We start from the raw sequence: 72,089 nt of genomic DNA, 5'->3' as shown, positions 1-72,089 counted from the left end.
GCTTTACGGACGTATCACCACGTAGTCATTTTTACATTGCGTTTTGTTGTTACTTTCTGCTTTACATTTTAAAAAAATCAGACAAATATTAGTCAATTAAAATTTTTGTCTGGCTAATATAATAGAAGTTCATTTTCGATTTTTCCCGTAACTGTGCTTCAAAAGTCCCATTTTCGTTAATACCTGTAGTTGGAAAAAAAAATCCAAGATGGCGGGTCACTTACGGTGTGCAGAGTTTCAGAAGAAAATCCACGCAATTCGAAAACTGCTCGAGATGTCCGGGTGCTGTGTTTACGGAATGCACGAGTAGTTCGGTTTTAGTATTTCGTTTTTAAAAATTGTATTTTTTTTTCTCAGGAGAGTGTGAAAAGGGTTGAGACACGTGTTTTCAATGTTTTTTTTTTTTTAAATTGTGAAAAGCCTGGTAGAGATTCTTTGAAACCACTAACGGGACTTGCATCACGCCTTCGTCTTCGTTCCTCCGCCGTGTGATGTTACGACCACCGCTGAGATCTCTCAGTTGTCTTATGCACGACGAGAGAAGACTTGCGCCTAGAGTCGACACCGTGCCAGAAGCACTTGCACTGGCTCGAGAGAGAGAGAGAGAGAGAGAGAGAGAGAGAGAGAGAGAGAGAGAGAAAGAGATCACAACAGCTGGACTGTCGCGGCGGGTCTTGCTAGTGAAGACACTCCCTACCCTGCACAGCTGGCCTGAAAGCTATCCTACTCTTCCAGCTAACAAGACGGTAAAACGCGAAGACCACACCTGTCCAGTTGGATCAGGTTCAAGGCACAGGCACCGTTCAAGTAAAATTCGCGGATTCATTTCGCGATAGGATAGAGTCCAAATACTTTTGAAATTATTTTGCTTCAGTGTTTGGGCCACAGTTTATATGAAGGACTCTGGGCCAATGAAAAATCTTTTAACAGAAGAATTAGCGAATCGCGATCATTCCAGTCAACAGGTGTTACGAGTCGGTAACCAATCAGCGGATGTAATTTGCACGAGTGCGTAGAGGATCATGGAGTCTATCCTTTGGGGATTTGAAATCGCGAATTTTTCCGTTCTCTACCTACAGGGAATCGTATCTTAAACTAGCTGTTTCCAGTGGACGTCTCGGGGTTGTAGCTGGACTAGTCAGTAGCTAGTGGCGCGTCGCTCGTGAGCGATTCGTTCGAAACGTACGGAATCTTTGAGCGAACGAAATCACGAAGAGTCGGAAGAACGAAAAGGCGAAAGAACGAGAGGAGAACCGTTCCTTGGATTCGTTCGTGAAACGAATCATGAAGCCGGAAGCGTGAGCGATAGATACTTGATCAAATAAAATAGGGTAACATGTAAATGATCTACACCCGTCAACGGTTTTATTGTTGTTTGAAATAATTTTTCAATACACACAAACACAAACTTTGGAAAAAAAAAACGCGAACTTAAAATAACAGGGAAAGTAACAACAACAAAAAAATGCACCACACTTGAAATTTTTGGGTTAATTACTTCACATTGCTTGTACTGGTTTTTTCAGAGGGGTCCTAAAAACAGATTGTTATAAATATCATATAAAATTTTTTTAGACTGTTTTATCATATGATAATTGTCATCAGCTAACAGTCAGTATTCGGCTAGACGTCTAGACGTCTGGAATTTCAGCTACCCGAGCCGAGCCGAGCATATTACGATACCCGGCCAGTCACAGAGACGTAACTAATACTCCAAAGGGGAAACGAGTTACGATTCTTCACAACAAGAGCCACATCCCGTAGAAGAACGAAAATAACGAATCTTTTGAAGGAATCATCACATGTGTTGTTGGGGTGGGAGCCCTTTTGGACTCGTGGTACGCAGAAAAATATCAAACCGTTTCTCGGCAAATGGTTTTTCCAAATGGCATCATTTGTGGAAGTACAGAAATTTTTTTTTTTTCCTGCTTTCGTCGATGACGTCAGTGATGGGACTAAAAGCGGAGAGGTGGAACGGTGGAGGTAATCAGAGAGAGAGAAGGAGAGAGATGAAGCTCGTAAAAAGGAAGGCGCGGTGTTGCGCTAGTTTTGTTGTGGAGGTAAAGAGCGTGCCAGAGCGCCGACCATGAGAACGTAGCTCCAGAACCGGTCTTGGGACACTCGCGGCTCTACCAGTAGACGGAGTCCCCCCCAGTGTGCGTGACGTCTTGAAAGTACCTACTCTTCCTCGGTTCGAGTGCTTGCTCGCCGCGCCGGCAGATGGCAGCAGCTGATGCGTGTAGTAGGGGGTCCTCGCCGATGAACGAGTGTTCCAGAACATTCAAGCACCGACCAGGCGGGAAGCCGCCATCTGCGTTCCCGTCTGCATCACGCATCACGCTGGCATCCACGTTCAATTGTGGGGGGGGGGGGGGGGGGGGGGGGCAACTGAACATGCGGAATATGGCCACTAACGAAAAAAAAAACTGCGTGGTTGAGAAATGCCAACAGCAAAAATTAAGTTTAAAATATAAAGGAAACCTGAATAATGAATTGAATAAAAAAAAAAGTAATTTTACAGATATTTTTAGTTAAGTATTTAAGGAATTGTGTACTTATTAACGGAGTGGCATGTTGATTATAATTGCAATTATTATACTTTGGAATATATATTTTTTTAAATATTGAATTATATTGGTAACAACGAAATAAGCACGGCTGCCATTTACAAGCTTTTTTTTTTTTTTTTTTTTGTAATTGAAACTGAAGTAATGATTCCCAACAATCATACTTGCGGCTATGTTTTGAAACAAAAGACAAAGCACTTGAACATATTGTTTTGGTTGTTATTTGCTGTAAAATAAGGTATTCTGAAACATTTGTGGTGAATACTCCCAGCAATGAACGAAAAAAATCAAATCAAGGTAGACAACATTTTCTTTTTTGAAAAGTTAACGACATCTAGGTATTTAGGTTGCCAAAAAAATAAAATTCTTAAAAAAATAAGTGCGTAATAAAAATACTTTTGTTTTACGTGCAAAATATTATAATAAAAGGACGTTTAGTAAACTATAAATTCAGTCAACAAAAATTTAAATAAATACTCAGTATTCAATATTAACATAAATGTGTAAAGGCCCCCTACATTTTAATTAATGTTAAAAAAAATGCTGAATGTTAAGCCTACTTTATTCATTTATATTATTATTTAAGTAATAATATAATAATTTATAGTACAAATATTATACGAACGGGAACATAACCTCACAAACACTCCCATGTAAACGGCCAGGGGACTACCAGACATTCCCAACCAGAAACAATGGTTCTTACAAGCAAACTGACACAATTTAGGCACAATTTATATCATTAATAGAAATAAATAATTTTTTAAAATATGTTTTAGTATTCAATATCAATCATTAAGAATAAGATTTAAAATCGCGTATATAATTATTATTTGAAAGTAGTATTTTTTTCATGCTGTCAATTTTTGTTTTTGTAACATCTTGGCATACGGCATTTTATAGGTGTAATTTCGTGAATTGAACAGAAATGTGACATCTGTGGCGGATGTAGAAAATCACGTTTTTAGCCGGGTATGTGGTATGTTTTCACGTCTTTATCGCTTTTGTCGGAGCGATTTCATTTGTATAATTTAAAGTTTACTTCTTCAAATGGAATAATTTGATAGTCGACGTAGTTGCTCCGGCAGCACATTCTAGCGGCGGGTGCGGAAACTACGTACATATGATTCGCGTCCAGAAATTTAGTTGAAAACACATTTTGCGTGTATGTATCACGGTCGACATTAATTAAAAAAATTCTGCGTTAAATTTCGTGTATGGGTTTCGAATTACTAGTGTATTTGCAAAATGAAAACATATAAATTTGCTGTTCACCGATGCTAGATTTACACATCACTGGCGAGTAACAAAACATTCGCACAAGTGTTTTTTTTTTTTTTTTTAATATCCTACATACGTACATATTTGCTTCTCAAATCAACTGCCAGAAAAATACACGTGTCAATAACTGCAGTACACTTTTGGAATAACATCATGTCAGTGTTAATAAGAATGCCAGTATCCGCTCTACCACTCTGGTTCTGGGGGTAGAGCGCCTGCCTTGTGACTTGTAGGACCCGGGTTCGCGCCCCGGCTCCTCCAAGGCGGATTGCCCAGGTTAAATGGTGGCATTTTCTCTGGTAGGAATACAATTCCTTGTAACAAGTCAGGCTACCAAAAGAAACGGTGGGTGGAACAGAAAAAAACCTTCCAGGTGGCTTCCAAATGGGGAGCCCGCGTTTCTTTTCTTGGGCTCCCCATGCGGTAGCCATTCCGGGGGTTTCTCCGGGGGAACGGAGTTTTGCAATTTTTTTAAATTCAAAACACCATACGATTACAACAAATTATTAATATTCACAAAAAATACTAATATTTACAATAATAATGTAAAAGACTTGAAAAAATACTAATCTTTAAAAAATAATTCTTCATAGTTTCCGCATAAGTTTGACTATGTTTATATGTTATAGTTGTAATTTTATGTTTGTTTTTTTTACCTATGCGAAACGTAATTAATTTAATATTATACCATTATGATAAACAAATCTTAAAATAATCTTCAATGTAAAACCGAGTTATGAACCACGTTATTAACAGTTATTAACCGCACTATAACCACTACGTCACGAAGCCTGACGGAAGCTTGTTACGTGTTTTTTAAAACAACTACTTTAGTTTGATGGTAGTTTCACTCTCATAATGTTTCATTTGGCACACCTTCAATTTACGCAGAACACTGGTTACAAATTATCCAGGGTTATTTTCGTAAATTCCCGGACATTCTTGGAGTATCAACAAACCTTTCAGAAACTTGTTAAGAGAAAGCTAACGTTTTTTTTTTTTTTTTAAATCTTGGTTTAGGACGAAACATACAAATCGGAAATAAAAATCCAGCGTAGTTTCTAAGAAGATTCAGTTATTCCTTTGATTCTTCGTCGAAAAGTCCGTATATTGTAATTTCTAACAGTTTGGGTCTGGACGTAGCGAGGTGGCGTGGTCGCGTTCCAGAGGACTCCGACACTGCTGCCAACCTTACTTAAGTCTTCCCGTAGTTGTCCGCTGCCACAAGCTGGATGCGTCCCTTAAAGTTGGCGAATCTTTGTTATTAACAACAAAACTATTTGAGCATTATGTATAAATATAATTTAATTGCATGAAAACATTTTATTTTGGCTTTCACCCGATACCTGAAATAAGTGTTCAAATTAGTTTTCTAGAAATATTGAGTAACAGGTGGTTTGCCTAAACATGAATTCGTTACGGCGATTTGCCTAAAGTCATTTCGCCTAAAGGCGTTTTGCCTATCGGCGTTTTCCCTAACGGAGTTCTGCCTGACGGCGATTTGCCTAACTCCGATTTGCCAAATGGCGTTTTGCCTAACTCCTATTTGGCCAACGGCAAAACGACACATGCCCGAAATATTTCTTACCAGCTGAAGTACCAGTCGTTGCCCGGGCTAAACACATCATAATATAAGGAATATCAGTACCGAGTTTCAAGTATGTAGGACATACACTTGAAAAACGGGATTTTTTTTATGTTAAAGACCCATTGAGTGCATAATATCGGGTGTGGTAGGTAAGGTAACCCCTAGGGAAGAATTGACGGACGCACCAAACGATAACGCGCTGCAAATTCGAGGCAACACCATCTATTGACGAAGTTCCAAACTAAACTTTAGTTCGCTAGCAGCCGCGAGCTTCACTACGCGGATGCGTTTCGCCAAGGAGAAGGATAGGAAGTTGCCTGACCTTACCATATGACCGTGTGGTGGAAATGATGATTTAAATCCACCTTCTATGATTTTCTAATATAAAACTGAATTTACCCCTTTTTTCACTTCCTTAGGGATGGAATTTTTGTAGTCTATGTCACTCACCGGCCCATAAACTTATCTACATGTCGATCCGTTGCTTTGTTGCTGCGTGAAAGAAGGACAAACACACTTTCGAATTTATGATATTAGTAGGGATAATCCATACAAATATATCGTTCAATACTTTTATGAAGGCCAGGGCTGAATCCTCCCATGATTTTCTTGGTATATTAGCATAAAAAGCTCAACAGCTAATATTCAGAACTGAAACAGTTTTAACTTACATAACTTTTTTACCTCGCTGGGACGTTAAACCCGAAGGAAATGCGTGACAAAAACTAAACTGGGTATACGATAAGTAAGTTGTTGTTTTATTCCACCGACCAATGGCACAGCAGACAGAACTTTCACACCTCCACTTCCCCCCTACACGCACACTAGTTTGTGTGGCCCGCCTAGCCAGGGGTGTACACTGCATGTGTGTCGGCAAGGGACGATAAGCGCGACGTTCGCTGGTGCTTCTAGCGCGGTGTCTCCTCTGGACTGGCGCGCAGTCTTCTCATCGTGCATGGGATTAGAGAGGTAAATAAAATGGCAGAAAAATCTCTAATTTTGTACATACAGTGGTCATAAATTGTGCCATACTTTAATTCAGTTATTTTAAGCTGTTTAATGAGGTGCATTATTACTGAAAAAATTCTGGCTCTACAAAGAAAACTAAAAGTAGGAGAGAGGGTTACTTTTTTCCCTTCCCTGACCTCGCCCTTGTTAATAACTATAGTATTGGGTACAGCAGAAATTATATTTTTGAAACATTCTAATCTAAGTTACGTTTTCAGTGCAGTTTTAAATAAATATTTTTATTTATCAACTATCCATCTCCCTTATTGTTTCCCTTCTTAGACGTTTTGGATTTCAGTCTAGTAGCTAAACGTTAGAATGTCATCTCACGTAAATAAGAATTTTCAACTGCTTAGGTATCTTTTTTGTTAATGTGGTATAGACACATACTCACCACAACAAGATAAAATGTTAAAAACGTTGTAGGGATATAAGCTTACTCATTCAATACTTCGCTTGTCATGATGCGGATAGAAAGTGTTCACTTTTACAGCTGACGCACCTACTAGAAAGTTTCAATGAGCTTGGGCTAATAAAACCTTATTCGGATACAAGACGGATGTTGAACACATGACCTCTTGAAAAGAGAGAAATTGTTCTGCATACGCACGTTTTCATACGACTTTCCTGCAGCAGCGTTTAACACATGGTTCATCGGAAAGGTGATAACTTATCGCATCCCTCGCTAAATAATAAAAAAAAAGTTTATCATGCATTGGTATTTATTAAATTAGACCGCATATTGTATTTTTACGTTTCTTCCTACATTCTAAATATGAAAATGTTAAAAAAAAAAATGTCGCGAATGAATGTAATTTGCTAGAAAACTGTTAAAACTGATCGATAAACATTCAAAATGTTGCATAGTTACAGTGAAATTAACAGTTCATATTTAAAGCGTGGATTATTTTAGTTTGAAAGATAATCGCATGTTCATGAGTTGCTCATGGAAATTATTATTCCTATTAATTTGCGCAGTTTATACTGGAAAGCTATTCAGGGAACGGTTTAAAAATAACTAATGGACAACACAAAGTATAAATACCAGGGTAAGAATTCAAAACCCAATATTACTGCGAACATATTCTGTAGTGATGCATATGTTTACTAATATCTGTAATTTTACATGAATATTTTTCGTTCCGTTTACAATAAAAGTTGACAGTGCTTGAGAACTACTTCAACCGTTTTTTTTAAATACATTATTTCTTTCAAAGTAATTCTATATGTATAGGTATGGGCCTGAAAGATCCGGTAATGCATAGAGTGATTTCTGTTTATTCAGAGATTATACTCGTCATTCTTCTATCCCCATGAACCATATTAAATTAGTTTAATTGGTACCATTGAAATACATATTATTAGTTTAAAATACGTAGTTCAACAGCACCAAGTAAACTAATTTAATACGAGCGACTTGGTTCACGGGGCTAGGAGAGTGACGAGTATAATCTCTGAATAATAAAAAAAGGCCCACTCTATGCACCCCCGACTCTACGCCGACAGTTCTATGCAGCGCCGCCTCTATGCGCAGCTGGTTCTTCGCAGCACGTGCTCTAGGCACAGCCGGGGCTGAAGAGGACGGGGACGCACCACAACGCCGAAATACCACAACGCCGAAATACACTTACGCCGAAAAATGTCATTGCAGGACTGCCACAAAGGTTAGGTTAGGTTAGGTTAGGCTAGGATAGGCTAGGTTAAGTTAGGTTAGGTTATATTACGCTAGGTTAGGTTAGGTAAGGTTAGGTTTGATTGTGGCATTTCGGTACATTTAAGAAACACACACAAATTCATTCAGATGTTATTTCGGCGTTGTGGTACACAGCAGTTTTCTAGCTGTCGGCGTTGTGGTAACGATCCGAAGGGGACACGCAGACCGTCACCTGTCATCTCCCCCCCCCCCCCCCCCCCCCCCCCACTTCTGCCGACGGCGACACGGAAGGATTCCCAGATGTGGCACGCCGACCACCCTCCAACCTCCCCCCCCCCCTTTTGGTGGTCGAACGTGCAGATACATCGACTACTCGTTCGCGACGGGACCGAGAAAAGTGGCGCAGAAGCAAGGGAGGTCCCGGAACTCTCTGTCCCACGGTCTCAAAACATCCATGGTATCTCGCCGTAGTGGGTCATGGCCAATATCTTCTCAAGTCATTCTGAATTTGGGGTTGTGTGTTTCAGTCTCCAATGCCTCGCTTTCGACGACGAGACGTTTTGCTCGATAACAATAATAACCTATAACCTTGTCACGATGTTTGAACTTCAGTGGAAGGTTTAACTTCAAATACTTGCATGCTTATTAAAATCAAACGAGTTTCATTTCTCTACACGCTCTATAAGCACACACACGCATCAATCTAGCGAACAAATAAGAAAATTAACGGCGGGACGAAAATCAAACAAGTCAGTTAAGACTTAAATTACCTTCTCCCGAAGATGCTGTAAAGTGCAGTCTATATTATTACATTCTATCGTCGTTCCGGAATTCATATGATTAGCTGTTTAAATTAGACTATTCGCTGCACTGAGTCTTAGTCTTCAGTGAGTGTCAAATTACTCATGATCCAATTGGATTCTAGCCTGGTTTCAAATAACGACACGAATTTTTCAGGTCCGTGCGCGTGTGTGTGTGTCGAATTACTTTAAACAGTATAAACATATTCGTGTTAAATCGTGTTAAATTAGAGATATTTGTAAACAACTGCATCACTATAAAATAATGTGGGCAGTAATCCCGGATTCGGGTTCGGATTCTTACCCGGGCATTTATACTTTGTATTGTCTCTGTAGTTATTTGTAAACCGTTCACTGAATAGCTTCCCAGTATTAACTGCGCACATTAATAACCATAATAAAACACAATGAAGTCAAATGTCCAAATATTAAATGCCAGATTATTTTTTCCACGGGTTCAAAAAAAAATAGTGCTCGAAAGAAACATCAAAAACATTATAAACTTGTGCTCCTATTTTCGCAAGTAATACTCAGTATTATCTTTGAATATATATACTGTATAGAAGTCGCCAGCCCAGGTTAAAATTTCTAATACGGTTTGAGGTAGTTGGTTAATTCACCGCCGCAATTGCCACCATCTCTAGGGCATCGACTTGTGGTGGTCCCTAGCGGACAAGTGTCCAACTCTTCAAACACCCCTTCCCCCTCCTGTTGAACGACCTCGAGCTGCAGTGAATGATGGATGAGGGATGCGGGGAATGACAGCGGGCGACAGTGCTGCGCTCTGACGTGTAAATAACAACTAAGACGATACAGGGCGTTACGGCTGCGCACTGCAGCGGTGAAGTTCCCAAGCTGCTCATCATACGCTTCTGAAAAACGTAGAGTAAATCCTATCCACTCGCGACTTCTATACAGTATATATATTCAAAGGTATTATCTAGAAAAGCGTGTTCCATACATGCAAAAATAACCATAAACATGTGTTGTACAAAGTTACAATACATTTCTTGGCGACGGGTTTCCAAAAGGAGTCTTTCGTAAAAAAATATAGAGAACCTTCCCCCCCCCCCCCTCCACCCCGACAATTTTGTGTGTTGTGTAATTGCGCAAAAGAGTAGCAAAGGAGGTTTAACCTTTTCCGGTGGCATTGCTGAGTTTCCGTGTTGGGATGTGAAAAGGGGGGGGGGGGGGGGGGAAAGGTGTCAGCCCCGGCCAGTGACGTAGTACTGCGAGGTGTGACGCCGCGCCGGTATCGTCACGTGGCGGGCCGGTGAGATTATCGCAGAGTCGTGGCAGACCGGCTCGGAGGTACCGTCCACAAAGCCGCGGCGCGAACAATAGCCAGAAGAGAACAAACACCCCCCGAGGTCGAGGTCATCGCCAGTGCTGCCAACACCGTCTGCAGGTCCGTTTTAAAATCAACCTTTGAAAAATGTCACTGCCCGCAGCTGCCCATAACCTCACCGTTAGAATTTTTTTTTTTTTTTTACAGTAAATATACGGACTTTCAAACGAAGACTGCATCGTAATATCATGTAAATGAGTATATTCGTAAAACCTACGCCGTATTTCAACCTCCGGATTTTTTTTACATAAATATTAACCCGTTTTAAGTTTTTTCCCCTTATCTACCAAGCTTACTTACTCTTGAAGACTCGTTTTCAAAGTAAGTGAATTTTGTCCACGAAATTTTTTGGAAGTGGACGATAAATTTATGAAGTTCCTTGGATAAGTTTTAACAATGTAAACCAAAACTAGGGTCCGGGTGAGGGCGTATCTAAAGGGAGGGGGCAGGCAAACAAACAGCACTCGGATTTTTTGAGCAGTTTTCAAATCAAGTGTTTTTTTTCTGAAGCTCTGCATACCGTATGTGCTCCAGTGAACGAGACCCTTTATGTGGTCATCTAAACGAACGCAATTATTATTTTTCACATAGTAACCCTGAATAATATATACATAGGTATATTAATTAATTTTCTACACGTTGTACATTTGAAAGGGTTTCTTTTTTTTTTTTTTTTGCGGCGTTGCAAGATGGACGTCCAGGCGACAAGAAAGAATACAGAACTCAGTTTTCTGCGGCAAAGCTTTCAAAATGTCGGTCATAAAGAAACGAGGAAAAGATCTCTCTGAACACTGAAACTGCCCCTCATGTGCAGAGGCGGCGAAAATCAAAAGAGTTACGACGAGCAACTATTCGCCAACAAGCCGGCTTGGCACAAAACTTGCCAGGATTTAATAATACGTAATTTCAGTAGCGTTTACGGTGCACATAATACTTTTTTATGGGGTTGAACTACTTCTCAGATTTAACGCTGTAGCAGCTGAAGTTTTCTTGGCTCCAAATCACAAAAAAAAAAAAAAAAATAAAAAAAAAAAAATTCTCCGCATTGTAATTTTTTTTATGTGTAGCCATTTCGTGATTGGAACGGAAGTAGCGTGTAATGGAGATGTGTAACCACGGTGCTGTCATCTGTGACGGATGACGTGAACCAAATTTCACATAGCGAAAAAAAAACTTTATAGTTTTGTTTCATGAATTTCAAGAAGATGGGAAGTAGTTTAATGAAATTGTGAAATTTCTAATCGAAAATCAGGTACCTATAGAGCCGGGGTTTAGTATTTATTTTTTTCAATTTTTTTTTTTTGCTTTTTATCGGAACCGCTCATTATATATTTTGAAATTACAGTCTGCAAATCGAATGATTCGATAGTCGACGTAACTGCTCCGGCAGCGAATACTAGCGAGGGTGCGGAAACTACGTGTGATTCGCGTCAAGAAATGTAGTTTATCAAGCTTGGCATTTTTTAAAGAATTTTTATCCTGAATTTCGTGTCGTAGTTTAGTATTGTAAGTGTATCGCAACCTGAGAACATTCCAGCAAGCTCCCGAGAAGACGTCGTCGAAGGATGCGCTCCAGCAAGCTCCCGAGAAGACGTCGTCGAAGGATGCGCTCCAGCAAGCTCCCGAGAAGACGTCGTCGAAGGATGCGCTCCAGCAAGCTCCCGAGAAGACGTCGTCGAAGGATGCGCTCCAGCAAGCTCCCGAGAAGACGTCGTCGAAGGATGCGCTCCAGCAAGCTCCCGAGAAGACGTCGTCGAAGGATGCGCTCCAGCCAGCTCCCGAGAAGACGTCGTCGAAGGATGCGCTCCAGCAAGCTCCCGAGAAGACGTCGTCGAAGGATGCGCTCCAGCAAGCTCCCGAGAAGACGTCGTCGAAGGATGCGCTCCAGCCAGCTCCCGAGAAGACGTCGTCGAAGGATGCGCTCCAGCAAGCTCCCGAGAAGACGTCGTCGAAGGATGCGCTCCAGCAAGCTCCCGAGAAGACGTCGTCGAAGGATGCGCTCCAGCAAGCTCCCGAGAAGACGTCGTCGAAGGATGCGCTCCAGCAAGCTCCCGAGAAGACGTCGTCGAAGGATGCGCTCCAGCCAGCTCCCGAGAAGACGTCGTCGAAGGATGCGCTCCAGCCAGCTCCCGAGAAGACGTCGTCGAAGGATGCGCTCCAGCCAGCTCCCGAGAAGACGTCGTCGAAGGATGCGCTCCAGCAAGCTCCCGAGAAGACGTCGTCGAAGGATGCGCTCCAGCCAGCTCCCGAGAAGACGTCGTCGAAGGATGCGCTCCAGCAAGCTCCCGAGAAGACGTCGTCGAAGGATGCGCTCCAGCAAGCTCCCGAGAAGACGTCGTCGAAGGATGCGCTCCAGCAAGCTCCCGAGAAGACGTCGTCGAAGGATGCGCTCCAGCAAGCTCCCGAGAAGACGTCGTCGAAGGATGCGCTCCAGCAAGCTCCCGAGAAGACGTCGTCGAAGGATGCGCTCCAGCAAGGTCCCGAGAAGACGTCGTCGAAGGATGCGCTCCAGCAAGCTCCCGAGAATACGTCGTCGAAGGATGCGCTCCAGCAAGGTCCCGAGAAGACGTCGTCGAAGGATGCGCTCCAGCAAGCTCCCGAGAATACGTCGTCGAAGGATGCGCTCCAGCAAGCTCCCGAGAAGACGTCGTCGAAGGATGCGCTCCAGCAAGCTCCCGAGAAGACGTCGTCGAAGGATGCGCTCCAGCAAGCTCCCGAGAATACGTCGTCGAAGGATGCGCTCCAGCAAGGTCCCGAGAAGACGTCGTCGAAGGATGCGCTCCAGCAAGCTCCCGAGAAGACGTCGTCGAAGGATGCGCTCCAGCAAGCTCCCGAGAATACGTCGTCGAAGGATGCGCTCCAGCAAGGTCCCGAGAAGACGTCGTCGAAGGATGCGCTCCAGCAAGCTCCCGAGAATACGTCGTCGAAGGATGCGCTCCAGCAAGCTCCCGAGAAGACGTCGTCGAAGGATGCGCTCCAGCAAGCTCCCGAGAATACGTCGTCGAAGGATGCGCTCCAGCAAGGTCCCGAGAAGACGTCGTCGAAGGATGCGCTCCAGCAAGCTCCCGAGAAGACGTCGTCGAAGGATGCGCTCCAGCAAGCTCCCGAAAAGGATCAAAAAGGACTTGGACGACAGCCGAACACCAGCAAAAAAGTGAACGAACTGAGGTTTTAGGCTCCGGCTACCCTGGGCTCTGCGCACATTCCACACGCAGAGCTTCAGTAAAAAAAAAAAAAAAAAAAAAAATCAGAGTGTTGTTTGTTTCCGAAAAGCATATAAGAATACTTTTAATGCGGATGAGTAGTTCTCTTTTTCCGTATTTGGTTTTTAATCTGTATTAGTGAAAAGTGCCTAACCACCTGTTTTCAGAATAACAATATTAAGGTACGAAACACCCGGTAACAGATTCAAGGGACTTGAGTTTCCCCATCATCATTTCTCCGTCGTATCATGTTAGGTTACCACTCAAATCTCACAATTACCAGTCCGCAGCCTTCCCCTTAGAGGCGACACCGCGTTAGAAGAACCAGCGAGAGTAGATCTTATCATCCCGCCTCACATGTACACCATTGACTAAGGTGCGGGTGCCTTAATTCAGTGGTGCCCACAAGGGGTGGGGGGGGGGGGGGAGGTAACGACGCAGACTGCGTCATTAAATTTTCAGGGGGGGGGGGGGTGGTGGTTAAAAGACGAGAAAAATGTATATATTATTTACATAATTATAGCTTCTAATGTGAAAATACGTTTCTGGTGCTTTGATAATTGAAAGGGATCTTGTAAATCAAATTGGCAACCCCGCACTTTCCTCAACAAAAGCAGTTTGGCATCTGTCGGTTCAGGATGGAAATATTACCTGATATGACCAAAATTATTATTAGAAAATCAGTTTTAATTAATGCAAAATGTGATAAAATATAATACTAAAAAAGTATAATATTATAAAATAATTGAGTAAATCATTGAGATAATGGCATAAAAAATTTCGGGGGGGGGGGGGGGGCGGCGGCATCATTAGGTTAGGAAGGGGGGGGGTGAGTCATAGTGTTTGGGGGGGGGGGGCACCTCTGCTTAATCTATCCTTTGTAATTCAAGATACTGAATCAATGGGAACCTGCACTCTAAATACGTCACTGTTAAAGCTACTGCGAACTCAGCGTGATATTATGTACTGACTCGCGGTGGTTTTGTGTTCATATTGTGATATGATCAAGTTGGTTACCATGTTTAGGAAATAATTTCAGCGAGTGTTTGCAGGTAGGCGTGCGCTGGCGAGATAGCTCTTTCAAGGTCATACTTTCGTTTGTCCAAGCTCTTTATTGCTTCGCGAACTTTTTTTGCCTCCTTCAAAGGAGCGCCATTGCTCAAGAATGCTTACAATAGTTCTTGATAGTTTCTGTAGTTGCTTGGTATATCTTTATACCAAGTTTTAAAACAAAGTTTTAACCTATAAACTATTAAGTTATTTCCTGGTTTTTAATCAAAATTGAGATATACATAGCTTTTAGTAAATTTAACAGTATTATGACTATAATATTTATTGGCCAGAGAAACAAACTGCTTATTGATTTCTGGATCGAGTCCACGCCTGTAATTGTTGTGGTTTACAAAGAATCTAATGTGAAAAAAAAAAAAACTTTTGTTATTACGAGGTGTCCATGACGACATAAATCAGTCCAGGATCGTCGAGAGAAACTAAGTGTTCGGGAGCAAATAATTTCCTCCTCGTTACTTAACGTTCAACTCGTCAATCCCCAAGATGTAAAAAAAAGAAAGAGTTTTAACGTTACCGTTTCTATAATTTATTGTAGTAGTAATCTGCGAGTATCACATAACTAATAAGGTTTTCAGTTAATTCTATTAACAATAGATTTGTAATTATCGTCCTTTGGAAACCAGTTACCAAAAATTATTTTTGTAATACTACAAGAAATATATTGTAAACTTGTTCAACACATTGCTATGGTTATTTTTGCATACGTTTTTCCAGATAATAGGCTGAGTATTTTTAAGAAAAAAATATAATTAATGTTTCATTCAAACACAATCTTTTTATTCATAGAAAAAGATAGTAGAATATTTGTTAAAAAAATTGACTTTATTTTGTTGTATAGGGCTTATTATGTCCGCATTTAATATTTGAAATTTCCCAGGGAACGGTTCACAAGTAACTTTAACTATTGGAGGTACTGGGACAACACAAAGCACAGATATCCAGGTAAGGATCTGAACCCAGTAATACTGCGCACACTAGTTTCCAGCGGTACAGTTGTTTTCGTGTAAATAAATGTACAAATTTACAAGTATATGTAATTTCACAGGAATATTTCTGTTCATCTACAATAGTAAATACTAATGACAGCCTAGTCGCGTGGCTCTAGACGCCTGACGAACCCTGCAGCCCTCCTTTCGGGGGCATGGAAGACTACCATACTGGAAAACTACCATAATGACAGTATTCCGCCTGGCCTCTTCGAAAAAAAAGGCGGAAAACTACCATAACGGAAAACTGCCATAATTTAAAATAGGACGAGACGGAATTCTGCCGTATTTTCTTGTACACTCCTATGGAAAGAGTACAGCTGCTTTGCTCTCGAAGTAGTGTATAGAATACTCGGTAGATAGCGCTGTCAACCCTCTAGCTGTTTCTCAGGTTAACATTAAAGTTACAGATAGCGCTTCTGACGGTGATAGTTGAAATAACAAACCACTTGGAGCAGCACTGTATACTTTTAACTGCAATCTGTAAGTAAAAATAAAAATATGGTAGTTTTCCATTATGGAACTTTTCCTCCTGTTTTTACGGGAGGCGACGGGGCAAGACCATCCCGCCGACCACCGCGGCCGTTGGGAAACCAGGCTGGAGCGGAGGACCGCCGTATTAAATGGCGGCCGGGCTTCTCTGGGCGCTGCACGTCTCGGGGAAGGAAACTCGCCACCGCCCCGCATTTCCCGATTACTGATTGGTTCCGCCCGGCCGCGACGTGCCCCCTCCGTCCCTGTCCGCACCTTCCCCATTAGCTGCTCGTTGCTGCGTCCGTGGGGTTCTCTCCTCCTGCCCGTAGCCGCGCTGACCACAAGACCCCGGGGAGCTCGTGTCATACACGTTGTGCAGTTCTTGTTAGTGCTGCCATCTGTGAGCAGGGCCGGATTCAGGGGAGGGCAACCGGGGCGAAAGCCCCGGGGCCTCCACAAACGGAGGGCCCCCACAATAGAGACTTCGGAAAAAAAATATTTCAAATACGACATGTAAACACTATTAAACATCTTTTCCTTTGATATTTTTTTTCCCGCTGTTTTACCTTTACCTACAGTACTTTGTACATACATGATTATATTATTGTTAAATATTAACAGAAATATTCATTAACACTAAAATTTAATTTCATATAATTCTTGTCTCCGATTATATTTACGTATGTTTTTTTTAAATACTATGAGAATCCACTTGATTTCACATGTGGTACGTTCCCTCGTCTGTTTATACACAGTTGAAGATAAAGAGCAATCCAACGGTCAGGGACTTCAGACGTTCCCCCACTCTCGTACAAAGATATTCCGACGGGAATGGGCTCCCTCCTGTTTCCAAATAAAAGTTTACAGTTTCGCCCTCTGCTAATTGGTGAAAGAGCCATTCTTTTGCGCTGCAAGCGAGAAAACAACAAACAGTAATCGCGCATGCGCTTACCTAAATCTGCCAACATTCTACAACGCTTACAGTTGATAGCCTACTATTAATTTTTATAACCGGGACATTCTATAAGCAAGATAATCGACGAAAGATCTTAGGGGAGGAGGGTGCTAGAGAAATAATCTGTGGCATCGTACAATATACCTATGTAACGAATTTTCGGTGTTCGTGGTTTACCTTCATCAATGGCGGATACAGAATCATTTTTTTTTTTCAGGTAACGGGATTTGTGTTAGCCGGGGGGTGGGGAGGGCTATTAAAAATATTTGAGCAAGTCTTACAGTAAGTATTATTCGGAGATGTGTAACATCTAACCTCGATAACGAGCAAATACGTGTGTTCTCGTGGTTGCAAATAAACTGATAATACGAAACTCAGGCACGAAATTTAACGTAGAATTTTCTTAAATAATTCCAAGCGGGATAAATCAACGCGGAATGTGTTTTCGACTACATTCATTGAAGCGAATCACACACGGGTCCAGCGGGGATTTTAATAATAGCTTTCCCTCCCTCATTGTTTACGCACGGCCGCCATTGGTGTCAGCAATAGGGCACTCGAGCGACGCCCGGGGGCGTATCGACCATTCTGCCGGGAAGTCATTAATCACCAATCAGCGATGCGGATCTTGGAAGGTGTGAGGGGAAGGCTGGAGGAACGTTGTTTATATCTCAGCGAGGGCAGTGCTCCGTTACTCGCACGAAGACACGAACGTTACGTGATCACAGTAAATCGTTCCGATACTCCACGCGCTCGAACAAAATAAAATCGGAATGTCTACCGTCAGTTTGTGCGTTTTGTTATCAAAATAAAAAGGAGGTAGAATATTATTTTATAATATTTCGCAAATTAATTTAAATTACTTTATTTTTACTGTGCGCTGTGATTGTATCACCTCCGGAAATCACATGATTATCTGCTCGTTCTTCTGTGTTAATAAGATGCGTCATATCACCTATTGAGTTTACTTCTGACTTTTTTTTATTAGCTCGATCACCAATTTATTTGCACCTCTCAATTCGTTAAATGATAGCGACTGTAAATTCTGCTAAAGATTTGTTATGTTATGGTAGGATTCGTATTTCCCAGAACTTCTGTACATTGTTACAACGAGATATTTACTAACAGACTCTAGTCTGTAAACACCGCGGGAAAATAACTTAATTTTTTTTCACGCAAGTGACTACAACTATCATGCCAATCACACCAGTTCACGAGTGTTGCCTTCAAAAAATAAGCCAATGCCATGACAAAAAAATTGGTTGTCTGTAAAGTTGGTTTACGGACGATAGTTTAACGTGACAACGTCATAACAAAACATTGATGAAATGATTGCATACTTTTATGAATAAAATTGAATCATTTTTAGTGAATTATCACTATTTTGTATGGCTACAAAGAAGGAGTGAAATGAAATCTATAATTTAATTGATAAATTTACTTTTATTATTTTATTTGCAACCATTAATTCATGTATGTTTATTACTTTAACGAAGAGATTATTTTAACTATAACTTTTATACATGTTTGCCATTTAACTTGTTCCAATCTGTGTTATTCTGTTAAGGATAGGACGATGATAGGAAAAGTAGGAAACGAATGGGAGTGTTTCAAATTTAATGTGCCTCGAAAAAGTCAAATCGATGGTTGTTCCAATCGAGTGGAAGAGAGATAGATGCGGCGCAAGCGTACAATGAGCGTAACGGGACACATCGTAACGGGACAATGTGCGTTACAGGACACTTTTTCGTGCGTGCAGCCGGCGTTCATCGATTTATCAGACGTTGTCACGTCATAAATAATTAGCTTATTTGCAAGTGGTAACAAACTATTTGAAGCATAAGCGTCCTTAAGTTTGGAGATAATACAGCGTCGAGACGCGCTGGCGCGGATGGAGTAAGCACAGAAGTGCGTGGCTGTGTGAAAACGGAACGGGCCCCTCGCCCGCACGGCGCGCACGATGCGCGCGATGCGCAGACCCGGTTCCCGCGCACGCGCCGCTCCGCCCGGGAGGTGAGTATTGATCCCGCCAGGAGCGCTGTTGTCCCGGACTCCGGCAGTCGGCATCTCGGCGCGGCGGCCCGTGACAGCTGCGGCGAGCTGGTTCCCGCTGCCGCCACCAGGTGCGTCTGCGTCGCTGTTGTCGCTCGCTTCCAGCACGCTCCCGCCCACACACACGAAGCCGTGCCGAGAACCTCAGGAAAAAAAAATAGAACACGTGATCTAAAAACTGCTCTAGTCATCCCAGTGGTGTCTTTTTACGGAAAAAAAAATTTAAGATCAGTACATATTTCTGTTTCTGTATATCGTTTTCAAACTGTTAATAGTAATTTTTAGCCATGAACGAAATCAAGGGACTTGCATTGCACTTTTATTACTTCGTCACGTGATGTGATTACCGCTCAGATATCATAGTTGTCTTGTGCATAACACAAATACACCCCTTAATAGGTGGGCCCCACAACACCCTAATCGGCGTCTCGTTGTCCTTATCCACGCACATAAAAATAATAATTAAATTACAAAAAAAGTTGGAAATATATTAACCAGTTGGACAACTCAATGGACCCTCGCCACTTGAACCTAACTTCTCGGCGGTCAATGGTGCCAAAATGTTTCGATGTCGATTGTTCAATATTTAGACAGCACAAACATTTTCTGTGCAAGGAATTAGTCGGAAGAAATATACAGTTCAGACGAACAGAGTGGGCAGGCGACAAGACGTTATTAACAAGAACAAAAAACAAAGACAAACAACAACCTTGGAATACAATGCGACAAACAGACTATCCCAACGATGATACAAAATCTGGACGAAACAGCAACAACATAGCGACGCACACGCACAGGTTAATGTTTGTCTGTATTTTCTGTTCTTGTTGCAACTGTCCCGTCGTTGTCGGCCCATTGTTCGTCTCTGCTGTGATATTTTTCCGACATTCCTTCCACGGAATTCTGTGTTGTCTATTTGTTATCTATTGTTTATTCTTGTGGTTTCTCTATGACACACAGCGAAGACCAACAATGGCATATGTCCATGTAAAGGTTTTAAGTACTTTGGGTGACCATGTTTGCATTATTACATGACAAGTGTTATCTTCAGCTATTTGTTGTGCCATATTTGTTAGACGCCCAAAACACTGGCTGAGGTTTACTGTTTGCATTATGAAAACCGTTTTAAATTACTATTTTTTAAAAATGAAGGTGACTGTTTTTAGAAACAGAGATTCTAATCCATCAGACGTGGTCAAACACCATTACCGCGCGCAGTGTTTTGAGCGTTACAATATGGCGACGGCGCGGCGGGGGTTAAGAAAAGAGACTTGAACCACGTCGCAGCACGCCGTCTCCCGACAGTTCCTAACACTCCCGCGTTGTAATCGATCTTCCCCGAGGCAAGAGTCGCTCGAAGAACGGATGGTTGCTGAATGACAGAAGCAAAGAGGGTTGCGCAGTCTTCCTGTGGAGCCCTCGAACCCGTGGGGCCGCCCCGGGCAACGGGGCAACGGCGCGTTTTCTCCGGCCGGGAGACGCATATGCCTCCTGCGTCCTGCCGCCACTTGAATAAGACACCGACTTTCCACCGAGCTTTCTCTCCCTCTTCCCTCTTATTCACTCTTCTTCCCTCCCCTCCCCCCCATACATCATCTCCTCTTGAGTGCCATCCTGCCGCGTCTCGGCAACACGTGTTCCGTGTTCGTCTGGGTCGAGGTTCTTTTTTTTTTTTTTGACGTTATTACGTCTTTAAAATTGCTTCCGTAGTGGAAGGCAATTAAAAAAAAAATTGATTGTCTGTAAAGTCGATTTACGGACGATAGTTTAACGTGACAGCGTTATAACAAAACATTCATGAAATGATTGCATACTTTTATGAATATAATTGAATCATTTTTATTGAATTATCACTATTTTGTATGGATACAAAGAAGGAGTGACATGAAATCTACAATTTAATTGATAAATTTACTTTTATTTGCACTCATTAATTCAAATATGTTTTTTACTTTAAGGAAGAGATTATTTTAACTATAACTTTTATACATGTTTGCTATTTAACTTCTTCCAATCTGTGTTATTCTGTTAAGGATAGGACGATGATAGGAAAAGTAGGAAACGAATGGGAGTGTTTCAAGTTTAACGTGCATCGAAAAAGTCAAATCGATGGTTGTTCCAATCGAGTGGAAGAGATATAGATGCGGCGCAAGCGTATAATGAGCATAACGGGACACCGCGTAACGGGACAATGTGCATAATGGGACACTTTTTCTTGCGTGCAGCCGGCGTTCATCGATTGATTAGGCGTTGTCACGTCAAAAAAAACGAATGATAACAAAATCGGGGGATACAGTTTGGTGTTGCAGCTACATATCTATCATCACCATCCAAAATTTAATCACGCCACTGAATAGCTAAAGGATCAAAGAATTCGTTACGCTATGTGAGGACCGTGACGCATTGTACGTGGTGGAGGGGGAAGCGCCGCTATTTTTGAGGTCATTTTGCTGTGTTTCGAGATTTCCATTCAGTATAACTTTTGACTCGGAGAAGCTACGAAGTTCGTTTAGGTTTCAATCCTCAGATCTCGTCAAACTCTATCGATTGCATATATAAAATAAGTGTAAAATTGTTACAGTGAATATATATGGTGTTAAAATAATATATAACCAAAAATTTATAATGTCGGCCTATACGTGACTTCTTAGTGTTCAAACATGATTATAACATACATAAAAACGCGTATTTTTTATTTTGAATAGAACATATTATCTGTTACTTACACGTATTACGTACAACACACGGCCGTGTCCATGACACAGCCACACGCAATTTTTTTTCCAGGGGTGGCAACTGGGTGATTCCGTTTATTTTACCTACCATCTGAAGATGGCTGCACCATTTTGATTAGGACCCCGAAACATCTGAAGTGTGGTGTTTGCATTGTGTAAACTTTTTTTTAATGAAAGATTCTAAATAATGTATCATAATTAGTAACCATCATCAGACGTTATCAAGCACCATCTCCGCAATGTTTTGAGCGTTATGATATGGCGATGGCCAGTTTAAAAAGTTACTTCTAATACGTCACAGCATGTCTCCTGACAAGTCCTAACCCCGTGTTTTTATTCTGTGTTCCTACCACTGAATTCTATGAATATTGCAAAGTAGGCCTATACTTATTTATAACATTTTTTTTAATTTGCTTACTTCGGATCGAAATCTCGTTCCGACACTCATAAACCTTTAAATATATAAATTAAAAGACTCGTAATAGTGCAAATTTATTTAGTGCCCTTAATCCTCTGTGCGCGCGGCTCTGCTCAGAAAACTCATGATATGTTTTTAGTTAAGGAATTATTTTGGTAAACAGATGGTACGAGGTCATTTCGAACGTTTACACGCGACACAAAGTCTTCGATACTGGGGAAGTAGTCTGCCACGGCACATGATAATGATTATTCGCGAAAATGCTTTGTGATGAGACCAACACACCTTAGATCCTTCTTACCATTTGGGTCGGAAGGAATATTTATTGAAACGATTTACTTATTTCCAGACGAGTCACAGACGTTTATGCAACAGCTGCTTTAAAGTCAAACATAATTATTTTACCTGACAGACCAGCATGGTAATACATTCCGCAGATATATTTGGAGGTCCGGAGAGTTCGCGGATTATTTTGGTCACAAGTTAGACTGCAAATAACACAACCGTGGGCCAGCCAACTACCAGAGAAACCAAAATAAATCAATTACATTCAGAATAAGTAGAGGTACTGAAGAAGTAAGTAATCACCCGATAGGAAAGCGAATATGGGTAGACGCCATATGGTTAACATGACGCCAAAAGAATTTATGTCATTTTTGGGCCTCTAGACATAAGTAAACGAAGCAGCGTTGAAGTGAAACAAATAGGCTAATTCGGATTTCGCCGTGCTGAATCATTATTTCCAAGCCACGGGCAGTTACGAGGCATCCACTCAGTGGCGAAGTGGTTTGGAGGTCTGCCTACCCGTGCGCACACACGGTGCGCAGAGCTTCAGGAAAAACAACGCGATTTCAAAACTACTCGAGATATCCGAGTGGGGTCTGCTTACGAAAAGCATTTAAAAGTTCGCCGAGGGGCCGAAAAGTACTTTTGAATTCGGATTAAGTTTTTAATCTGTATTTTTAGAAGAGTTAAAATTGCTAAAACGCATGTTTTCAGAGTAATTTTTAGGCGTAGAACAACTGGTACAGATTCTTGAAAGCACTTAAGGGCCCCGCCTACCCGGGCACACACACGGTGTGCAGAGCTTCAGGAAAAACAACGCGATTTCAAAACTACTCAAGATATCCGAGTGGGGTCTGCTTACGAATAGCATTTAAGAGTTCGCTGAGGGCCGAAAAGTACTTTTAATTTCGGATTAAGTTTTTAAACTGTATTTTTAGAAGCGTTAAAATGCCTAAAACGCGTGTTTTCGGAGTAATTTTTAGGCATAAAACAATCAGTACAGATTCTTGAAAGCACTTAAGGGGCTTGCATAGCACCTTTATCTTCATTTCTCCGCCATATAATGTTACGGTCACCGCTCAAATTTCACAGTTATCCTGTGACGACGAGACGAATGCGCGTCAGTTCAGAGACTTGCGCTTAGAGGTTATACCGCGCTAGAAGCACCAGCGAGCGTCGCGCTTATCATCCCGCCTCACTAACACACATACACCCCTGACGAGGCGGGCCCCTTAAGGGGCTTGCATAACACCTTTATCTTCGTTTCTCGGCCATATAATGTTACTGTCACCGCTCAAATTTCACATTTATCCTGTGGCGACGAGAAGACTGCGCGCCAGTCCAGAGGAGACACCGCGCTAGAAGCACCAGCGAGCCTCGCTGACACACACACACCCCTGACGAGGATTCGCCTCGCGCGGCCGCCGTGTTGACTCTCGGCCAGGCGGACGGAACACGTCGATGACGTCACGGATCGAACACTAGGGCCTAGGCGGCCAGCAGGCGCCACGTCACACGGCAGCCACGCCCCTCCGTTCCCCCACCAGCCTTCACCCTTCACCGTCAAGGGGTTACTGTAGAGTCACCGGGAATACCTACCTCTTTGCCCTACAATAATCTATAGCCAGGGACCGGAAAAATTCGCGGTTTCGATGGCCTTCAGGATAGTCTACGCGTTCCCCTGTACACTCGGGCAAATAACGCAAGTTCATTGGCTGCTGACTTGTAAGTCGTCTCATCTGGTCTGTCTGTGATTCGATCTTTCTTTGGTTCAAGGTTTATAATTGGTAGAGATTCGTCCAGATTAAAAGTAAGCCAATAGCAAAATCATCTAAAAGGTATATGTATTTGAATTTTAGCCTATCGCCGAATGAATCCGCGAATTTTTCCGGTCTCTATATATACATTGCGGTTTCAATGGCCTCTGGGATAGACTCTATGATCCTCCATGTACTCGGGCAAATTACACCTGCTCATTGGCTACTGACCCGTGGAACCTGTTAGCTGGGTTGCTCGTGATTAGATGCTACACCTGCTGAGGTTTTTTTTTTTTTTTTTTTCCATTTTCTCAAGAGTCCTCCAGGTAGACTGTGGCCCGGTCACTGAAACAGCATGAAGTTGTGGTTTCTAGCCGATCGCTAAATGGATCCGCGAGTTTTCCCGGTCTCTACCTCTATGCAACGGAGCCGTGTCTGTAAACGTAAAAAAGGCTTCCAAAATAGTGGTGGATTGCCATTATATGTCCCATGTATAGACCTTTGTAGGTCGCAGATAGGCCAGTACACCGTCGGAAATCGCCAGGGGCGTAGGAACCGGGGGGGGGGGGGGGACAGGGGGGACGTGTTCCCCTGAACTTATTGGGCGGAGGGGACTGTCCCTCCCAACTTTATAGACCTTAATATTTTTATTTTATAATATTATTCTGCCCAACTTTATTTGTAATTTCTTCACTCATCAAATTTTATCTTAAGGAAACAATAATAATTTTAACATCGATGTATCCAATGGTTAGATACAAAAACTGCTTAAAAAGTGCTATTTTGCACTTTTAAAATCAAAATTTTCCGGTGGAGGACCCCTGGACTCTTAGTAAGAGGGGAATGGGTTTACATGAAATCAAAATCATTATTTGTCCCCCCCCCCCCCTAACTTTATGAACACAGCTACGCCAATGCAAATCGCAGTGATTTTACGGACTCTTCAACGAAGATTTCTTCTTGATTTCAAATAACTGAAATCTTCGTGGAAACTACGCCGTATTTCGACTTCCGAGTCGGATGTTTAGCTCTCAACATAAAGGTAAAACACATACGTGGACAACAACAGAAGATAGTTCTTACGGCAGAATAACCTATTTTTAAAAAAAAAAAAAAAAAATGTTTTAGTTGATTTACAACATACATTATTTTGTAATAACGTTCAAAGTATTTGGACCCAGTTTTTTTGGAAACTTGCGAAGATAGCCGTAAATTTACGAAGATATCTGGATGATTGGCAACCAGTGTTCTTCGGAAATTAAAGGTGAAAAATTTTTTTTGGACAGTGTAGGGACGGGAACACTGCCACGCCACGACCCCCTTGTAGGGATCGGAGAGGGGGGTGGAGAGGGGAGACTAACGCGACACACATCTCCCGGACAGCTGTCGGCAGGGGTGCGGCGCTAGAGGCGAGAAAGTGCTTTCCCCTCTGTCGCGCCGACACGGGGGAGCTGTGGTAGGGGAGGGAGGCGGGGCCAGGCGCCCCCGCCGCTAGCCGCCGTGTCTTGACAGTCGACGTCGCGCCGGCCGCCATGACAGCTGACGGCGCGACCTCCAGGTAGCCTCCGCCCGTGCCAGCTCTACGCGCGCAGGACTCTACGACTCGTCTGTTCTCTCTGGTGGTAGCGGTGAGTGAGCTAGCGCCCCTGCGTGTGGTACGTTACTGCGCGTCGCAGCGAGCGATCAGCTCCCGTGGTGTACCACAAACACCACCAATAACACGTATAATCATGTATACATATAAATACTTTTTAATAATAATACTATTTGTCGTAATAATATTCAATAAAACAATGATATTTTTTTGAAATGGTAGCAAATATATTCTCAATATATGGCCCATGTACAAGAATTAATAACATGTAAATCATTTTATTTAGAACAATAAGTCGAATAAGAATAATACATATGTGTATCTGAATAATAAAAATAACAATTAAAATAATTTTACTAAAACCATTAACAATATTAATAAATTAATTAAAACTACTATTTAATATTATCCAAAATAAAGGAACAACTTTAATTTTCATCCAATTATTTCCATATATTTTTACAACATTAAATCATTTAACAATAGCATTATCATTAGCTTTACTTTTATGATTATCGTTTATATTGTTTGAATGAATAAAAAATACAGACACCCGGAAAATTAGGGAAATTAGCGCATTCGACTGACGTCAGGGTAGAATTCAAAGTCCTAGTTATGCTTAACCCATCGTTTTGCTTTTCCACTGGCTGGTTTCTTAATGAGAAACTCGTTAGTGGACAACACCTTATTCGCTCACTTCTCTCATAGCTGGGCTTCGTTGGCTCTCGGCCGCGGAGGGGCGTGACCGAATAGCTGTGGTCCAATCATGAACATAGCAAAAAAAAAAATTGCGACCAGATTAATATGCGAAATTTTCGTACCTCTACTGACAAGTAGCGACTGGTAAAAATTCGTGGTTTCAATGACCACCAGGATAGACTCCACGATCCTCTGCAAACTTGGGCGAACGTCCGTTCGTTGGCTGCTATCTTGTGAGTCGTCTCAATTGGGTAACTTGTGATTCGATACTTCTTCGGTTGAAGGTCTCCAATTGACCAAGAGTCCTCCAGATTAACAGCGATACCAATTGCAGAAGCAGCAAAAAAGGTATAATTATTAAAACATTTTAGCATATCATGAAATGAATCCACGGTTTTTTTTTCTCCTGTCTCTAGAGATACGGAATTTCACGGATTATTTTGGCCACCAGTTAGACTGCAAACATCTATACCTTATCATAGCTTTTGATGATGTATTCACACTTGTTACGTGGCTCTTCTCAGCAACTGGGGCTAGTCAGCAGCAGAGAGACCGAATCACATCGACAACAATAAAAAAAGTAGAGGTAATGGATAGGGACCGGAAAAATTCGCGGTTTCATTTCGCGATAGGCTAGAATCCAAATGTGCTTAACTTTTTGCTGCTTCAGTGATTGGACCACATGCTGTCTGGAGGGATCAGAGCCAATGAATAATCCTCAACGAAAGAAGTATCGAATCAAAAGTATTCTAGTTAATAGTTGTCACGAGTCAGTGGCCAATGAGCAGATGTAATTTGTCCGAGTGCATAGAGGATCTTGGAGTCTATCCTGTAAGTCATTGAATTCGCGAATTTTTCCTGTCCCTGGTAATGGAGTGAGAAATCAGCCGGCAGGAAAGCGAATGTGTGAACACACACCCAAGTACTGTGCATTTTCGCTCGACACGAAAAAAGTCCGCGAAGCTCCCGTGCCTCTAGTCACGAGAAGTGTGAAGGTAACTGGGGCTGTACGACCGACAGGTCACGCCAAAAGGGTGGGTTTCAACTCGCCACTTTTGCAAACCACTCGACGTTTTGATAGTAAATGCGTCTCGTTCGCATTGTTATTCGGACCGCTGGACCCACGGGGGGGGGGGGGGGGGGGGGGAAGGGTTCGGTTCTGAAATGTACATCGCGAGTAGGCGGTAGAGTGTTGGTTCCAGGTAAAAAAATTAAAAGGTAACTCAAAACAGTTTTAGATGAGCGAATGCGCGAATACTGCTTTGATGTTTGTCCCGCTTGCAGCGCGACACAATGGCTCTTTCCGCAATTAGCAGAGGGCGAACCTGTAAACTTTATTTGGCAACAGGATGGAGCCCCTCCCCATTGGAATCTCTTTGCACGAGAGTGGTTGAACGTCGAAGTCCCTGACCGTTGTGTTGCATTGGTCGTAATGGTCGAGACGACAGAGCTGTTTTTCGCTGGCCTCCACGTTCACCTGACATAACGCCATGCGCTCCTTTTTTTTTTTCCTTTGAGGCTTTATAAAATATCGCGCCTACGTTCCGCCGCTACCTAATGATTTGCCAGAGTTGGAGACACAGAATTTAAGAGGCTATTGCTTCCATTATTCAGGAATAGTTTACCGAAGTGTGAGGAGAATTGGACTTTGCGTTGGGTTTGTGCCGTATAACTGAACATTCGCAAGGAAAATCCATGTTAATTTATCTTCATTTTGGTGTATGATTTGCTGTAAATTAAAATGTTATAATTGGAGACCGGAAAAATTCGCGGATTCATTTCACGACAGCCTGAAATTCAAATAGTTATACCTTCAGTGCTGCCTCTGCTATTGGCTCACAACTCACCTGGACGACTCTGGGCCAGTGATAAACACTCAACTGAAGCTGTGTCGAATCACAGGCCACTACGTTGGGACACCTCCACAAGACAGCAGCCAATGAGAGGGTGACACTTGACCGAGTGTACGTAGAACTATAAAGTCAATCCTAGAGGTCATTGAACCCGCGAATTTTTCCAGTCCCTAGTTATAATGTACGATTGAAACTGGGATATTCTTTTAACGGACATCCCTGTAGAACGTTTCGAAGCACACCTCGGAAGATTCTGCAGGACAGAGAGACCTGGGAACCCGGAGGCGTGGCTCGAGCAAGGCTTCTTCAGCCAAGTCCTGTCTCCAAAGAGAAGAACACTCGCAGGAGGGGAAATGGCCAGTCGCTCGGAACGACTCGCAAAAAGAGGGGAAAGTTGAACGAGATAAAAAAAAAATTGGTTGTCTGTAAAGTCGGTTTACGGACGATAGTTTAACGTGACAACGTCATAACAAAACATTGATGAAATGATTGCATACTTTTATGAATAAAATTGAATCATTTTTATTGAATTATCACCATTTTGTATGGATACAAAGGAGTGAAATTAAATCTACAATTTAATTGATACGTTTACTTTTATTTGCACTCATTAATTCAAAAATGTTTATTACTTTAATGAAGAGATTATTTTAACTATAACTTTTATACATGTTTGCTATTTAACTTCTGCCAATCTGTGTTATTCTGTTAAAGATAGGACGATGATAGGAAAAGCAGGAAACGAATGGGAGTGTTTCAAGTTTAATGTGCCTCGAAAAAGTCAAATCGATGGTTGTTCCAATCGAGTAGAAGAGAGATAGATGCGGCGCAAGCGTACAATGAGCGTAACGGGACACAGCGTAACGGGACAATGTGCGTAACAGGACACTTTTTCGTGCGTGCAGCCGGCGTTCGTCGATTTATTAGACGTTGTCACGTCAAAAAAAAAATACCCACAAGGATCTTTGTAGTCACAATTCCTCCGAGCGCCGTCCAGAGATTGGGACTTCAATTCCATTTACATGTGACGTATCCCGTGATGTATTTTTTGTTGTAAATTGACCTGTTGTAATAAAGCATCGGAACTGGGACTTTGTTTTATGGACAACCTGTATAATGTACCTTCTTGGGGATGGTTCCAAGAGACCCGATCTCCGGATGGAATTTCTTCAGCGATGCTTTAATGAGCTAGCGGCCCATGAATGCGCGAATGGTTCCATCACAGCTTTCTCCGGGGTTGTTTTCGTACAGTCATCTAATGCACCCGTCAGTATTAACCGCAATAAGAAAGTGCCAATCACTCAGAACCCTGCAATTTCTCATTAGCTCCTCCCGCTGTGGCTGACAGCTCATTAATTACTATCCCAAGATTAAAAAAAAAAGTGGTTGGGTCTCTTAGGAATTTGAGGCTCTTCTCACACGTGACCCTTCTGTGCATGGTCTTGCGACGGAAGAACCTCTCTGGCTGAAATATATTTTTCAAAAAATGTTTTTTTTTTACGAGTAGATTCCGAGATTCCGGACTGCATACTGACCACATGTTACTCAACTACCCCCGGAAGAAATAAAGTTTCGACAGTTTTGTTTGTTCATCATTATTTTACTTGCGTTTATCTGAGCGAGCTCCTATTAGGGCCAATGCTGCCAATACAAAAAACAAGTTAAATTTGTTTTCTTTCAACAATAATTACATCCAGTCAGGAATGTATTGTGAAGTAAGTTTATAGAGGAATTTATACTGCACGGAAAACGTTAAAAAGTTAAACTCTGCCAGCTAATTATGCAAAATAAATATGCGGCATGTTTCTTTACTTTTTGTGAAAGTTCAGCCACTCAAAAAGTTGGCAAGTGTAACCGCGTGGAACGTAAATGTAAAATAAATGACCTGGGACGGGACACACGCCCTTAGGCCCGTTCTGCAACGACAAGGGGAAAGGAGACGGCTCACGTGAAACGCAGACGGATCCCATGGAACTGAGTTTCTACAACTGTACGCAGGCGGATACGGATCCGTACGGATTAGCTCTTCCGTTTTACGTCTCTCCGTGCGACCAATAGAAGCCGAGTACTCGGCTGCGGTGCTAGCCATGTTTGTTTATTTTCGAAATACGTTAAAAAATTCTTTTAAGCTCAATAATATCTAGTTTCCATTATTAATTTGCGGTTTGTATTTTCGTTATAAGTAGCTATATATGCAAATTCTGCCCGTGCTATGTTCTCGCAGCATAATATATATATATTTTTTATTAAATGACTATTTTGAAACAATGAAATGCAATCTCATTGGTTGCCATCGTGGAAGCAGCAGACGCGATAGTGAAGGTTTCCGGGAGATATACATACGTCTTCGTGTCCGCGACACTGCCAAAGTGCCTGTTCTCCGCCATTTTTCTGCGTCAGAAACATTTTTTTTTTTTTTTTCACGGAAACATTGTATTCGATTTCGGCCTTGAAATTTATTTTACTCTCTCATCGTACCCAAAGAAGTTTCACTTCAAAAAAAAATACTTGGAGATACCAAATTTCACAGGGTCTAGGCCTGGCCGTTTCTTCGATACGCGGACTACAGAAGGGCAAATGGACGTAGTTATGCAAAAAGGAACCAACCCGCATGAAACCTACTCTGAATATTTTGAAGTTAAAGTTAATTATAAATTGTAATTCTCGTATTAATAACATAATGTGGGTATAATTTTAATGGTCTGGTATAAATACTGATATAATAATAGCAACAACGGTCCGATCAACCTTGTAATATTTTAATTTATTTTCAAATAAAATATAACCAAATTGTGGGTTGGTTACTTTTTGCATAACTACGTCCAAATATATATATTTTTGGTTGACGTCTCTTCGACAAGGAGTCGACTAGAGACGGCGTTGCCCTACAAGGTAAAAGGGCAAGGCGGAGATAGAGAGAGAGAGAGAGAGAGAGAGAGAGAGAGAGAGAGAGAGAGAGAGGACTAGGCCACGGCTCCACCGCCAGGAGCGGTGTGGTTGGCAGCAGTGGTGCTTGAGCGCGAGTCCCCCTCGTGGACCAGATGACGTCTCTCTCGCGGTCAGGGAGACCGGCGCCGGTGGCTCGCTGAGAGGCCGCCGGTGTTTGCTCGATGGAATGGTGTTTGCAGGCCACTTCCTGGGGTCGTCGGGCAAGGAGTGGGAGGGAGAATGTGTGGTTGGGAGGGGGGGGGGGGGGGGCGGAGGTGTTCGACGAAGACGTCGCGACCTCCGGGCCTGCGAACCTGAGGAACCGTCCTCCGACGAGAGACTTCGGTGAAACCACAGAGAACTGAAACGGGTCGTTACCACAACGCCGAAATGCCAAATTGACCACAACGCCGACAGCTAGAAAACTGCTGTGTACCACAACGCCGAAATTACCACAACTGAATCAATTTGTGTGTGTTTCTTAAATGTACCTTAACGCCGAAATACCACAATCAAACCTAACCTTACCTAACCTTGCCTATCCTAGCCTAGCCTAAGCTAACCTAGCCTAACCTAGTCTAACCTAACCTAACCTAACCTTTGTGGCAGTCCTGCAATGACATTTTTCGGCGTTAGTGTATTTCGGCGTTGTGGTAATTTGGCGTTGTGGTACACAGCAGTTTTCTAGCTGTCGGCGTTGTGGTCAATTTAGCTTTTCGGCGTTGTGGTGCGTCCCCAACTGTGAAATCTGGGTGGCTGGACCTGGATTATGTCCTCTGAAATGTTAATTCCGGTGTTTTAACCACTCCACCGCCACGCTCCATACGCTTAGAGCCTAGTACGAGGCGGACTAAAGGCGGTATTCAAAGACATTCGGGCAAGGTAGCGGATAAGCACCGCCTCGTTGGGATTACGACGGTAACCTAACTCGCGGTCCATATTCCAGAACGTGTCCGAACCCCGAATCCCAGTAAGGAAACGATTCGGCAATAGTTTTAATAAACCGTGCCCTTGCGCGAGGCTAGAAACTGGCTCCAACGCATTCCAGCGGACGTTTCTCAAACATCGATACACTTGTTACTGCAAAAATTCCTAGAGATAGCAGCAACATCGCACAGAAATGGAACCTCTTTCTCAGCTGCGACTATTTTCAGACGTAGCTTTATCTCTGGCCTATTAAATAGCGCGGTGCTGAGGTCTGGAGATCGCAGCCAATTAAATAAGGAAGGAAGCGCTTCCAACTTTAGCGCAGTGCTTCGAAGTATGACAAGCCGTCGAGTGTTCCCACGAAACATAATCTTCTTAATGTGCACATTAAAGGTTCTCTAATCCGGCACAATCGAGACCAGCCGTGACGGATTATCAAAACTACGAGATGGTTTTAATAGGAATTCCAAAGAAGAAAAACATTTTGAGGTACAATCACATTTGAAAGAAGTTATTGTGAGATGCTTAATGGCATGGAAAATAAGCCTATGAGTATTACAGTTTAAAAATATCTTCCGTGATCAACAACTCCGGAATCCATTAAAAAAAAATTCCTTATTCGAGTAGATTTATCGGTGCCGAATGACAGAATGTGTCAAGCTGAAGAATGCCGTATTAAATAGCACCGAACTTGCAACTAAATTCCTGGACCAAATTGAGTGCAGAACTTCAGAATAACACGCGCGATTTAAAAACATACTCAAGTTTTCCGGAGTGGCACCTGTTTGCGAAAAGCATTTTGGGAAATGTTTGTTCAGGCCACAATGGTTGTACTGTTCTAATTTTTCGTCTCTGAAATGTATGTTTTCAAGAATGAATGACTTTTCAGAATACATTTTAGACAGTAAAATCTATCCTACGCATATTCAAAGTGCTATGTATACGTGTATTACACTTTTACTTTTATTTATAACTTCATTAAATTACAGAGTCACTCTTTTAAAATTCTCACATTTGCTTTATGCACGACGAAAATGACTTGATGTAAAACGAAAATACTTCACGCTAGTTCATAGCCTTGTTATTAGAGGCTACACCACATTGGAAGATCCTGTAAGCATTGCACTTAACATTCTGACTCAGTGGCACGATAACACACCTCCGGTTAGGGACCACTTAAAAGTTTCAAAGACAAGTCTGGCGACTAGCGAAATATCGTCTCATTACTCCATCTACTTGTCTAGAGCAATAAATGAATTATAAATACTAAATAAAATTAACTAGTTTTTTTCCACTCTCAACTGGATGCAAATGATTCGGTTGTCTACAGTTGGATGTTTAACATGCCTTGTATCTAAAATGTTTTCCTGACCTGATCGCCAAAAGGCGTACAGAGCTTCAGGTGTTAACGCGCCATTTTCAAACCACGCAAGATGTATTGAAATTGATTACGATTGGCATTTGTGAGTCATTGCACTTGTCTATACAAGTGTCGTTTCACGGACGATTTAAGGTATGAAAAATTCTGAACACAATAATCTAAGTGGTATAGAGAACTTGATGTAAGCTTTTGGACATAACGCCATTGCTAAGCACATGCATGTCTGTAGAAGAAAACTACAAAAAACCCAAAAGACAAAAACACAAATTAAGCAAAAAAATTGCTGTTGTCAATTTTCTTAATTTGTGTTTTTGTCTTCTAGGTTTTTTTTGTAGTTTTCTTCTACAGACATACATGTGCTTAGCAATGGCGTATGTCCAAAAGCTTACATCAAGTCATGCACTCCCATTGCACAAATCTTTCAAATAAAATATGGTATAGAGAAGTTCATGAATCCCTTGACTATAATATTCCAGCATAAATTGATAGGGTTGCTGCTTGACGTACCGTAGAAGCGCATTACTGACGCGAAGACCGCGCGCCAGTTCGGTGCCTGGTGCGTAGAGGCGAAGATACGTTTGGTGCGCGACCCAGAGTCGCCCTTAGCGCCCTCGTGGTTTCAGAGCTCGTGCACCTAAATGCCGTCTCAGTCTCGGATTTCAGTACATGGATTATGGTGCGCGCTGTTGCCAAATCTCTAACACATCTCAGAAAATTTGTTTATTTTTATTCTGATTGCACATGAAGCATTTTAAGAAATCATGTGGTTATTTGTAATATTTTATTCTATTTCGCTTATAAATTTGTAACAAAAGGCAACTTTTTTTACTCTAACTTATAACAAGAAACCATTTACATACATTCATTTGATACGAATTCATATAATAATTGTAAAGTGAAATTTTTAAAGAAATTAATAATAACACATACATTTTTAATTACTATCACTACCGCTGTCCAAATCTGAACAAATACTTTCAACAAATCTTACGCTCCCACATTTCGGTATGTAAACCACATAAAGGCAGAAAAATTGGTTGTCTGTAAAGTCGGTTTACGGACGATAGTTTAACCTGACAACGTCATAACAAAACTTTGATGAAATGATTGCATACTTTTATAAATAAAATTGAATAATTTTAATTTTCATAATAAAAGAATAAATACTTGAAATTATACTAGTAATCAGATTTTTAAAATGCAAGAATAATTGACCTTTATTGCCGAAATTGTTGTTGTAATAAGCAATGGAAACCACATTAACTTTTCACTTCACTTTATAAACAGTCGAGTGGAAGAGAGATAGATGCGGCGCAAGCGTACAATGAGCGTAACGGGACACAGCGTAACGGAACAATGTGCGTAACGGGACACGTTTTCGTGCGTGCAGCCGGCGTTCATTGATTTATTGGACGTTGTCACGTCAAAAAATCACATATGTGAATAAATAACGAGTGAAAAGTCTAACTGTATCTAGTCACCGGATACTACGCGTCGCTTGGTCGCGAGACACGGCACTAACTGGCAGGCTGGTGTTCAGAAATAGCTGCACTAGGAAGCCTCTATCTTTGAGCTTGCATGCAGGACGGAACCTCACGTCTCCAAACACACATGGCCATCTTGCGACAGCAGTCTGGGAGCGAGCCTCCATTGCAGCGGCGCTTTTGCGTCGATAAGACACGTCTTCACAGATACGGACACAAAAAAAATTTGTAGGAGCAATTGAGATGGTGTTGCTTCTAAAAAACAAATTCTTTGTGAACATCTTTCACACTTTCTCCCCCCCCCCCCCCTCGTCTAAATTGAATAGCAAAAAAACTTTGCCGCTGATCAACTTTTTGATGTGTCAGTTTCTGAGGAAATGCCATTTAGAATTTTTAAAAAAAATAACTAAAACATTAGGAGTTTTATACTTCAGCTTTATTCGGTGACGTCATAAAAATGAACTTATTTACTAATATATCTCAATTAAAATATACCTGTAGGTTAATTTTTGATGATGTGATACATTTTGGAATCTTAAAAAACTGTTCCCTGTGAGAAAGATATTTTTTTTTAATATTTCGGCCTCTTAAAATGCCATTAAGTATGCAACATATATATATATATATATGTGTATATATATACACACACATATATGTTTATATACACATTTATGTATATAATTGACAAATTTAGTTATTATTTTTTTTAAGTCTCTTTTGTCGTGTGTTTATTTTTGTGTTGTCCCATTTTATTGTTGTGTTATTACTGTGTTTTGTGTATGTTATTGTTATTTTTTTTTGTATTATTTGTTAAGTGCCCACCTGTTATAGGCTCTGACTGTTGGTAGGCACTCAAATAATTATAATAAATAAATTATATATATATATATATATATATATATATAGCTTGATGCTTATTTCGATGCTAAACGATATGAAAAGACGCTTTGTCAAAAAACATATAATTTTTCCAAGTAGTACGATGTACGCGACAGCGCTAACGGCAGCCGACGTGTGTTGGAAAGAGAGAGAAAGCGCCCATGTTCTTCCACGCCTGCAATCTAAAAGAGTGGGATGGTCTGTAGCCGTGACGTCACGCGTGGCAAGACGCCGCCTGCAGACAGGCTGTGCCGCGACGGCGGCGTGTGTGGCGTGTTGCAGGCTGGTCGGGCGCCGAGATGTCGGGGGTGCTGGCATCTGTGGGCAGCAGCGTGAACAAGGTGTACGACTTCTACCTTTACACGCTGTCCCTCGCAGGTAAACAAACTTCATTTCCACTTCAATTACCATTGTTGAATTCAACCTTTTGGATTAGGGTTACACTTTAATCCCATTTAACTTATTCATCTGTTTTAATGAATGTTAGAAGATATTATTAAAACGATTTTCCCCTACTATAAAATAAACGTCTCTAATATATGTGTTGTATAGGAAATAGTTTTGAAAAATTTGTTAGGTTTATTTCAGTTGTACAAGATCACGTCATTTCTCCAGTCCACTCAAATGTTTCTTTCCTTGGATTTCTTCTCGGTTGTCGCACAGTGTTCCAGTGTTCGGTAGGTGAAGGAAACACCCAGAGGTCTCATGTTCGGTATAACCAGGGGCGCAACAACTCAATTTCCAAAAGGGGAGGGGGGCAATATACCTTTTAATGAAGAATCATCGATCCCCCCTATTGAAGCGGGGGGTCCGGGGGTCCTCCCCCGGGAAAATTTGTATTTGAAGGTGGAAAATGGTGCTATTTAAGCAGTTTTATTATCTAAAAATTGATTACACAGCACTTTCTTTGCCCCCGTTTGCCCCCACTTCAAGGTTTCAGGGGGTGTGTGTGCAAAATACCCTTGCCCCCCCCTCCTGTTGTTGCGCCCCTGGGTATAACGGTTCCCGGCCGGACTGTGTTTGCTTATGCCCTGAGTGTCTTCACCCAGGCGCCAGGGTGTCCACAAGGAAAAAAAAATTTCGTACCAACTTAGGCGAGAAAACAGTAGTACTAGATTTGAAAAAAAAAGTACTAAATTATAATTTGTTATGGTTTTAACAATTTAGGAAGTTGTTATGACATTTCAATGCTCTAACTTAAATATCACACCACACACACACATACATTCCATAGTTTTTAAAAAATAATAACGCTTAATAATAAAACATTTTGGAGTTACCTAATGTAATAATATTATATTAAAGAATACAGCACTAGATCTAAGCGTAAATGTACTAGACCACTAAAGTACTAGATCTAGTAGGAAAGTACTAACTGTGGACACCCTGCCCACGCCCTGAGTCCAGACTGTCAGCGCTCCGGGCAGATGATCTTCAGCCGCCCCCCCCCCCCCCCCCAAAAAAAAACAAACATCATAAAATGTTACAAAACCAAGCTAATTTATGATCAGTTTTAAAACACGACATTGTGCAACTAAATGCTAAGGTCTTTCAAAGTCATGGGATGTTTTTATCTTCCCCCCGTATTTAAATTGAAATAAACGGTTGTTTTAAGTTTTATACGGCTGTTATAACTCAAGGTCAGTAGAAGGGGAGGTTGCCTCAGACGGGCGCGCATCTTTCTGCGCAGGCAGCGAAGTGACGTCACGCGCAGTGCACCGCTCCCATCCCTTGGTTATAACTGACGTAATGAAACACGAGTTATAATATACTTTTTATTGTTAAACGAGTTCTAAATCTATTACTGAAGTGTTTGGTTTAAGACCTAATATTTTTTTTAAGAGCATTGAAATAGTAAGTACAAACTAACATTCCCCCTTTACGTGTATTATTTTTAAAATCAAATCATTACCGTGCATTAAAAAAACTTAATTTCACGTCCCTCAAATAATTTGTCCCATTTTATTCGTTCATCAAATTCTCCCGCCCCTCGAAAACTGTCCGGCTGGCCCGTTGTGATTCGGGGCCTGTATCTGCCTATGTCGAAAAAAAATCAGTTGCTGTTTGCAGTATCATACCCATCACATTACTCTGCGCCATCTGATGGTAGTAGTGTACTCTGTCAATAAATAGTTTGTAATACTACAATAAATGTATTAGAACTTTGTATAACACAAATCTGTGTGTTTTTTTGCATATTATATAGATAATATTGATTGGCACATATTTTTTTAAAAAATTTTAATTCATGTTTCTTTCAAGATACATATTTTTTTTAAGCTATGGAGAAGATGATCGAATATTCAACAATTGGACATTATTTTGTTTTATCATGTTTATTAAAGTGCGTAGCTAATCAGGGTACAGTTTACAAATATCTTTAACTATTGTAGTGCAGCTGTGCTGTGCAGAGTTAGTTGTTTGATTGACATTGAAATTCTTCGGCCGAAGAGATGCTATCCTGTTTCGATAATGATAATGAGCTCTGGTGGTATTGTCTTTGGATTTGTTCTTCGGGGCTCCGGGTAGGCGCGGTTTGAAGTGGCATCCACTTCAGTAGGTGCTGGGACAACGCAAAGCGCGGATGTCCGAACCCAGTATGACTGCAGTGATGCAGTAGTTGCGTTGAGAAGCCTAAGATGTACATCAAGCTCTGTCCCTGCCCGAACACGCCCGAATATTCACCTTCGGCCAACCTCGGGATTTGTTTTATTTTTTAGCGCAGGAAAAAATGAATTCAAATATTAAAAGTGGTTGGTTAGGTTAGCTACATTAAAACACTTTAAAACACTAAGGGCGGTTAGTTAGGTTGGTATAGTTACATTAAAATAAACAGAGAAATGTATATATATATATATATAAATAAATAAACCGGAGGTTGGCCGAAGGTGAATATTCGGGCGTGTTCGGGCAGGGACAGAACTTGATGTACATCTTAGGCTTCCCACGAAGGAGGGGTCGCGCGCGTGTGTGTGCCGCAGGGGTTGCTGTCATAACTTAGAAACACACAACTTATAAACACGCTACTTAGAATTTTCTAAGTTATGACGTTTCTAAGTTGTGTGGTTCTGCGTTGCGTGTTTCTAAGTTACGTGTTTCTAAGTTATGACAGTTCTAAGTTGTGTGCGTTCTAAGTTGTGACTTTCTACGTTATGGCGTTTCTAAGTTGTGTGATTCTGCGTTGTGTGTTTCTAAGTTATGATCTTTCTAAGTTGTGTGTTTCTAAGTTACGTGGATTTTTCCAAGTTTTTCTACGTTACGACAGTTCTAAGTTGTGACTATCTAAGTTATGTGTGCGTGTGTGCGTGCCGCAGACCAGAGGACGCAGGGCTGGCCGCTGGTGGACTCGCCGCTGCCCACGGCGGTCTACACGGCGCTGTACCTGGCCGCCGTGTGGCTGGGCCCCAGGCTCATGCGGGGCCGCAAGCCGCTCAGGCTCACCTGGGCGCTGCTGCCCTACAACCTGGCCATGGCGGCGCTCAACCTCTACATCGCCTCCGAGGTGAGCAGTTCCCGGGACCGCCCGCTAGGCGGCAGCTTTCGCAATACGTGTCACTGACGTAGTTAACATCGCTTGTGACGAGTAATGCATCGGTTATTTTCAGTGGCAGATGCATATATAGTTGTGTGGCACAACATACATACTGATTCTCGTACTCATTTATGTAGAAAATACTTTATATTATAAACCAGCGTAAACCTTTCCATAATACGTTAGATTAACAAAGGCTAGGAGAAAGGTCATTAACAACTTCGCATAACTACTCTCTCCATTCAGAGGTTGGGCCCAACGGTGATATGAGAAAAATGACAACACGTTCCCTATTCCTCTAATATGTGAAGTTTCACTTATAACGCACTTTTTCCTTCGTTATAATTTCGTTATATGCTGGCGTAGAACTACATACGCATCTATAATGTATGTACAGACACACAAGTAAGAGAACTGTTTTTACATTTTAATACAACTCATTGTGATAGTTCATCGATACAACTGACAATGTCTGTGAGTCACGACATACGAGACGTATGATCGCTATTACCATGCACGAACTAATAATAAAAAAAAGGGGTTTGACTATTTTCAAACGCCGTAAAATGTCAATGAACAATGCCTGCAGCTCGAGTATGAAAGTCACGTAGTTAAGTTCACCTAGTTCTATTGTCTACTTGGCGGATACAGTTTTGAACAATTGTATCTCGAACAGCCGGCCGATTGTCGCGCGTTTGTTTCGACTCGGCGTTGCCAGAAACAGGGCAGGTTGTCGCGCCTCGAACAGGTGTGAACTCGCGCGCTGATTAGGTGACAGAAACACTATGGCCTGTCTCAAGGCCCGGACACAATGAACCAAGTATTAACGAATCATGTGTGGTTATAACGGTAAGCACTTACACAACACGGAAATAGCAGAGTGGCCTGGTTACAATAGACATAACACATTATCCCGGTATCTTCGTTATTTTACGGCTTCGCTCGTAAATTTGCGAACACTGAGCTCATTTAATTTGAATTTTTAAAAAAAGTGTTTAAGTCCACAGTAAGAACACTCTTATTTTGTCCATATGTGTAATTTTTACCTTTGTTTAGGATTAAACTTAAAACTCAGAAGTAGTAATACGGCGTAGTTACACAGAAATTACAGTAAATCTACAAACATTTCCACGAAGAATTCGATCAAAATAAACGAAGAGTTATTCGTAATTTCATTTAACCGTTTACGTGCGTAAGTACGTCTTTCATACAAACTTGAGATGTGTGTGTCATGTATTTATTAACATTAATATATGTATATGCATTTATGACGTGTCTTAACGAAATCAAACATTTGAATGAAGGAACATTTAAATAAAAATAAACAAGATATAAAATGTCCGTTTTCTTTCATCGAGCAGAGTGATTGCTTCAAAAACTCTGTGTGCAAACGTTGGAGTACTGAAAGTCTACTATTTCCTGAGATCTCAGTGTGACAAAACAACTTTTTTTTTTTAAGTGCCAAAAAAAAATTCCAATACGGAAAATACTCGCTCGTGAAAGGTGTATATTGAGGTCACAGCTACAGGGCCCTGTGCCTATGTGTGTGTCTGTGTCTGCAGTTGCTGAGCGCCTCCACGAAGCTCAAGTACAGCTACGTGTGCCAGCCAATCACGCGGCTGTCGCACCCCGAGGAGACGAGGGTAAGCTTATCACTGGCTTATCGCTGGCGTATCACTGGTAATGCGGACAGCAATGTCCGAGCCCCCCAACCCCCCCCCCCCAGCATGGTAGACTCTTTTCTACCCTGTCCAACTCTTCTTCCAGATCCATCCTGTTTTCCCGTAAGCCTTCTGCTTGATATTGATGCATGTAAGTGCCCAGGGTTTTCCCTGTGTCTATGCAGGTTTTACCTGGACCCAACTTATCTAGTTTATAGTCTAGAATAGTCAGTGAGGGGAGTTAGTCATGGCGCCAATCGCTGCCATGGCTGGCCAATCCCCCTTCCTAGCACACGATGCATGTTACACCTCCTGCATGGCGAATCCCTTGCATGACTAGAGCGTGTGGGCTTCGGCCTGAGACGCACTTAGTCTCCCTCCCTAACCCGGAACCCTCCCCAAAACACTTAGTTTTAGTTTAGGTTAGGAAAAATATCACTGGCGGATCCGGCGAAGGGAGGAGGGGCATAGCGGCATGTCTGTCCCCCACACCAATACCACAAACCAGACCCCTGACCAATTCCTTGTCATGGTTTACCAGACTTGCTCGAGTATTATTCCACCGCAGTGCTACAGACAACAGGACGTTTTTTGAACCACGAACAGATTGTGCTGAATATTTCAATCCTAAATGCACTGTATTTTTGTTAAGGACCGTCGCTCTGGATCCGCCCTCGGCAGACCTGGGGTCTGGTCCGTGTCCACGCTTTTTGGATCCCGCAGGAAAATTTGTATGGGCCAAAAAAAAAAATCATCGAGTTAACAACATGAAGGAAAAGAGCGAGGAGTTTTTTATTATTTTTTAATCCTCGCGTTAATTCAGCAATTTCAAAGAAATATGCATTTAAAATATTTAACTGATTTTTAAGTGTTTATGTGTTAATTGTTACATTGAAGTTGATATGTTAAAAAAAAAACCAATTGCCAAGAAGAAGTTACTTCGTCCCACTGTGCACGCCAAGAAACGCCTCCTAGGATAATTTTTGAAATTCAAATTTAGCACCCTTTACCAGTAATGTTTTCAAAATTTAAGTTTGGTCACCATTAGTTTAGCATTTGAAATTTAGCGCTCTTTAGTTTTTGAATGTAGTGCCAACAACTAGTACATGAGACGCCTCCTAAGACACTTTTTTTTAAATTTAAATTTGGTGCCCTTTACCATTTTTTTTATTAAATTTAGCGCCATTTTGGTATTTGCAGAATACATGGTCATTCAAGATGACAGACTGTGGCGCCTTCTGTAAGCCTGAACTGGGAAACTATTTTTTTCAAATTTAAAAGTGGCTCTCCCTGCCAGAAGTTTCTATAGACGTGCTTGGAAAGCATATGTTCCTTATTTATAGGGACCGGAAAAATTCGCGGCTTCAATGACCTCTAGGATGAACTTTATAGTTCTACGTACACTCGGTCAAATGTCCACCCTCTCATTGGCTGCTGTCTTGTGGAGGTGTCCCAACGTAGCGGCCTGTGATTCGATAGAGCTTTGGTCGAGTGTTTCTCACTGGCCCAGAGTCGTCCAGGTGAGTTGCGAGCCGATAGCAGAGGCAGCGCTGAGGTATAAATATTTGAATTTCAGGCTGTCGTGAAATGAATCCGCGAATTTTTTTGGGTCTATAATTATAACATTTTAATTTACATCTCAACTGATGTCTCAGGGCCTTGCACGTTCATACTGCGTCCCTGGGCGCCCCCGTGTGTTGACTGGGCACTCGGATCCGGCAGACACTCCTTGAAGGGCCTCGCCTCGTCAGGGGTGTATGTGTGATAAGTGCGACGCTCGCTGGTGCTTCTAGCGCGTTTTCGCCTCTAAGAGCGGGGGAGCTGAATTGTTGCCCCTTGGAAGGGCAGCCCTTCAGGATATTTCTGGCAATGGTTTGTTTGTACAGCGACTGGAAGGGCAGCCCATCCAATTTCTGAAAACATGTTTCTTTAAGTGTTTAAATAATCCTGAAAACTTGCCTCTTGGAAGGGCAGCCCATCAGGATTTTTCTGACAGTAGTGTTTTTGAAAGGTTGTCTGAATTATTGCCTCTTGGATGGGCAGCCCTTCAGGATTTTTCTGACAGTGGTTAGTTTAGGTTAGGTCAGGTTAGGTTAGGTTATGTCAGATCAGGTCACTTTACAAACTAACCACTGTCAAAAATCCTGAAGGGCTGCCCTTCCAAGGGTCAGCATTTCAGTCGCCCCCTAAGAGCAAGGCTCTGAACTGGCGCGCAGTCTTCTCGTCGTGCATGGGGCATTTTACGAGATTTGAGCGGTGACACTAACATTATATGGCGAAGAAATGTAGATAAAAGCGTAATGAAAGTCGCTCGAGTGCTTTCAAGAATATGCAAAGGTTGTTTTATGAATAAAAATTACTCTAGAAACACGCCTTTTAGCCATTTCATCACTTCTAAAAATACAGTTTAAAATCTTAATCCGGAAACCAAACTACTTATCGACCCTCAGCAAATTCATACGTGTTTTTCGTAAACAGACGCCACTCGCGTATCTTGAGCAGTTATCACATCGCAGCTCTTCATGACGAATGAAGGTGGCGGAGATAAAGTAACTTAGAAAATTAAATTTGACTGTGTGATAAATTATATATATTTTTAATATGGCTGATAAGATGGCTGCTGGAACCCAAGTATTCCTCCTTAAGTGCCACATAAGGTGTGCAGAGCTTCAGGAGAAAAAATACATGCGATATTAAATCTGATACAGATATTAGATAGAGTGTTACTGTTGAATAAAAGCATTTAATAGTACCCTGAGGGTGGACGAGTACTTCTGTTTCCGCATTGAGTTTTTAAACTGTTTATTTTCTTTTTTAGAAAAGTGTTTTCAGAAAATAATTTTTAGGCATGAAATCCCGCTGCTACGGGGTCTTGAAAGCACTCGAGGGACTGCATGGCATTACACTTTTATCTTCATTTCTCCGCCGTATAATGTCGTGCTTGCCGCTCAAATGTCGCAGTTGTCTTACGCACGACGAGAAGACTGCGCGCCAGTCCACAGCCTTGCGCTTAAAACTCGTTCCACACTGACACGGAAACCGAGACGGATCACGTTAAACGGTAAAAAGGTTTCTACAACGGCACGCAGGCGGAGACGGACCCGTACGTTGTTCCGCGAGACCAATAGAAAACCAGAATGTTTGGCTACATTGGTAGCCATGTTTGTTTGTATTATAAATACGCTAAATATATATATATATATATATATATATATATATATATATTTCAAGTACAAGAATATCTAGTGTTCTATTATTGCTTTGTCGTTTATTTTTTATCATCTATGTAAATTCCGTTCGTGCTATAATTTCGAAGCATTATACATATAATTTTAATAAAAGCAATATTTCGTTGAAATTCAATCTCATTGTGTCGCCATGTGTTACGTCTCCGCGCCACTGTGGAAGCAGCAGACGCGACAGTGAAGTGTTCCGGGAGGGGGAAGCCTAAGATGCACATCAAGTTCTGTCCCTGCCCGAACACGCCCGAATATATTCACCTTCGGCCAACCTCGGGATTTGTTTTATTTTTGCGCAGGGAAAAATGAATTCAGATATTAAAAGTGGTCGGTTAGGTTAGCTGCATTAAAACACTTTAAAACATAATGGACGGTTAGTTAGGTTAGTATAGCTACATTGAAATAAACAGAGAAATATAAATGTATATAAATAAACCCGAAGTTGGCCGAAGGTGAATATTAGGGCGTGTTCGGGCAGGGACAGAGCTTGTTGTACATCTTAGGCTTCCCGTTCCGGGAGATCCGTCTCCGTGTCCGTGCCTCTGCAGCGCGGGCCATAGAGCAGGCACCAGCGCGGGCCATAGAGCAGACACCAGCGCGGGCCATAGAGCAGACACCGCGCTAGAAGCACCAAGCGAGCGGCGCTCAACAGCGCACACATGCCGCGGGCTCGTTGCAGATAGCCAGCGCGGTGTGGTGGTACTACATGTCCAAGCTGATCGAGTTCTGCGACACGTTCTTCTTCATCCTGCGCAAGAAGAACAGCCAGCTGACGTTCCTGCACGTGTACCACCACTCCACCATGTTCTCGCTGTGGTGGATCGGCGTCAAGTGGGTGCCCGGCGGCTCCAGTGAGTCCCTCCGCGCGCCCCCGAACACTTGCCTCCGTGCAGGCTTTGAATATATATACTGTATAGAAGTCGCCAGCCCAGGTTAAAATTTATAATACGGTTTTGAGGTAGTTGGTTAATTCACCGCCGCAATCGCCACCATCTCTAGGGCATCGACTCGTGGTGGTCCCTAGCGGGCAAGTGTCGAACTCTTCAAAACATCCCTTCCCCCTCCTGTTGAACGACCTTGAGCTGCAGTGAATGATAGGTGGGGGGGTGCGGGGAATGACAAGGGGCGACAGTGCTGCGCTCTAACGTGTAAATAACAACTAAGACGATACAGGGCGTTACGGCAGCGCACTGCAGCGGTGAAGTTCCCAAGCTGCTCATTATACGCTTCTGAAAAACGTAGAGTAAATCCTATCCACTCGCGACTTCTATACAGTATATATATTCAAAGGTGCAGGGGTGCAACAACAGGGGGGGAGGGTATTTTGCCCCCCCCCCCCTTCTGAAACCTTGAAGTGGGGGCAAACGGTGGCAAAGAAAGTGCTGTGTAATCAATTTTTAGATTAAAAAAAACTGCTTAAATAGCACCATTTTCCACCTTGAAATACAAATTTTCCCGGGGGAGGAACCCCGGACCATCCCGCTTCAATAGGGGGGATCGATGATTCTTCATAAAAAGGTATGTTGCCCCCCCCCCCCTCCCCTTTGGAAATTTATTTGTTGCGCCCCTGCCTCCGTGCGAGGTGTCAAGTCACGTGACAAAACATACCGAAAAACTCGCCAGAGATAATATGTGGGAAGCCTTCTTTTCACATACGGGAGAGCCAAAACCCGAAGTTCCCCGAAGTTCATGCTCGCTTTCTTTTTCCCGTATCTTTAATGTAGCTATCCTAACCAAATCAACCGTCCACAATGTTTCAAAGTATTTATAATGTATCTAACCTAACCTAATTGACCATTAGTATCCTTTTATCAACACATTTACAAAAAAAAAATAAAAACGAAGGTGCACGATCGGGTGTTTGGCTCCCTCGTCTGTGAAAATAAGGTTTCCCGAGATATGTAACATCTAACCTCGATAACGTGGTCACGTGACAAACATACTGAAACTCTAACCTCAGTAACGAGCAAATGCATGACTTATCACTAGAGACCTGTAAAATTCGCGGATTCATTTCGCGATAGGATACAGTGCAAAATACTTTTGACATTTATTTTGCTCCAGTGATCCGGCCACAATTTATCTGAAGGACTCTGGGCCCAATGAAAAATCTTTAACAGAAGAATTAGCGAATCACGATCATTCCAGTCAACGAGTCGGTAACCAATCAGCAGATGTAATTTGCACGAGTGCATAGAGGATCATGGAGTCTATCCTTTAGGGATTTGAAATCGCGAATTTTACAGGTCTCTACTCATCATATTGTAAACACACTTATGATACAAAACTCGGACACGGAATTTAACGTAGAATTCTTAAAAATAATTCCGTTCGTTACCAAATATACGAAAAATTTTGTTTTCAACTACATTTCTTCTGGACGCGAATCGCACGTGGTTTCCAAAACCCGCCGCTAGAATTTGCTGCAGCAGCAGCTACGTCGACTATCGAATCAGTTGACTTGGCAGAGCGAAATTTTAGACTATGCAATGAAACTGCTGATAAAAGAAAGAAAAAAACCTTTTAAAAATTACTAAACCCTGGTTTTGGACCTGATTTTCGACAAGGATTTTTTTTTTTTAATACTGCTCATCTTGTTAAATTTCTTTAAGCAGCTAATGCCACTTAGTTTCCCTTTGGTTTTGTGATGGCAGCACAAGTGGTTGTTACTTCTGTCCCATTCACAAAATTACCCCGATCAAATGCAGTATACCAAGAACTAAGATGTTTCACATCAAACGAATTGATTTTGAAAAATCGCAGTAATTATTTTTGTTACGTCATTTGGTACCTGTTCATTCGCGACAGGTTCCGATTGTAAGATCCCTGTCGATATCGAGGCGAGCTGTCTGTAAGCACAGTCTGTTCCCGGCGAGCGACTGAACACTGCGGCGACGGGATAGCGAGTCCTCTACGTCCGTGCGTTAGTCCCGAAGCCCGCCAAATTCAAATTTTGCGCACTGCTGTTCTCTCATGTAGCTCTGCCGTGGTTCCTTGAATGGATTCACCTGTTTTCGCATTATCTGCCGCCACGAAATTTATGCTCCGTAATCTGCGAACATTCTGTTTACACTTACACAAACTTGTCCCCGGAAGTGATAGCACACTGGACGTCGCCATTTTTGAAAAAAAAAAAAACTTTTGTATGTTAAATTAGATACAACTTGTAAGTATATTTGAGAGTATAATCATTTTCACGGTATATTTGACTGGCACTATAAATTTAATAATAAAAAATTAATATTTAAAAATGTTATAAATGTTATAAATTTACACACTGATCGTAACAACGAAACAGAGGCTGAAAAATTAATTCGCGTAAATTCGCGTGACACTGATTAAGTGTTAAAAAAAACTACTAATTTCACTTAAACACTGTTTTTTTTCCAATAAAAATCATTTGTTGAAAAATAACGAAAACAACCTGTTCGGCTGGCAACCCGTCCGAATTCGTCAAGTACGCCATACGGGAAAGAGAAGTACGCAAGGTCACAAGCACAATTTTGCGTTCTTGATTTCGGAAACACACAAAGTCAAAATACACAATATTAAGTTAATTTACGAAATCGTGGCATAAAACACCATACCCATTTAACATGATACAAATATGATGGGTCAAATTAACACCAACGATGATACCAACAACAAATAGCTGAGTAATTAAGGGACGAAACTGGGGCGGAAACCACAAACCGCTCTCTCCTAAAACAATTTAGTTTTTTGAGACGTAGTGTCTCGTGCCTCGGAGCAGGGGCGCAACAACAGGGGGGGGGGGGGCAAGGGTATTTTGCCTCCCCCCCCCCCTTCTGAAACCTTGAAATGGGGGCAAACTGGGGCAAAGAAAGTGCTGTGTAATCAATTTTTAGATGATAAAACTGCTTAAATAGCACCATTTTCCACCTTGAAATACAAATTTTCCCGGGGGAGGACCCCCGGACACCCCCCCCCCTTCAATAGGGGGAATCGATGATTCTTTATAAAATGGTATATTTCCCCCCCCCCCCCCTTTTGGAAATTTAGTTGTTGCGCCCCTGCCTCGGAGGTACAGATGTCGGTCTGAAGGATAAGCACTTATCCCAAGGATAAGTTTCAGTGAGCGTGCAACGCCGTGAGACGTGTGCCACCCCTTCTGTGCGCAGCTTTCCTGCCGGCGATGGCCAACAGTCTGATCCACGTGCTGATGTACACGTACTACGCCCTGTCGGCCCTGGGACCCGGCGTGGCGCGCTACCTGTGGTGGAAGAAGTACCTCACCATCCTGCAGCTGGTGAGTCCCTCCGTCGTTGCACCAGGAGTCGGCGGGGAAGCCTTCATTTCGCAGGCGAGAGAGCCACACCCGAAGTTCCCCCAAAGTTCATGCTCGCTTCTTTTTTTTCTTCCGTTCTATCTCATTGTATATAAACCGGATCTCCTCAACCTCTCGACCTAGCCGTGCGCTCTCCAAGTAACATGCCGCGATTGGAAATGGCGAATCTATTTCCCGGTTCTTGGAACCCATGATAGGCACTGGTAGCAGTGTCTGGCATGTAAAAGACCCATCTTTCTCCTAACCAGGACCTCGCCCTAACGGGATTACATGCCTGGGGGAGTATCGACGATTATTTTGAGGTGTGAACCTAATGTACATGTATATAAACCGGTGTGGCATTAAATTTTGCGGTCGATTAGGATAGGTCGCACCTGTGTTTCCGTACCATGTGCGTCTCTGCCTGAGGACGGGAGCAGATAGCAGTTCCCGAAACGTCGCTTGTTTCTGTTTAGGTAAAACTATTGTATTTGTTTGTTTTTTCGTTTTGTCATGTTTTTTGTCTCGCTTCAACTGTTGTGCTGAATTATTTTGGGTTTCAATATTTTTGTGTTGTCATCATTTGTGGGGATTTTTTCGTTCTCTTAGTACATTTTTCTTTGTTTTTTCTTTGTTTGCTGACCATATTCCTGTTTCGGAATATTTTGTGGTGTTCATATCCTTGTTGACAACAGCAATTGTTTGCTTAATTTTGTGTGTTTTTTGTATCTTTTTTTGAGTATTTTTATTTTTTTTTATTTTTATTTATTTTTTTTATTTATTAGTTTTTCTTCAACAGAAAAAGTTCTTAGCAATGGCGTATGTCCAAAAACTTAAATCAAGTTAGGATAGGTTAGCTACATTATAAACACTTTAAAACATCGCGGATGATTGATTATATTAGGTAAGTATAGCCTACATTAAAATTACTGTAAAATCATTTTATGGTTGCTTAGCAAGTAACTTTTTAATATGTAGCTATCCAGCGCTAGGAATAACCGTTTACATGATTTCACAGTATCTTTAATGTAGCTATCCTAACCAAATCAACCGTCCACAATGTTTTAAAGTATTTCTAATGTAGCTGACCTAACCTAATTGACCATTAGTTATCATGAGTTACAATGAACAAAACAAAAAAAACCGAAGATGCACGATCGGACGTTTGGCTCTCTCGTCTGTGAAAAGAAGGCTTCCCGGGGTCGGCACACTTTCCAGCCACTTCGAGCCAAATATACCGAGCAAACAGATTCTCCAATTTTTTTTAGCTAGCAGCAACCAAGGGCTTCACCGGGGGGGGGATTGCCAACCCCCTCCTAGAGCCGTAGAGATTTTAAAAAAATGTAGCCAAATGCAAAAAAAAATACATACTTTTCCCACAACTTGCCCCCCCCCCCCCCCCCCCCCTCCAATTGGCAATCGGCTGGCGTCGCCCTTGGCAGCAACATTTATTTTCTCTGTATCTACATGGAATTTCAAGACGATTTAAAAAAAAAATGGATAAAAAAATATATTTTTATTCACAAATTCAACATAATGTCCGTTTAGAAGGGAAAAAAACACGTAAATGTAAAAAAAAAATATGATAGTAATTAGCAGAGCTCTACTGATAAAACAAGAAGACTGAATGATTTTATTAATTAATTATTAAAGTTATTAAGGTAAAAAGCAGCTGGGTGAGTGCGGGGCGGACGGTGAGATGGCGGTGCGAGTTCGCAGGTTGAGGAAATGCGCTGTGATTGGCCGCTTGATTTTGTTAGGTTTTTTTTTGTTTTGTTTTGTTTTGAGGCAGCGCAGTGAGATGTAAAATCCAAACCAAGGGCCAGTATCAGTCGGGCCCCCTCGCTCTGTTGCTTTGTTTACAACATACCAAACCCTACAATAAAAAAAAAATCTAAAGGCCGAAAACTTAAATGCGGCAATCGCATAAAATTCTCGAAACTCAAACCGGATACCCTTGGTGACGGCCCCTGGAAATGTTGGAGGAGATTTGGCAATTAATATTAACTCAAAACTCTGTCTGCTGACATGTGCAAGCGACGGCGGGATCTGGATTCCTGAGACAGAGTTGTCGTGAGTGAGAAACTAATTTACTATGATATGTGTGGTGCCCTGTCTCTCGAGATTTCATAACAACTGTCCCTGTAAAAAAAAAAAAAATGCTAGTTCAAATGCATTTCCCCTGAACAGCGAGGGAAATTTTGGAAGCCCGAATTGTAATTTTTTGTTTCCAGATCCAGTTCACGATTGCGATGATAATGGGGATCCACGGGATAAAGTCCGGCTGCGACTTCCCCATATGGATGCAGTACACTCTCGTGATATACATGATTTCATTCATTGTGCTCTTTGGGAACTTCTACGCCAAAGCCTACTTAGAAAAGGTGCGTTGTTGGCAAAAACTTGGCCAAAATTTACAAAACTGCGTACAGTGTTTGATTTTACCAGAAGTCTGACATCCAATGGGCAATGCCTAGACGCCCTCGGATTCACTTATAACACTATATGATGATGTTCTTATTAGTCACTAGGAGGTTGTACGGCGCCTAAGGCGCCTGTTGAAAAATGATGAATATAATAAATTCATTTAATTCAATAGACATAATTTTTTATTAAAAATTCAATTAATTTTAATATTACTAATGAAAATTCCTTATATATATATGTGTGTGTGTGATAAAAAATATCTGACAAAAAAAATATATAAAGTGCATCTGTGCTATTTACAGACAGTTTTAGTAGCAAAAAATTAAATGACCACAAAAGAAGAATATAATATATAAATTCAAAAGAAATTCAAAATGGCGTATCTACAAAATAGCAAATCTGACAAATATATTTCGGGCTACAAACACATATTATACTAGCTGCAGTACCCGGCGTTGCCCGGGCTGAACACGGGATGATATATTGTCCACGAGTTAAAATAAAATGGATAGTGCTGTATTAAAGTGTGGAGGACGACTCCCGACCTATTCTTTCTGATTTTGGTTCCTCGAAACCACTCCAGGTAAATTACGGGATGTTTCCTTACCATTGGTCATGGCTGATTCATTCCGCGTATCCTTGCATTGTGTTCGCTGCATTATTGGTGTCAAATCTCACAGCAAAGCGAATGTCTTCCTGATATTTATTCAAGTCACATTGGCATAACTGATCATGCAGAAATTTTATGCAGCATTTCGCCGCCTGAGTATTGGAGTGTTCTATGTCCACTTTTTAGGTTTTTTATGCTATGGACACTAAATTGATATTAGTATTCATTTGTACTATATCCACACACGTCTACGCACATAAAAATGTTTGTTCTTAATTTAAGACCAATATTATTTTATTCTATGTCATGATATTCATAGTTGTTTGAATTTTCAAATGCTTATATCTCAGTTCCGACTTCAATGGACATAGAACACTCCAATTCTCAGGCGACGATTTATAGATCTTGATGGAACTGGGCCCAAACATCTGGTATGGAAACGGCGCTGAATCACCGCAACCACAATTTGTAGGTTTCGTTGGGTTGTTTTTGCAGGGAGCGAAAGTGTTCTACGGAGAAGTCAAACCGGAGGCAGTGCTCACCGAACCTTGGAACGACGAGGAATCGAACAGATGCTTGGCCAACGGCGTTGTCCGGACGAAGGAGGAATCTTACGGCTACGCCAACGGCGAACTTCACATGAAGAGAGTGACGAACGGCTATGCGAACGGTGCCATCTGCTATGCAGAAGACAGTGACGCAGAAGCATATCCCCTGGATTCCAAAAAATCCGACTGAGCCTTTGGGAACACAGTGAATTTTATCTTTGAAAGATTTGTGCAATGGGAGTGCGTGACTTGATGTAATCTTTTGGACATACGCCATTGCTAAGCACTTTTTCTGTTGAAGAAAACTAAAAAAATACCCAAAAGAAAAACTATTGTGTTTGTTTTGTCTTTTCGTTTTGTCGTGTTTTTTTTTGTCTCGTTTCAACTTGTGGCCGGCAGGGCCACATTTTTACTTGTAATTTATTTTTGTTGCTGGTCTCTAGTTTTATATGGTTTTTTATTTCACGTATTTTTACGCCTTTTTTAATTAATGTTCATTTATCTGTAAATTTTTTTTTAATTATATTTGTTTCTGTTAATTAGTTATACGCCGTTTGGGTAGCTATCGATTATGAGTTTAAGAACATCGATTGTGTTTCACGTAAATACCACTTGGCGAGCACCCGGCGGTTGGCTGATGACGTCAGACATTCGGCTTGCCGGGAAGAAAAAATCAGCTTGGCCGGGGTGGAGAGTTTGTGGCGAGCGACCGTCGAGGACAGAGCCATGTGACGGCGCGGACTGGTGTGCCGGACGGCAACGGGCGACGAAGAGTATGGGGATGGAGGCTCCACGCTGGGGGACAGGGCCATGGTTTGCCCTGTGATACTGGACTTATCAAGGTAAAGAGAGGCCGCAATTTTGATTTTTACCCTCGTGGTGCTGCACTGGTTTTTGGCAAACCTAGTGAACTGTGTATTTTCCCATACTAAATTTTATTTGGACGGAACTTTTATTAGCCAGTTTGGTGAAGAGGCCCATTTGTTTCACACGTTGTTCCAGTGTGGGATTTTTTAAAAAAGGTCGCCCGTTTGCCTGTAGTTGTAATAAAAGTATAAGTTTGGAAGAAACGAACATTTTGCAATTTGTTTTTGAGACTTTGTCTTCGGAATTGGCATACTTAAAGTTGCATTTAGCTAATATATCAGCTTGTGCAGTATTATTAAAAGTATGCGATCGGTATTGGACTACACGCGCAGCCTGATGTTGGTTGGTGCGGCCATTCTACGTTTTTATGAAATCATTGGCAAGTTAATAAAGAAGTAAGACTTTGTTTGAAGTATATGATAAATACTTCTGTGGTAACATAGTTATGTTACGTGAAGAGTTTTTGCTACATTTCCCTTAAAAAAAATAAGATAATTTTTTTTGATCATCGTTCACGCCGTTGTGAATTCGTACCTATGGCCCGGCGTGGCATTAGACTCTGGAGTTGGTGAGGAAGGTCAGGAAGCCAGCGCCCGCCTAGGATATTAACTTTTTTTTTTTTGGCAAGTCTTTAGCAACGAACATCTGAAGAAAGACTAAACCGTTGATTGAGAGTTTAAGAACTTTATTTAAATAAATTTTTTGTACTTCAGTTTTATTATTGTAGATTTTTTATATATTTGTATTGATTGTCTTGTTTGATTTTTGGTATTAGGGCAGTCAGTAAATTTTGATATTTTATAGTGGCCACGCCTCACGCCCTTATATATTTTTATACTTGTTGTTATCAGTATTTATATTTTTACGATTTTTTAAAGGTTATTGTTAGTATCGCAAATGGGGATAAGATGCTGCCATTATTAACGTCAGCTTTTGTAACTAAGCTTGTATGGTTATGTATAGTAAAAATTATTTTTGCAAATTTCTATTTTTTAATAACATACGTCCAAAGTCTTGCCTCTTGTTTGTTTAATGGTTACTCTGCTATTATATCCTTTGAATTTTTTGGCCTGACCCCTGGGCAGTGGTGTGGGGAATTTATATTGTTTAGCTTTTTATGCCTGGTTTTAATATTTATTTTTTCCCTTCGCGCCCAGAGTGAGTCGGGGACGCAACCCCTCTTCCAATTAAGGAGGAAGAAGGGTTACAAACTGTTGTGATGAATTTTTTTTTTGGGTTCAATATTTCTGTGCTGTCATCATTTGTGTTTTTTTTTTTTCGTTCTCTTAGTCCATTTTTCTTTTTCTTTTTTTTTTTTGTTTGTTGACCATATTCCTGTTATGGAATATTATGTGATGTTTATATCCTGTTGACAACAGCAATTTTTTTGCTTAATTTGTGCTTTTTGTTTTTTGGGTATTTTTTAGTTTTCTTCAACAGAAAAAGTGCTTAGCAATGGCGTATGTCCAAAAGATTACATCAAGTAACACAGTGAAAGTTGGCACGGCAATATCACAGTTGTCCCTTAAACATCGTTTCAGTGTTGTAAATATACAAATGTGATTCTGTGATTTGCAGCTATCGGAAACTTGGCTTTTGTTGTCGTTTAACACTTTTTCTGCACTAAGTAAAGGATGAAAAGTCATCAAAGGGACTTGTAAGCTCCAACTTAGCAAAAGCAATATCACTGAAATCCATACCTACCTATGTCCTTTGTTATCTGCATTTTTTTATTTCTCCTACTTTAAAGCCTCCTATTCTTGAGTTATTCCTGAAAACATTAAATCCGACAGATTCACTCCAATCTTACAAAGGGTATTGTGTTCGGTTAAATAACTGCCCAGCGGCATATGTGCTTATGTAAATGTAAATTACACTAAGACTAAACTTACAATTTTGGTTTGTTTTTCGCATGTATGTGGCTTTTGACATCTGCAATTTAGATATTCGTGCATTCTGTTATTATTTCAACACAGAAATCTCCTCGATCAGGGAAATAAATTAATCTCAGTCTAGTGTGGATTTGGGTTCTCCCCTTGTTCCATGACTAATTGCAGATGCATGAGAAACATGAAAAGTGTAAGACAAATTTTTATCTCTCATCTGTGCAAGATAAGTCAACGGAAACAGTTTAGTGTAAATTGTTTAACACATTCTTCTGTTTTAAAAAATGGAAAGTAAAATAAAATGAACAATAATTTATACATTTCACAAAGGTTGGTTTATTATTTCAACATTGAATCAAGATATTAAATAAATTACGATAGTTCATTAAAGATAATAACATGGAAGTTTATGATTCGTAATATTAGACTATAGTAAGGAAACATACTGTCAGGAGGATAATTCCATGAAGTACGTAATTTGTTACTTTTTTCTAAGCATCATTTTCTAAATCGTTCACAATAAAGATCGCGGCCACTGTCTGCAGTTGCCTGGCTTCTAGATTATAGCCGCGTCTAAAGCGAAGATATCACCAACGTTTTGGTTGACGCAGTCGCCATCATTAGGTAGCAGTTTTTTTTTGACATTATACGGGACCTACAGCTTTACGCCAATCGGCCAATGGGTCATTATGTTTCAGGGCAATCATCAATTCGTAGGAAAACATATAGCAGCATGTAAATGTCACACCCATGCCTTACCCGGGACTCGAACCCAGGACCCCTCGCACCGTAAGCCGGTGTGTGTCCGACTACGCTACGGAGGTCGGCAAAGGTAGCAGTTAACTGTTGGCATGATGGGAAAAAGTGAGGCTGCCCAGGAAAATGATGGAGTTGAAGTACCAAGGAAGAAGACCCCAAGGAAGACCAAGGAAGGGTTGGGAAGAGCAGATAGTTAAAGGAGAGCAGGAGAGAGGAGAAGAATGGAACAGGGAGCACCATTAGGGAGCACCATCCCTAATGATGGGATGGTTCTCCCTAATGATGTCGACTGCAACGTCCAAACAAAACGTCGGTGATATCTTCGCTTTCGACGCAGCTACAACCCATCAGCCAAACAACTCAAAATTGTAGATAGATGATTTTGTTACTTATCTTAATGAAATCAGTTTCAAATGATTTTTTAAAATGTTCACATGTTTTTAAATTATGATATGTAAATCATTTAATACATTCCTAATAAAATCAAGACGTGACATAAATTTATATATTTTTTTTTCAATTTTTCTCTAAGTATTTTTCATACTTCATGCATTTGAGAAGGCACAAGTTTCAATCCATCCAGTAAAATTGATTTATTTCGATGGTTCTATTACTATAGCAATAACATATTTTATTGTTATAAGGTTTAGCCAAAAGTCCAGTCTTGGAAAAGTCCAGGTAATTAGTCCGAAACTATAGATTTTCTTTCTGTGCAATCCACTTAACATACTAGGTTTAAAATTGTAAGAAATTGTTTGTAAGTGCATGTTTCAGTAACACACATTGTAAATCAGGGGTGTAGCCAGAATTTAATTTTGTAGGAAAATATTGTGAGCATTTTTTTTTATAAGTTTGAAGTGGAACTACAGAAGCAAAAAGTACCTCTTCAAAGTAATTTTGGAGGGGGATGTTTTCCTATAACCCTTCTCCCCCCCCCCCCCCCCCCCCCAATCAAACTCACTACCTACTCCACTTAAGCCCCTAGTAAAAATATCAAATAGCAATAATAAATAAATAATAGCATGTGTTGATGTGTTGTGTGAAAGTTTTACAGTGTTGATAATGTTGTTGTACAAAAAATAAAAAAGTTTTAATGTGTTTTAAGTGTTATTCATTGAACCAAAGTATCTTCTGCCTACAGGACAGCAGCATTTGTTAAAATTTTAACCTTGCACAATTTATCTTGTATTATTAATTTTTTTTTGTTTGCTGATTGATGAATCAGAATTTATAAATCGAAACTCACCGACAGGTTGTGGTGTGGTGAGAAAGTGATAAGGAAGTACAAAAGTTGAGACTGACCCTTGTTTGGATGGAGCAGTGGTGAATAGGAATCAGCCATCATGGTGGAAATGGGTGCACTAACAGTCAGGGTGAGACGGTGGTTGTATCCATAGGGTTTGGGCCAGTGGCGTAGCAAGCGGGTGGCAGGGATGGCCCCCGCCAGTGGAGCAAAAGGGGGGGGGGGAGAGTGTCGCTGCCACGACGGTTTCACTGTTACTGAACCCTCCCCCTCTCTTTTAAACCATGAGGGGGCGCCATTTTCAAGTATGGCCAGGGGTGCCAGTCACCTTAGCTACGCCACTGGGTTTGACATAATGCGCCAGAGGCAGGAGGCAACGAGGCATTGATTCAGCGAAGATAATCCTATGTAACTTAGTATGGCAGGGGGCATAGCCATGATTTCATTTTGTGTGTGGTAAGGGGGGTATATTTTTTGTTATTGCATTTCGAAGGTTAAAAAGTGCTATTTCATAAATATAATCCAAGAAAGAATAAATTAGAAATATGAAGCATGACTGAGCAAAAGTTCCTCTTTCACCGAATTCGAAGTGAATTATCCTGCTACCTTTCATCTGACTATGCTCGCGAGTGTTACACCTATGAGGTGCTCCTACCCTTATGAAATAAAAAAAATAGCTAAATTTATTTTATTTACACTCAAGCACTTATATGTGCAAGACACATCACATGGCTATGTACGGTAATATAAAGTGGATTGTTCCCTACAATCATGGATTTTTAAATTGTGTACTATGATTTTATTTTCTAGTTACTTAAAAAAAAAAAATTTAAATTGTTAAATTAAATTTTCTCAATATTTAGTAGTTTGTTAAAGTCGGATGTTTCTAATCCAACTCCGACATGAGACCACCGTGAATTAATATGTAGCTGAACATTTTCATTTTATGCAGGCGACTACAAGTGTCATAAGGGTAACTCAAGTCTGTATATATTGGTGTAAAAAAAGTGTACAAAACTGAATATCCTGCACTATTGAGATATAAACTCGACACCCACCCTTGGTACCATCAGCTCCCTAATGCCCATCCTTAGCCAGTCGACTTCTAAGAGTCAGAGCGCCTGGTTGGGAGTGAATTGCACTGTCAGAGATTGTATCTAAAAATTGATTACACAGCACTTTCTTTGCCCCCGTTTGCCCCCACTTCAAGGTTTCAGAAGGGGGGGGGGGGATACCCTTGCCCCCTCCTGTTGTTGCGCGCCTGGATACAATGGATTATGTTCAGGCAAAAAACACACTATGATAAAATGCACAATACATCTGATCCCCACTAGTTGGTGCCTGAGCCGGTGCAAGGTAAATTGGCGCCCTAGGCGAAAAACCTTAATTCCCCTCCCCCCCCCCCTCGACCGAGACCCAAAAAAAAACATTTTCCTTGCCTCAAAATACATCACGTAAGCCTAAGATTTTGTCAACAATCAAATGTAAGCAGGCTTTTTTTTTTTTTTACTTTTTTACTTATTACAAATCATAAACAGGTGACCGTGGACTTTAAATAATTACTTATATCAATATAAAGATTCCAAACTGTTACAAAAATCCATTTTCATCTAGTTTCACTAATCGTTAAACATATTGTATCAGCTGTTATGTGTCGTGCTGCGCCGCCCCCAGCTACTTGGCGCCCTAGGCGGTTGCCTAGTTCGCCTATATGGACGCGCCGGCCCTGTGTGTGTAGAGAGAGAGTGTGTGTGTTTCAGTCTGTCACCTGTCGTCTGCCATGGTATATATTAAATGGGTGTTCGCTCAGGTGCCAACTAGTGGGGAGCAGATGTGCTTTGCTTTGGTACACGAGACTCTTCAGGGGTGTTTCATGGCTTCATGGTCGGGAGGCAGCAGGTTCGACATCCGGCAGAGATACCCCAAACTGTCAGCCACTCGTGTCGCTGCATGGAGTTGTTGAAATGAATATGGTGTTAGGTCGATATGTTTCTTCAAGTCGAGCACTCTTGTCCATGCTGTTTCAATGCGACTCCTGTTCAGAACTTAAGAACTGGAGTTCGTCGCGACATATTACAGGAATTACTGTATCATGGCAACTTAAGGTTCACTTAAGGTTCATCTTAAAGTTCATCTTAAAGTTCACACACATGCCAGAGTTGGCTGGTTCCGCAAGCATGGAGCGTGCCCGCATGCCCTATGGTGCGAGGCGAAGAACTGAAGAGAGGAGTTAGCCCCCCCCCCCCCCCCCCACCAACCAAAAAAATCTCATGGTTAGATGCACGTGGAGCTCCAGCAATAAAACAAGAGGGTAAAACAATACTTGAAGAATTACGACAATGAATGGAGCTCTGTGAGACTAGGTCTGACCCATTATCAGGGTAGCTGTAAAAGACATATAAATTGCACTGGAATACATAACATCACCCAGCTTGCTGGTTAAAATTTTAAAGCAACATCTTTAAAATGCAACACTGACATGAACGCCCCAACAGGGCGGACGGTACTGGGACTTAAGTTTTGATTTCTGCCGTGTCAATACAATGTCTGTGATGCAGTTAGATCAATTAAATATTGGTGCGGTTAAGTGATAAAATATAAGTTTAAAAATTATTTTTATGTTTAACTTTAATATATTAAAATTTGTTCTTTATATAATATTTTATAGTTATGAATAGTACGTATATCTTGCTTTTAATTTTTTGTTTGCCGGCAGCCATTTCATGGTAATTTTTTGAGTCAGGTTGTGGATTGGACAGGAACTCCATGACCTCCGCTACGAATGTTCATCAACCTTGGCGTAGAAGTTGTGATTAGATGTGGAAGACAAATTATGACATTTGTATCAACCCACAGAGAATTTACTAATTTGTTTTTATAGTTTGTTTTATGGAAATGGTTTTACTTGCGAACGATTTGAGTTGCCGGTCGCGTTTCGTGAGGCGGTCGTGTGATTAATTAAAAGTTTGTTGTTTTTCTTCAATATGTTGATTCCTCGTCGAAATCTGTTAATTTTTTACATTTTAACTTCGTGTCTGTGGCGTATCGGGCTTAGTGAAAATGAAAATGTCCATCTCCAAGTGCAACACGAGCCTTATAAACCGATATCATATGCGAGTGGTAGCGCGATCTCAAGATCTAGGGCAGCGCTAATAGAAGAACAATCAGCTGGTATCGAAGCAGGTTGGCATCTGACAGTCTATTTGTTCAGTTAGCATAATGTTACATCCTAGGAATAATGCCCTGTGGAATTTGTTAGAAATTGAATGATTCCCGATGAGAAGGTTATACTGTCACCAAAATGGTTGAAGGTAAAATGGGTTCGAGTTTGACGTATGTCATTAAAAACAATAAAAGAATTGTAGCTAGCTTCTTGTTAATTACATGACATACGGTTGTTTTTTTAATTTATAGTTTACATATTAAATTTAATGGAATTTTTTATAGTTTTGGCTTTCCATAAAAAAAAAACTATGGCAGGGGTTGTTTCGAATACTACATACGTTTCTCTATTTACTCTTTAAACAAGTATTTCAAGATTTTTTTATGTTTTCAAAGAAAAAAGGTTTATCCTATCTTTGTGTGTAGTTGTTTTTATACAGAAGACAAAGTTGAGGACTTTAAAATCAGAATCTGTCATTACTATGGACTGGAAAAATTTGCGGATTCAATGACCTCTAGGATAGCCTCCAATATCCTCTGCACATCTCAAGTAAACACGTGTGTTCATTGGGTACTAAATTGTGAGTCGTCTCCACTGGGTAGCTGGTGATTATGACGCTTCTTTGGTCGATAGTCTCTCATTGGCCCAGAGAGCTCCAGTTAAACTGCGAGCCAATAGCAGAACCAGCAGAATTGTACACATGTTTGAATTTCAGCCTATCACGAAATGAATCCGCGAATTTTTCCGGTCTCTAGTCATTACTGAGGCAAGATGTTTGCAAGCACAGTATGTATGCAGGAATGGCAGCACCCACATTACTCTACAGGCTACTTTAATTAATTTTATTAATAGTTGCAATCGCCAAATTATGCGTTAAGAATATGTACCGGATTATTCGTCTTATTAATACAGAAACCACACTTTACACAAGTAGGTAGTACCAAAGCCCATATAACCACTAGTAAAATGGCGGTAATGTCTTACTGATGTCAGTACACTACTTTATGTATAAACTTCAGTTTTTTTTTTCTTTTTTTCTTTTTTTTTTAGGGTAAGTAAAGGAAGATCTGTTTGTGTCGAAAAACACAACTTTCATAATTTTATTTCTTTGTTAATGGAAAAGCAGTGACTCTAGACGATGTGCCAAATATTGAAGAAAATATCACCACATAGTTACCTTGAATTTTCGTTTAAAGTGATGTATCATATTCTGATTAGCTGCTGTTAAACACTAAGCACAAAAACTTGGAAGTTGGTTAACTTGAGGTCGCGTTTAGCATAGGATTTTATCTCCCGCAGCACCAAACATAGTTAGTGATGGTGCTTTTTTTTTGTGTGTGTCAAGACTTTTTGACTTTTGATTATTCTGGTTTTGGTTTGACTTTGGAAATTCTGGTTTTGGGTCAAAACAGTGTGCCTTTTTCAATCACTTTACTTGTGCTATAGGAAACCAAGTTATGCAGAATTGTGACAAAAAAGAAATTTAAATCAAGTTAAAACTTATGTATTTTTTTTGCATTGTTGTTAAACATAGACACAATTCTATATATATATTATATAGTTATTCATAGAAGAAAAGTCTTGTAGATTTACTATATTAACAATGTTGGTAGGTACTGGGATAACAATTCTTGACTTCTGCAAAAACAGCTCACACCTAGACTACCTTTGTGACTTTGCTTTAGTCACTGACCACACTGACCATTGTGGTGTTGTTTCAGATGATTCTGAGACAAGCCACTATTTAAGGGGAAAAGAATGGTAAAATGCCTGCAATAGTACTTTTGGATTACTCTGAATTCCAAGAAAATAGTTGCCTCAAGGCCCATTTACGCTGGGCAACATCTGAAACTTTATTATTTATTCTCTTTGAAAGATTTGTGCAATGGGAGTGCATGACTTTATGTAAGCTTTTGGACATACGCCATTTCTAAGCACATGTATGTCTGTAGAAGAAAGCTACAAAAAACCCAAAAGACAAAAACACAAATTAAGCAAAAAATTGCTGTTGTCAACAGGATATAAACACCACATAATATTCCATAACAGGAGTATGGTCAACAAACAAAGAAAAACAAAGAAAAATGGACTAACAGAACAAAAAAACCCCACAAATGATGACAGCACAAAGATATTGAACCCAAAAAAATTAGCACAACAGTTGAAACGAGACAAAAACACGGCGAAACAAAAAGACGAAACAAACACAATAGTTTTCCAAAACAAACGAGAATGAAAAAAAAACCACAAATTATTTATTTAATTTATTTATTTTAAATTTTGTACATGCTCCCCAACACCCGATGGCTTGTGCCGTGGGCACGACTAGTTTAAGACAAGGGCAGTAGTGATTCGTGCTGCTACGTGGACACGCCAAAACTGTCGACACCAACAGTAGTTACACTGCCTGAAGGGATGCCACAGCAGGCAGGCATATCCACGCCGGTCTACATACGGAAGGCGAGTGGACCATGTAGCGGCAGCGACCAAAACGAAACCAAGCAAATATGGATTTATACAATCTCACAAAAACACAATTAAGGATACATACATCACAGTTAGTATTAAAAAAAAAAACAGTGAATCAATATAACACGAATTAGGAAATTACATTAACAATTAATGAACAAGAAACTCTAGTAATATTATATAGGTATAAATTATGTTATAAAAACAGATTATACATAAAGAGATTCTGAATTACTTATTAAATAAATTACTTGTTAAATTTATTGTACCTAGTTGGAAATAAGTCTATAGATTAGGTCGTTATGGAGAGTACACAAAGTTGAAAGGAGGCAACTATTGAATTGTGGAACTTTGATAGGTACCTATATTATTGAGGAAGTAAGTAAATTTAATTTTATAACTATAGCTGTTTTGAACAAAGAGGGAATCTAGGTAACTTCTATGTCAGCAAGTGAGGTTAAGAAGGGTTGGGGGAAATTCTTTAGAGTAATTAGATTAATTAATTTATTTTGTGTACTTTCGATGTTATTTTTATTGATCACCTTTGATGTCATTCCAGATAATTAAGCACTACGGTATTCAAGTTTAGATCTAATTAAAGATAAAGGGATAGAATAGAATCAAAATTGGTTGCATAAAAATTTAGATATTTGATATGGGAATGTGTTCTTCTAGAAGTGTGGTATAAGTAACAACATGCTTATGAAAATACAATTTAGAATCTAATGTAAGACCAAGATCTTTCATTAGAAATTTTTTGGAAATGAATGTGTTTACTAATTTATAGTCATAAATCACTGGGTGATATTTTATAGTAAAGGGTACTATCATTTTTTTTTTTGTTCATTAAGAGTAACAAAATTTTATTTGCACCAATATTGACTTCATTAATGTCATTTTGTAATGATGAGCAATCATAAGTAGTTTGGATTTTCCTATAAATTTTAATATCAGCAGCAAAGAAGGTACCAGTAAAGTTTTTGAGGACCTAAGTGATATCATTTATAAAAATATTGAAAAAACATAGGTGATAATGTACCACTTGTGTAAACGTGCCTGACATTAAATGTCGCATACGTATGTTAGTATCGCGATACGTATTGCACTACTTTCTTGTCTCCAGTGACCAACCTGTGACCTAGTGTCTGAGAGAAAACTGTACCTAAATGTTTCTTGATATTTAGTGTCTGACATTTATTCCGCAATGTATCAGATACTTATTGCATTGATGTAAAGGATTATGAAGCGAGACAATGATACAGAAAATAGGGACATTTGCATGAAGCATGATGCTTTAAAAGAAATAAGCAGAGAAATATGATGCAACAATGCAAAAAAAAAAAAACTAGGACAACATACAATCTGTGAAATCAGTTCAAAAGTGATTACAAAAGAATTTTGGAAAAGAAAATAGTTATATGTTTCCAAATGGCACAATTGTATGCTTGAAAACTTTTTTTTTATTGTCTCTAAATATTACCCAGTAAAATTAACAATGTACCCTTGTGTGTGCTGTAAATAAATACATGATTGAATGTACTTACTTATAAAAATAAATGTCAACTTGATTTTACACTCAATTTAATGACCTCTATTAAAACTTTTGCCTATTTGAACAATATCACTAAAATTTATAATGCAGATTAACCTATTTCTACAAAATTTACATGCGTAAAACTAAACAAGCAAGTCATAAATTATTCTTATTTCTTGTAACAAATTTCAAGAGAAAAATTAACATGGGCCGACAATTGTTTATGGTTCTCAGGCAGATTATTTAGTGGTACCTATATTTCATCTCATCTTATTTTATTTGTGTATAACCAGATCATGATTGTTAGTTAATATAAGAATGAAATATTTGCATTGGTAAGAATTAGGTAAAAATTCGTTTTGTCAAACCAGAATACATGACGTACAACATTTGCTAAATATATATATACCTAAGTGTAGGTTAAGAGATAAACTTTTTGTCAAACATTTACAGCTACAATACATTCTTTGAAGGGGAAGTTTGATTTAGAACATGGTGGACATAGACCATTGCTAGTTTACACTGTGTCTCATAGAGAAAACCTGACATCCTGTTTCAACTAGCAATTAAATATTTCCAACATAATGTTTTAAATTTACCCACAAGTTGAGATTTGTAAACATTTTGTATGTCCAAAGATATTCCACAAATCAAATGCCAAAGTTATGTTGTGCACTATGTAAAATAAGAACATACATACCGGTGCAAGAATTACTATCATGTCTAAAATAACATTTCATCTAAAATATGGTTTTGCAAACTTCACTGTACATAATGAATGTGAAAAATTTTTTAAACAAGACAAATTTAAAATGAATGATTAATATTTAGTTTGGTTTTCATAAGCTTCTCAGTTGAACTTGGGATCAAGTACAATAGGGTTTGTAATTTAAATTTCCTGCGGACTCTGAAGTCTGGAGGCTGATAAGTTTTAGTTGGTTTTTTTTTGGGGTTTGCAACACTGAAAAGACCTGCTCGGATGCCGAGCAGGCTACACTGCTCGGTCCTCGGCGAGGGGACGCTGTCAATGGGACGGACCGATGAGTCAGTGCATGCACGCCGGGCTTCATGGTGATTGTGGTAACGCGTGTTGACTAAACGAGGACATTGCACCAGTGGCGGGCCCCTGGCGGCCGGGCGGTGGATGCCATTGTGTTTAGTAACCGAGGGGGGGGGGGGGGGAAGGAGGGGTCCCGGGTGCTGTGCTTGCGAAACAGAGCTGAGATACCGGCCGGCACGAGGCCCCTGCCTCCATTGTTGCACAACCGGACTCAGATACTGCCGACAAGGGTACGCATTGTCGGGAGGTTAGTAATAGGAGAGCGTCCGTCTCTTGCACAGCTTCTGCCTCGTGGCGACGCCTGGAAGCCGTTGAAAGTCTTTTCTCATCGTCTGAGGTACATATCTATGTTAAAATACTAGTACTAATGTTTCTTTCTTTTCCTTATGATCAACTTAGCTAGATTTACACGCCATTAACGTTCATTTGCAAGTAGACCAAATTTACAAGATTTATTTTAATATTCACCAATTCATGGTTTATTAAGATAATACATTAAATTGTTTGGTTCTTTCTGGTGTACTTATAAAAAAAACCAAAATCAGATCATAAATTAATATTTTATTCAAGTATATGATAATATGATCAAAAATTAAAATCTTTGTAATAAATTAACATTTATTAATATATTACTAAACAAAAAATATAATTATTATATATAATAGTAAAAATAAACAAGAAATCTCTTCTTAATCAAACTGTGATTTGGATATATAGTTGATTCATAATTATCATAATCAGTTCAGTCTAATTTTTTTTTATAAGTACCTACGACAGAAACAGCAAAAAATTTAGATATTATCTTTAATAAACCATAAATTATTGAATATTCAAATAGTCTTGTAAATTTGTTATACTTGCAAATGAATGTTAATGATATGTAAATCTAAGTATGTTGATTAGAAGGAAAAATAAAACATTACTATTTTTTAAAAAAAAATTGTTATTCTCCACATTGAAATAAGTACAGACCCTTCTTATGTGAATATTTGCAACATAGGCTACATTTGGTTATCCCCCAAATTATTGTGTATGGATTTCTCTATGATTTAAAAATTTTAAGTGCAGGAGAAAGAGGTTTTAGTTAATATAATTTTTTATATAAGTTGTCTTTGATTTTTTACTTCGGAAAAATTTCCATCTCTGGTTCAGGGCCGTGTTAACCCCTTAAGGCTCATACTCACCTACATGTTGGTTTTTTTTTTCTTTCATTATTACATTTATTTAAGGACTATTTCTAAAATTTTGACTTTATACTTCCCTTGCATTTGTTTTTCTGCCACAATTATTTTACACAGATATTCACTTATTTTATTTTGTGTGTGTAAAAAGGGTTTGCAACTGATGATAATTATGAAGACTTAATTTACACACGTGATATTACACCAAGTACCAAGTGAATGTCTGTGGAAACAACTGTGGCCGAATAGCAGATGCAAGGGTGGTATCAAATTAAAATTTTGGAAATAGTCCTTAAATAAAAGTAATTATTAATAAAAAATGAAAAACCATCATGGTGTATGAGACTAATCTCTGTAACGCGAAGGCAGGGGTCAACCACTGCAGAATCATCTCGCCATGGCCGCCTCCCTGTGGGAATAACTGGGAACTCGAGTTTCGGGCCATCCAACCCGAAATCACGTCTTGTTTCCTGACTTGTTTTTAATATTGATCTCATCAGAGACATTTTTGCTTCTACTCTAGTGGTTCCTGACATTTTTTTGAAAGTTTCTTTGTCGTGAATGAATTTCCATTGCCATTAAGTTGAGTTTGCATATGTGCAATGCAGATTTTAGGATTTCAATTAATTGGTATATAGTCTAAATTTAATTCTCACACAATATCTGAAGAATAATTAAAGAAGTCAGGTTGTGTAGTATTCTGATGTTTGAAAGTCTGAATTTATTGCATGATTTTTGAATTAGTGGAGTAGTTGTCACACAAATAAAGTTTGGATTGTACAAAATTTGAGTTGTTGATGTGTGCAACTGCGTGCATCTCTTTTTCGGTTCTTTCTTACAAGTTTACAATTGGCCAGCATGTCACCAGTTTTTGCATGCCATGTCTCGTAAGGATGTTGTGTTACATTATGTTTGGTCACTGCTGTTGGGAGTTGCACGAGGCTTGGGACCGGCAACTGAACGATTCGAGACAAGTTCTCGGACAAGAACATAAAGTCCATGCTTCGTCTTGACAGCGCTCGTTGTTTATCGCCGGCGTTGCCTGCAACTGTCTGCCGCAGCTGCCGGGACACCTGCCGTGTTGGGTTGAATCCCACGGTTCGATTTTTGCCTAGTTGTGTGATTTTTTGACGTGACGTCTATAAATCGATGAACGTCGGCTGCACGCACGAAAACGGATGACTCATTGTCCCGTTAAGCACATTGTCCCGTTAAGCTCATTGTACGCTTGCACCGCATCTATCTCTCTTCCACTTGATTGGAAAAACCATAAATTTGACTTTTTCGAGCCACATTAAACTTGAAACACTCCCATTCGTTTCCTACTTTTCCTATCATCGTACTATCCTTAACAGAATAACACAGATTGGAAGAAGTTAAATAGCAAACCTGTATAAAAGTTATAGTTAAAATAATCTCTTCGTTAAAGTAATAAACATATTTGAATTAATGAGTGCAAATAAAAGTAAATTTATCAATTAATTTGTAGATTTCATTTCACTCCTTCTTTGTATCCATACAAAATAGTGATAATTCAATAAAAATGATTCAATTTTATTCATAAATGTATGCAATCATTTCATCAATGTTTTGTTATGACGTCACGTTAAACTATCGTCCGTAAACCGACTTTACAGACAACCAATTTTTTTTCCTCAGGTTGTTGAATAAAATTTTTGTTGTTAGGTACTGTAGTTTGTTCACCACTGTTAATCTGCTGTGGTGGTGTGCTGTAGGTTGAATGAATGTTTCATCAAGTAGCTTACAATTCTCTCGTGCCGCCATTTCTCCGTGCCTGTCTGATGCCTCTAGTCTAGAGGCAACTGCTTAGTTAGCTTTAGAGATATATTTATTTTTAAAAAAAAAATTTATTAACAACTTTTTCACCCTCTTAGGTGTCTAGTTTAGTAACGACTCTTCGCTTATGTGTTAAGTTTGCCAGAAAACCTAAGTAACAAAAAAAAAATATTTTACTTCAAAATCCATTCTGTATTTTTTGCGTGATACTGGATCACACACGCACATTGATTTTTCATACATACAGTTTTAACTGTAAGGTATCAGCTGTATGAAATGAAAGCAGCAATTATGTTTGTTTTACTTAAGAGCAGTAAGTAAGCAATTCACACCATCATTTCAATCATACTGCATAAAGGTTCTTAAAAAAAATCAATTTTACTTCAGAAGAAAATAATTAGTGAAATGTATAGATGTGTTTAGTGTGAACTAAAAATAGGCATACTGTTCTCATTTGAGCCATAGTGTGTTATTTCGTAGAAAGGTAGCATATTAGGACTCCAATTACGTAAGAATTATTCAGAAAGACATGTGTAGCAGCTTGATACAGCACTTATAATTTAATAACCTGTCCATGGTTAATGGTCAATGAACTATTAACAAAAGGACGCAGCTGCCAGCAATTTTTTCTCTCTTTTAAATCCTGTAAGGGGATCGTCCATTAATCACGTGAGGCTCGAAAAGGGGGGGAGGGGGGTCGGGAAAAATCTCGAAATATCACAAGGGGGGAGGGAGGTGTAGAGAGATATCACGTGTATTTATTTTTTCGCACGATTTATACTTATAAGCCTTTCCTTTATTATTTTTATGCCAGTGAGAATAAACCTACAACCTTAATGTGTGTCTGGACATTTTTATCACTGTGCTTAATTTTCCAGAATTAAATTAGATTATACCTATATTTAAAGATAATATTCTGAAATTTTTAAAAAATATTTTGTACCAAAAGAATACACGTGATTTCTTTGGGGGGGGGGGGGGGGGGGGGGGTTGTAAGTCTAAAACCTCACCACAAATCACTAGGGAGGGGGGGGTTAAAAATTTGCTAAAAAAACATCACATGATTAATGGACGACCCCAAGGGAGGGGTCGGGACTGGCTACGCGCGTGTGTTCCTTGCGCAGGCCTGGGGGAGCACTGCAACGAGGACGTGGCGTGCCTGACTCAGGCGTCGCACGACAGGATCGGCCTGGAGGCCATCAAGTCCTTGCACCGCCAGCTCGATGACGACGCCAACGGCAACATCGACCTGTCCGAGTCGGACGAGGTGAGTGCTGTCGAGCCCTCGCGGGCGTTTGCTCGCCCTCTCCCGTCATCGCTTCGGCCGTAGGCCCGGACGTGCCAGGTCAAGGGGTGTGTCTGCGTCGGCGTGGAGAGATGATTAGTGCACGGTGTCTCCTTTAAGTGCAAGTCTCCTGACTGGCGTGCAGTCCTCTCGTCGTGCGTAGGACAACGGTCTTCTACAAGTGTTCGAATTTCATTATTGTAGCAACAAATACAAAACAATGAAAATGGACGAGGATAGGCAAACATCATGCATCTTACAATTCACATTTCCCAATCTTCAATAATCAAAGCTATGTGTCAAGAAATCAAGGATTATATTCATAAATAAAAAAAAACTCATTTTCCTGTAAGAAAAAAAACCACTGTTGGCCGGCACGCTAGGCTAATCTCAGTGCAAATTTTTTTTGTTGGGTTCCGCACATCAACCTATTAGAAAATGATTCTTTGCGTGACTGAAAACTTGAATGTTCCAATAGAAATGTGTAAAACGCAGAAGGTTCCAGGCAGAAAAAATGTAAAAATTGAATTCGGTGGTTTAAGTTTCCAGAAACTCCGTCAAGCCTGACGGAGTGCATCGGCAGTTTCAGTGTGCAAGGGCCTCCGTGTGAGAGGAAGCACGGATCTGGCCAAGTCTCTCGCTCGGATCGTGACATCACCTGTGATCCCTCTCACGTCATTGTTTACACCAAACACCTATCCTCTTTTCTAGCAGCGGGTATGCTTTGTACCCGGAAACCGTGAACTAACTGTAGGTGTCTTATCACGTGCCTTGAATCATCACGTACTGCAATGTGGTCAATCACTAACAAGGGAATTAAAGAAACACGCCTTCATTCTCGCATGTTCCTCTCATTTACACTCGTACAAAATTGTTCATTCCACTATAAAGACACTACGGCATGTGATTGTGTTTAGGTGAAGTCTGGCTAGTCCACCCACATGGCCAAACAGTCTATTCGCGATAGGTGGCAAACTTTGATAAGGTGATAAAGCAATTATTTTCTAAGCAGTCTGCCTTTTAGAGGTATTCCCAGAGGATAAAAGAAAAATTAAACTAAAGTGCAGTGCTAATTGGTCAGTGAAATCAGAGTCGTCTGGATGCAGAAAGTGTCTTAACTTGTGGCACTGAATTGACTGGGTAGCACTTTTCGATTCAACCACTACTATTATTTAAAAGTGTATCACAGGTGGTCAAAAAAAAATAAGACATGACAAGGTTTGCTAAATCAAAGTTCAATTGAAGAATACAAATTTTTACTTTAAAAACAAAACATTATATTTTTTAAGTAAAATTATTATACCTCAGAAACCCAAGGCCACACATGATCGCTAAACATGTCCTTTCCTCTTCCCCCCTTCTTGTCCCCCCCGGTCCCTTCTCTTTCATGAATGCATATGAAATTATTTGCATTGGTTTACACAAACACAGTTTATCAGTAGCTTCCAGTCTGTGGTTGGTGAGCTGGCTGTTCTCTAGTCCCTCTGCGTTTGCCTCTTCTGTGTGTGTTGTCTCTCACCGCTTCTTCCCGTCACCTACATGTTCTGCCTTGCAGCGTTCCTCCACCGTGCGGTTTCGAGCTCTCTGTTCTCCTTGGGTACACTGTCGCCTCCATTGTCACCTGTACCCATTCTTGTACCAGTTCCGTGCCACGACCGTCCTGCTTTGTGTCCCATTGCCTCGCATTCCCCTTGCATTCCTTTTGAACCACCACGTTGTTTCCAATCCTGGCATCATGCGGGGACATAGAACGAGTGACCTGTAACATCTGTTTACTTTGTTAGTGGTACTGTATTTCAACACAACTAGTTAACCAAATTTTCTCACTCATGATTTTGCATTTATGTAGATATGGTGCTCACAGAACTCTTCTATAGTGTGTGTGTGTGCCTTTAGGTTTGCCTTTACAATACATTGTTAATTTATAGTTTACAATTTCAGTAGATCATGTATATAATGTGCAGTAACACATTTTTGGCTGTTGATACATACATCTTTTAGGATCACTATATGTGAAGGTTGTTGTTGAATATAGATCCATTTGACCCTGAAAATGCAGTTTATGTTTGTTTTTTTTTAACTATGTTTAGTGTGCTTGCCACAAGTGGTTCATATTCAAACCACTTCTTGTTAATGGAATGCGTGTTGCATAACTGTTATTTTTATATATACGTTTCAGCATTAATGAACGGAAAAAATCTAGCAGTCTGCACAATGGGCGACGTTGAGCTAACGTTTGATAACGGTGTGTACTGGATTGCCTTTCCCATTGTGGCGGGCTCCCGAGGCATTAGCTCGTGTGTGCATGTGTTTTTATAAGTTTATGTGTACGGATGTCTGTCCAGCAGTGAGTGAGTTGGTGGATTGCTGAATGCTGTATCGGTGTGTGAGAACTTCCCATTGTATTACAGCTTATATTCAAGTATAAACACAAAGATTTTTATCTTTTTTTTTAACTAAACAAATAGAAAATAATTTTTTAATGTGTTATGTTTTCTTTGGATTTATTTTCATGTCTATAAAATGTGCCAAAATTATCATTTTTTTTTGTGACAGTTGAAGGAATTATTACCATGTATTAGTACAGAAAATAAATATATTTAAGTTTTTTTTCGT

The 72,089-nt window shown here is 40.5% G+C and overlaps 3 protein-coding genes across 3 annotated transcripts in view; all 3 read left to right on the top strand.

Annotated features, from left to right (window-relative positions):
• The first annotated feature begins 7,680 nt into the window (after positions 1–7,680).
• On the top strand, positions 7,681–13,421 carry LOC134536471 (microtubule-actin cross-linking factor 1, isoforms 6/7-like). Its single transcript, XM_063376190.1, has 2 exons — positions 7,681–7,698; positions 11,784–13,421. Exons 1-2 carry the CDS (start codon positions 7,681–7,683, stop codon positions 13,419–13,421), a joined length of 1,656 nt encoding a protein of 551 aa, XP_063232260.1.
• A 12,268-nt stretch (positions 13,422–25,689) lies between these two features.
• LOC134536972 (very long chain fatty acid elongase 4-like) lies at positions 25,690–56,681 on the top strand. Its single transcript, XM_063377088.1, has 8 exons — positions 25,690–25,810; positions 36,210–36,305; positions 39,242–39,429; positions 41,022–41,102; positions 45,039–45,210; positions 48,499–48,626; positions 50,879–51,028; positions 52,177–56,681. Exons 2-8 carry the CDS (start codon positions 36,227–36,229, stop codon positions 52,417–52,419), a joined length of 1,041 nt encoding a protein of 346 aa, XP_063233158.1. The 5' UTR covers positions 25,690–25,810; positions 36,210–36,226; the 3' UTR covers positions 52,420–56,681.
• A 3,021-nt stretch (positions 56,682–59,702) lies between these two features.
• The window catches only part of LOC134536970 (stromal interaction molecule homolog), a 52,021-nt gene continuing 39,634 nt past the window's right edge, over positions 59,703–72,089 (top strand). The window contains exons 1-2 of the mRNA XM_063377085.1: positions 59,703–60,167; positions 69,313–69,455. Of these exons, the coding sequence (XP_063233155.1) occupies positions 59,969–60,167; positions 69,313–69,455 (342 nt within the window). The 5' untranslated portion in view covers positions 59,703–59,968. The remainder of the gene's footprint in view (positions 60,168–69,312; positions 69,456–72,089) is intronic.

This window comes from Bacillus rossius, chromosome 11, assembly GCF_032445375.1.
Source record: "Bacillus rossius redtenbacheri isolate Brsri chromosome 11, Brsri_v3, whole genome shotgun sequence".
In the NCBI taxonomy this organism is placed as follows: domain Eukaryota; kingdom Metazoa; phylum Arthropoda; class Insecta; order Phasmatodea; family Bacillidae; genus Bacillus; species Bacillus rossius.
This window is presented reverse-complemented; position numbering and strand designations above follow the sequence as displayed.

Excerpts from the sequence above, each read along its gene's own strand:
- LOC134536972 (XM_063377088.1), top strand. The coding sequence starts at position 36,227 with ATGTCGGGGGTGCTGGCATCTGTGGGCAGCAGCGTGAACAAGGTGTAC. Across the intron at positions 36,306-39,241 it reads TTACACGCTGTCCCTCGCAG|ACCAGAGGACGCAGGGCTGG; the intron begins GTAAACAAACTT and ends TGCGTGCCGCAG. Across the intron at positions 39,430-41,021 it reads ACCTCTACATCGCCTCCGAG|TTGCTGAGCGCCTCCACGAA; the intron begins GTGAGCAGTTCC and ends CTGTGTCTGCAG.